Source organism: Ostrea edulis, chromosome 2, assembly GCF_947568905.1.
Source record: "Ostrea edulis chromosome 2, xbOstEdul1.1, whole genome shotgun sequence".
NCBI lineage: Eukaryota > Metazoa > Mollusca > Bivalvia > Ostreida > Ostreidae > Ostrea > Ostrea edulis.
This window is the reverse complement of record NC_079165.1, coordinates 6,208,942-6,271,965: the sequence shown is the minus strand read 5'-3', so window position 1 is coordinate 6,271,965 and position 63,024 is coordinate 6,208,942. Positions and strand designations below refer to the sequence as shown.

Below are 63,024 nucleotides of genomic sequence, written 5' to 3'. Positions count from 1 at the left end.
TCTCTCTCTCTCTCTCTCTCTCTCTCTCTCTCTCTCTATAAATATAAAGCCGTGATAAATTATGAATAGAAATATCTCAGTAACTCTCTCTCTCAATATAAAGCCGTGATAAATTATAAATAGAAATATCTCAATAACTTATTTATGCTTTTTTACTATTGTTTGATTTCTGATTGTGTAATTTATAATCCATGTGGTGTCTCAAACAGAAGATTTTTTTTAACTACTGTAACAGTTTTACGCATGGGCAATATAACCATTATACATGTTGATGTGCTGCGTCAATAAAGAATTGTTCATGTTTTTATAAATATAAAGCCACAATAAATCATTAATAGAAAATATTCCAATAACTTATGTTTGTTTTGGTTGTTTTTTTTTTTTTATATTATTATTGTTTGATTTCTGATTGTTTAATCTATAATACATGTATAAAGATGGAGAGAGAAAATAAGATGATAAATTGCATTGTATAGGGGACGTTAGAAATTAAAATATTCTAGGTGCGAGTCAATGCTATCAAAACTCAGGTATACTGGGGCTTTCCTCGAGATCTGAAGACTGCCGGTCATCATTAGCCATGATTGTTATCAAAACATCTTTCTCAGGTAGCTGTAGACCATGGTCTCTGCAAACGTCAATCAACCTAAGCTCTATTGTTAAAAGTTTGATTGACCAGCGGCTTATCATTGATCGCAACACAGGTAAAATTTGGGGGCGTTAACTTAAAGTTGGGTCTTTAAGCGAGATGATTGGGAGCCCACCGAACATTCCAGAATATGTTCCAAACATTTTATAAATGGTAAATCAAATTTTAGTTCTATATATCAATAGAGTTTACGATTTTATATACCTCTCAAACAACAGATATGTGTGATAAAAAAGTGGGTTAAGATCACCTATTCGACCGAATTTCCTGTTTAAAAAGTAATGTTGGCAACATAATATCTTTACGTAATTATCATACACAAAGCAATGTAAGCAACTTTCAAGTAATGATCAGTACTTTTGTAATGTTCTTGAATTTTTTAGGCCTTATATATGGCTTACATGCATCATACAGAAGTGTAACTTAATTTTTGGAATGCCGATTGTATGTTTTCATACATTATGGCAATAGTCGTGTTCTGCACCTTTGTTGGCTTAAGTCCTTACAAGATTGTTTTGTGTTGATTAATTTGCGGGGTTATGTTTTAATTTAATGTAAATCTTACCTTTAAATATTATGAAATAATTTTAAAAATGTATCCATTATGTTTTCATTTTGTTTATATACATAAAAACTGAACTGTAAGAGGCTATGAGGGATGTAATTCTATTTTAATATGATGTCAATACAGAAATACAGAAGTTCCTGTAACTCAGTTTTCAATTATTCTTTTTTACACAAATGCAGGTCATCCATCCAGGGAACCAACAAATCCAGATTATGTACCATCCATATTTTCATACAAGGCTCAACCCAATGATTCCCTTCAAAGTAAAGTCCTTCGACATCAGCGTCTCTTAGAACGTAAAGAAAATATTGCAAAGTTGGAATCTGCTGCAGCTCTGCTTTCATTGGGAAATGAACTACCAACATGGGTGCCAGGAATCTCCACTCAAACTCCTGTTGCATCTTCATGTGAAATATCTATTCAGACAGACATTACCCTGCCAGTGATGGAAAGTTTGATATTCACAAACCAGTATCTCAAGCATGTGTGTGACAATCAAAAAGCAACTATTGATGACTTGACTTTCCCTCAAGATGAGTTGCAAACCCGGTGTGACCAACAATTAAAAGAACTGCAGAACTTGAGGAATTCAGTGCAAAAACTCGAGTCAGATAACAGAATTTTGACGGAGGAAATTGATAGAAAGACCTTAAGTTACAGTGCCATTAAGAACGATGACAAGAGAACCAGATTTTACACTGGTTTTCCTAACCTTTCTACATTGGAAAATGTGTTTGCTGTTGCATCCAGGAAAGTTAAACGGCGGAAAACAAAGCTGCAACAAGAGGATGAACTGCTGCTAACTGCTGCTAACGTTAGTGAAGTAGAGAAGGAATTTGGCTATGGACGATCTCGCCTATCGATTCAACATCAGCCAGTCTTCTGTCACAAACATTTTTCACTCGTGGTTAGATGCATTGTACCAAAGTTTAGGTGGACTAGTTGTGTGACCGGAAACTGATGTCTGCCAGCTACCAACAGTGTTTCAGAACAATGTGTTCAAGAAAGTTAAGTGCATCATTGACTGTACTGAAATTTTCATCGAAAGACCTTCAATTGTAAAGGCCCGTGCCCAGACACATTCCAACTACATGTATAAACGTCATAACACAATTGATATACTTGTTGGAGCAAGTCCCACTGGATGTGTCACATTCCTTTCAACATGTTGGGGAGGCCGGGTCAGTGACAGACAGTTTACAGTTAAGTCAGGTATATTGGACAAACTTTTACCAGGCGATATTGTGCTTGCAGATCGAGGGTTCCAAATGACTGAAGACTTTGCTCTAAAGGGAGCCAAGCTCATTATGCCAGCCTTCACCAAGGGGAAAAAGCAGTTATCTAAAGAAGAAGTTGAAACTTCTAGGATGATGTCAAGGGCCAGAATACATATTGAGAGAGTTATCGGACGCCTTAAGGATTTTGAAATTATCAAAGGACCTCTACCAATAAACCTGGTGAACAAGAGACACAACAGTGCCATTCCTGCTGGTGACAAGATTGTACGTGTGGTCGCTGCTGTAGTGAACACAAATGGGGCTATTCTGTAAGACAACCATCAACAAGTGTGAATATCAAACCCATTCTAAGTTAATTTAATTTGTGGAAGTTAAATAAACCCACCAAGACCTTTGTGACTATGCTATTGGTAACAATATTAAGTATTTCTGAAATTTTGATGCTACATATAATTATTGATGTTCATAATTTATATTTCTTGTATAAATTGAAGAATTTAGCTTTCAGCGTTTTTCTCCCCTTTGTTCAGCAATGCATATTAGGTATTTTATACCATAATGAAAATACCAATGTAGAGAATACATTATTAAAATTAATTTTCTTGAACTACTCTATGACATATTCTTGAATAAAATTTGTAAAGCAATATTATAATTTTATGTTTTATTCAATGCAGCAAACATGAATTTCAATTCATGAGTTGTTTTGAAAATAAACGTTCATTAAATGTTGCCCACTATGTGTAGTTGAATATGCAACAATATTAAATTGAAAAAATTAAAGTGTCATAGTCTATAGATGGTAGTGCACTCTGCCTTAACGATACACATGGCATGAATCAATTGTTCACGGTCTTCTTCTTTTTGATGGTGGTAGCTTTCTGCATGACAAATATTCCAAGTTCCTTTGGGGACATATTTTAATCCAACACATTTCATATGGAACGACTCGACATTACATTGGCCAGAATCGCACCCTATAAGATTGTCATGGTCCTCTGCCTTTCCACAAATGCAGACTGTTGTGTCATTCTGCCTCATGTTGTTAGTGACATCACTGCTTAAACGATTAGTTAACAATTCTGGTAAAATAGTTTTTGTGAAAAACTTATTCATTTTTCCAAGTATGTCCTTGAAAAAGGTATGGTCACGTTTCACTCGCTCGATGTGCAACCCATTCGGAGTCCAACAAAGTCACAAAAGGTTACATCACATATTGCAATTTTGTCCTTGTACTTGATAAAAATACCTGGAGGATTGTTTGAGTATATTGTCACAAAGATTCAGTCCATCTTTCATAGTACATGCCCTGCTGTCATGTTTTTCTAAGTAAAATCCATTCTCAGACACAGAACATGGATGACTGTTCACAAATTGGAAAGGACACTTGATTTCGACAAGTCCACGTCCACAGCAAGGACACTCTGTCACTCCATCAGGACTGGCTCCTAATGTTGGATGATCAGGATAAAGGACCAATCCACTTTTTTTTCACCACGAATGCTGGGTTGTGTTTCCTCATTTCTGCCTCATACTCTCTCAGTGCAGTGTCCTCTTTGGACTTTCCCCATCTGATTGCTGCTGTGTCAGCACTTGTTGAGTACATTATAATTCTACGAATTAGAGAAATGCTAGGTTGTTGTGGGTTTGTGTGGCAGATGTCATAAAAAATTTGATGCAGTCAAACGTCCTTTTCTGTGACTGTGCCAATGCATGGATAGGCTTTGTTGACGTGTTAGTTTCTCAAGATTTGATGCTTCATCAACGGTTACTTTAATGTTCTTCACTAGTTCACTGCACTTTGTCTCCAAATCTGAGTTAGGTAGTTTTGCACACTGTTCATCATAGAATGAAGTCAGAAGACATGGTAATGAAGGGTTTGGAATGGGTGGGTTTGGTTGAAGATTAAGTACGCTAAATATGACTGCATTAGGGTTGGATTCCTTTAGCAAGTCCAGGAAAGTGTCTGTGCTGTCAAAGTAAAGGTTGCGTTCAACTTAAAGTGCAGCCGATGGCAGGTGAAAAGTAGATTTCTTGGCTTTCTTGAACTTGATTTCCGATAAAGGAACTGCTTCAACCTGTTAATTATCAATAAATAATTAGATGGATATATACGAATCATTCCGATACACAATTGCAAGAATGGATATTCATCTTGACTTAAATTTAATGACAGTTTAGTGTACTGGCATTTATATTCCAATACAATGTCAGTGTAGTAGTGTGAAAATTTGTGTCACTTCCACTGTTACATTATATTGTGCAGGATCATTGTCTATCTTATGAGGGAGAGGTTTAAGAAAGGGAAAAAATAAAACAAACCTTTTTTGTGAAGTTTTGATTCCATTCACATAGCATTGATGTGCAGGATACTTTGTTGTAACCAAGCCGAACATTTGCTTCAACTTTGAAGAGGATTGCAGCGACATGGGAACAAACCTCACCCATTCTGTGAAGAAGAAAAAGGAAAGTCAATTGCATCTGCATAAAGCATATTATAATATATGTCATTTAATCAATTCTAATGATACTGATAACAATAATAATATTTCTGAGATTCAACAAAATTATTTTCATCATAGCCACACACAAGATTAAGCAACACGTTGTCACTGCATTAATTTTATCTTCAAGACAACTATCTTACTACAGTAATGCATCCCTCTTCATTTCTTTAGAACGTTTTAGGGGGTGGGTTAAAAACAATCCCCATATATCTGCTCACCATATCTCTAGCATGCTTAGTCATTTGTATGTAATATTTTTTCTTAAAATATTTCTTTTCGAAAAACTTACCCTGCCATGCATGTGCAGTGTGCGTTGACAATTGTGCCATTCTGTTTGTTTACACAAATCCACGCTTCATGTGGCTTCTCTGTAGTGGCCTGTGATCTGTTTACTTTGGCACGCAGGAAGCAATTACCATCTCTGTTCATTTCACTAAACAACACTGTTTGCACCCAACCACTGTGGAAATAGTTGTATGCCTCTAGAGATCGATATGCTTTCAGTGTTTCACGGGTGAATTTATCAGGGCTGTCCACGAGGTAACAATAAATCTGTCCAAACTCCACGTCCGGCCAATTTGACACATTGTTTACCCAATTATCACTGTCTATAAATGGATCCTGACACAAATCACTTAAGGTGGTTCGATCCTCCTATGATGTCATAGGTTTTTGCAAAATCTTTATTTATTTAAATTTTGCGCATGATTGAAATATATCTTTCAGAGGAATTTTATTCACTGAATAAAATAAAAAATTTGGTAAACTTTTGATACTGAAAAAGTTTTTATTTTCCATAGATAATCAATTATTTATGATTTTAAAAATGTTGTCAAGGGCAATAACTCCTATGCTGGAATTTCCTCTACTGCATGTCTATGACACAATGATTTCCCTAATATCCACAATTAATTTTTATATATCTATGAATTATCAAATTTCTTAAACTGTTGACATTTAAAATTTGTCATTTCAACAAGTTTTTATTAATTTTAATCATTCTGTTTAACGAAAATGTGCGATTTTTTTATGTTGATATATACTTCTGTTTTTTGTATGTCTGACATCTTTAAAAGGGTGGCAACATACACATTTTCTTTGGTTATTGATTAGATTAAACTATATTGAGTGGAAATTAATACAGTTTTTCCACTTTTAACCATTAATATTGATAAGTCACATGAGGATCGACCCACCTTAATCCTAGCTGTAAAAGTTTATCCGTATAGTCAACTTGACAAGCCTCCGGCAGTGATTTGTAGTAAAAACTCATATCGATGAACAATCAGCTGATTCATTCAAAACAATTGTCTTTCTTCTTACTGGAACTTGCCCTACACTAACTGCGCATGCGCGAGGTCAAGGGTCAAATTTTAAAAACAAAAGGCGCTTAATAAGAACTATATGACGTAATAATAAAAAAAAGTACGTCATGACGTTGTATCGCGGGGAAAATGTCATCATATTTTGTCGTAATTTGCTATCGCTGTCAAGTGTCATGTGTAAATCTGTTGATTGAATTCTTGTCAAATGATAATTTTTATTTTATTTCATAGTGATTACAAGTCTCTTTTTCATATACATTGCATATATCATATATATAGTATGCGCCACAGTAATTTTGATAGTATAGCCTATAAGTCACCGAAATCGCTCCTACATGCACATGCAATTTGCATCTCTAGGCCAGGAGCGTAGCTTCGTTAGGCTGGAGTAGGCACGTGCCTACACATTTTTTCATTTTCAAAACACATTTACTTATTTCACATTGACTTTATGACAAACAGGATGATTTCAGCTTCTCCGTCGTCAACTCCCCATATTTATGTAGCAATATTCCACTATTACCTGTATGAAAGGTGAAGATAACGAACAGTGATCAACACGGACCCCTGGACACACCAGAGGTGGGATCAGGTGCCTAGGTGGAGTAAGCATCCCCTGTCGAACGGTCACACCCGCCGCGAGCCCTATATATAGTGTTCCTATCTCTCAACTCATTCAATACGCAAGAGCTTGTTCTACGTATGGTAAGTTTATAAATCAAGGCAGGCTACTGACAAACAAGTTGATGTTATAGGTGTTTTAACAGTCTCGTTTAAAGTCAGCATTTCGCAAATTCTATGGTCATTATAACGATCTAGTTTGCCAATACAACCTACCATTGGGTCAAACGCGGTCTAACGTGTTTCATACCGATTGTTAAGCCGTTCTAGGGACACTGATTTTGACTACGGATAACTTCGTTTACCTGGTCAAGATATAGAGCTTACGGCGGGTATGACCGGTTGTCAGGGGATGTTTACTCCTCCTAGACACCCGATCCCACCTCTGGTATATTCAGGGGTCCGTGTTTGCCCAACTCTCTATTTTGTGTTGCTTATAGGAGTTATGAGATTGATCACTATTCTTTATCACCGCCTTACATTTTTTCCATAAATGTTTGCCAAAAATATTTTCCTATATATTTCTAATTTATAAAATCATTATTCCATCGGACCTTCTTTTTATTATTATAATGTATTCTACATGATATGAATAATTTTTATATATTTTTTTTATAAACTTGTGGTGATCACAATGAATCACTCGACTTCAGTTGAAAAAATTTGAAATGTTTTAGAATATTTAATGTCTATTGCAATTACTTTGATGCTCAGAGTAGTGCAAAATGAGTTCTAATATTTCAATATTTTCGAACCCCCAACGGGGGTGGGGGTGGGGGTGACACCCTCCTGCACCAACCCCACACCCCCTCGGAACTACGCGTTGTGGTGAAAACTTGGGTTTCATCTTTCGGGCCTATACATTGAAATAGTCCTAGCTACGCCCCTGTAGGCATTTACAAAAAGAAAGTCAATCGTTTGTAAACAATGACTCGGTGCAAGTGTAAGATGATGATCGTTTGTTGATATTTACTATAGTAGTGTGAAACTAGAACTGGACACACATTTCTCCGAATCTTGCTTGGGAAACGTACGAACTATTCAGGTGCTTTATAATCGATCCTTGTTTGCGAAAAATACCCCCCCCCCCCTTATGACGACAATCGTTACTTTTGGTCAAATATTAACGTCCATACTAGGAATGTTTAATTTTCGCAAGCATTTTCATGTAAATATAAGTACGCTTTATCTCTCAAACTATTTCATATTCCAAATTATTTTTACTAACTTTACGAAACACTGCTGCGGAAATGGTAACTAATGTAAAAAATATGACGCACATCGGAATGTATGCGAGAAGCAGACGTGTGAAAAAGAAAAAGGTGCAAAGTCACAACATGTGCGACACATAGGCCTAAATACCTTGAAAAATAACATGGAGACGATCGAGTCAAGCGACATTAGGTACCATTGCCGCGGAAATGTTGTTGATCTTGTAAAGGAAGTCGTAGCTCATATTGATGTTAACTAGACCTAACCCGTGGTTTGAAAGAAGACGTATTGTATAGAGCAAGACTAGATGTTTTGTTCGAAGTCATGTTTAATATATTAGGAAAGCCTATTAGTATCATGTAAAAAACTTAATTCATATTCCATTATCTCGTAATTACGAGAAAATCTCTCGTTATTACGAGAAAATCTCTCGTTATTACGAGAAAAGATCTCGTAACTACGAGATAATCATCTCGTAATTACGAGAAAAGATCTCGTTATTTCGAGAACAGATCTCGTAATTACGAGATAATCATCTCGTAATTACGAGATAATGGAATGTGAATTAATTTTTTTTACAAGATCTCGTAATTACGAGAAAATATTGACATAAAGCCGAGTTGCACAACTTATGGATAATCTTGGAAACGTTTGATACTATTTCCTACGAAAGCCTATTAGTATCATACAAAAATTTTTTTACATTCCCCCATCTCGTAATTACGAGAAAAGATCTCGTTATTACGAGATAGTTATCTCGTAATTACGATAAAAGATCTCGTAATTACGAGAAAAGATCTCATTATTACGAGATAATTATCTCGTTATTACGAGAAAAGATCTCGTAATTACGAGAAAAATATGTAAATATTGGTCACATGATATCTGTCTTTATATGAGCTCTCCTCTCCTCATTCTGTCAGTGTGTTTTGGATGCTGTTTTAAATTTAAGAAATCACTTTCCATTCAAAGCATGCCAAGTAGACCAATAGTTTTTTACCGAACGAAAGTTTATTCATGCATTTAAAGTACAAAGAAAGAAAACGACGATTTATTATTGTACCCCTTGTATGTTTCTGTACTATCAATTAATTAAATCAATTAATTTTTTACAAGTTTTACGATGATATAAGCTAATAATAAAGTTAAACTATCATAATGCTTAATGTAACTGTGTATGAATTTGAAAGTTCAAGATTCTTGTTATTCCACTGTCCGTTGGTACATATACAATGTACATGTACTACATATTGTGCGCCGAGACCAGGCATACTTTTTTGCATCACGGTACATACTGTCGTCGGAGACAATAGACCATTGGAATATATTGTCGTGGGCTGCGATAGATGGGAAGGGGAGGGGGGGGGGGTGGTGGTGGTGGTAAGATAACTAAAGGTATCTCTGTAGAGAATATTTAGTTGTGGTTAGATGCTGAATTGTTTAATGTAAATGAATATTTGGAATTCTTGTACGATTCCAATACTATTTTCAATGGAGGCCTTGATCGCTTTTTTGTTAATCTCATTAAATGATTACATGTTTGAATTGTTTCATTTTATATATTGATTTTCAATTTAAAATATCTTTAATATGAAAATATTATTATTTTAACAAACCACTATCTAGTGCTTTAAGTGTATGCATCTTTCTTACTAACATGCATGTACAGGACTAGTGCCATCTCTCTCTCTCTCTTTCTCTCTCTCTCTCTCTCCCTCTCTCTCTCTCTCACACGTACTCAATATCTTAAGTAACCAGTACGAAATTATTTTATCATTAAAGATATATGTTGGCATTGATCAATAAAAATGAAAAATATTGCATACATTTGAGTATATAGTCTAGATTTGTAAAAATATAATAGATAAATAAAAATCCAAACTTAGTTCAAGAAGTCTCATTCCTACATGTAGATCAGTACCTGTTGCTACATGTAAATCTAATAATGGCGAGGGTTTGTGTCGGTACATATTGTAGGAGTCATGTAACCTCTCTATCTAAATATATACAGGTTTCACACCTCCAGTTTACAATCCTTTGAATTGGAGATGAAACCTTCGTAATAAATTCCATTATTTCGTAATAACGAGATCTTTTCTCGTAATTACGAGATGATTATCTCGTAATTACGAGATCTTTTCTCGTAATAACGAGATCTTTTCTCGTAATTACGAGATAATTATCTCGTAATTACGAGATCTTTTCTCGTAATAACGAGATCTTTTCTCGTAATTACGAGATGATTATCTCGTAATAACGAGATCTTTTCTCGTAATTACGAGATAATGGAATGTGAATTAATTTTTTTACATGATACTAATAGGCTTTCGTACTTTCGTAATATATACATGTATATTTAAAAAATAAAAATTTTAACTTGTTTTCATTAACTCAATTTTTGTTCCATAATCATGAAAATTCTAAATATTTCAATAGGTTCAAAACAAATATAGTTTCTAACAATGTATTACAAAACAGGCATGAAGAATTAGGCTGCCCCCCCCCCCCCCCCCCCCACCCCCGGTCTTTGACAATGAGCTTTTTTTTTTTAATTTTGTAGTGCAAATAAATTGAGACTGTCACCTCCCCCATTACTTTTAACAGTAGTTGTACATGAAAAGAATATAAGCTTGAAAGTTATTAATAACAAATATTTCGCCAAGCCTAACCCCAAGTGAACATATCATTGTATAGCTTCAAGGACGCCTACCTCAAAATCAAGATTAGCTTCACCCCGTCATATTTCTACAGGAAGTTAGGTATATGAATATCTTTTAATTGCAGCCTTTGCAAAAAAAATTCATTGACAGGTTTTTGAGCAGTTCTTCATATAGTATCTGGACTACCCTGTTTTTAAGTACTAATTTCCACCCCAAATCCTTAAATTCCCCCAATTTCTTATTATATGGTTATGTTTAAGCATGTTTTTATTATATATTTTATATTTTGCATATATTCTAAAGATTATTGTAAAAGATATAGATAAAAATTCCATCTAATTATTTTTTTGAATTGAAAATCGGAATGATCTTGTAAAATTAACAATTTTCGAAAAGGGGGGTAATTCAAAGCTTATTATCTCCCTTGTATACCTAGAAAGTGGCCATGAAATTTATACACATTGTACAGGACATCCTGATGGTGTTTCATGAAAAAAAGAAAAAATATTCATTGACTAGTTACTTTTGGCCACATCGTCCCGCATGTCCTTAAGTCGTCTGCAAAAAATAGATGATTGATAAGAGTAGTATTTAGTATTGCGGGTTCTGTTTTCTTTAAATCTAAATATTCTTGAAAATCATCAATAAAGATGTTCAAAAGTGAGATTATCGCCTTGTTTTACTCCGATATTGGTATAAAATGGCTTACTTTGATGATAAATATCTTTACATGCACATTTTGTTGATGAATACATATCTTGTAATAATTTTGCAAACCTGTCCTATTCCCCTTTCTAATAATTCCAGTATCATTGCTGATCTCCATACATAATCATAAGCTTTCCAAACGTCTACTTAACATGCAAATAAATCACATCAGTTTCAGAAATACATCAAAATGGCATTGTATGGCGGCGTACAAATTCAAGCAAGCAACGGAGAATAACTTTTAAACAAGGTTTTCTCGCAACTTAAGCGCAAGACATAAATATTTCCGTAAATTACAAAATTTGTGTAAATTATGAACAAATTTGAAGACAGGAAGTGTTATGTAACAGTTATACACATACCCGTGATCGTTTTTTCACAGTCAGTAATATTAAATAGTACTCTCTCTCTCTCTCTCTCTCTCTCTCTCTCTCTCTCTCTCTCTCAAATTTTATGAAGAATTTGCTAATGCAAGGCTTTAATCCTTTTCATACTTTGATATTTGTGTTAATTATGCATGTTTTTTTTTAATATTTGTACAAATACACATATAGAATTAAATTCCTGAAACATAATTTACAAGAAACATTGGTGAAAGCACCAAAGTTATGGGCCGGGAAATGTTTGAGAAGTATAAGAACTAAATATTTTCAGAATAAGTGTTCCAAAGAATTCTTTTGTTTAAAAGCGCAAGAAAATTACAACGCGAAGGCTGTTAAAATTTAGAGAAATTTTGATCAAATCCGGAGATGAACGAAGTAAGTGAAAAGAATAGTTAATTATATGAAGTAACAATTTATTGGAAGCTTAATGGTGCAACTAATCTTATATAAGATTTAAGCTTCATTCGCAATACCCAAGTCAACAGCAGGCTATATGGAGTTTACGCTTGTCCGATCGATCAATATACTTTGCCTCGACTAAATATGATTTTTTTTTCGTGACGTTGCACGTGAAAATTTCTGATCTTGGCAGTTTCCGTGATGTCACGTGGTAAAAATTTTTGTATTTGAATAAAGACCTCTGAATGGGATATATTTTTCACAATGCAGCGCGAGTTATTTTCCCCCGAATACAAGGGGCGCACAACACGTTGCGGTCCTCAATTCATAGCGTCAATATAAAAATTTACTATATCTAATTGTACATGTTATCAAGTGCTAGTTAAGGGATTTTTCTGTAATTAATGAAAACTAATATCAATGTGACTGCAAAATAATTTTAGCCATTGATCTTATTTATGTATCCATTGTGTGATTTTTTTTCGCAGGCCATGTTGGGTCATGATGTAACAAATTCTGTTAATATATTAATCATCTACTTATTTAGATCAGGATCAAGATATCTTTAGCATATCATCAATTCTTCATTATTAATTTTCAATATTTTGGACGACCAAAACACTATTAGATATGCAGAAATTGCATGTGCAACCAACGCAGGTACATTACATTAGCGGATCTAGAAAAGGGGGGGGGGGGGTTCAGAGGTAGCAATACATGTACCTTTGATTTTGGTTTTAAAAATAGAGTGCGAGAGAAACAGAAAGAAATATATCAAAGTATGGTATTTATATTTTTCCAGGAACATCATTATTGCATTGATTGTAGGGGGTTAAAATCTCCTGTAACTTTACGTCATCCGACATCGATTTTCACACACTGGTTATTATTATTTTCAACATTCATCAAATTTAGTTTGAAAGGAGTAGGGTGTTAATGAAAACTATGTGAATTTAGTATTATCTATCAGACATTGAACTTTCGATCACATCCCATAGCAATAATCGTTGTAAATTCGTTTGTCATTTTAAATTCTTTTTTAAAGAGTGTTTTTATTTGGTAGCTAACTTATAAAACCCAATGCAGTCGATAAAAAAAACCCACAAAATATATACAGTGTATCATGATATCAACAACTTAAAACCTCTGATTCAACCCCACCCACTGAAAACTTTCTATATCCGCGTCAGACAATGTCAATTACATGTACATTGAATCCGTATCATATGTTTTACATTATGACCCCTGAGTCGAGGCCTCTGCTGGTGGACTGTTAGTCCCCGAGGGTCTCTACAGCCCAGTAGCTAAGTACTTCGTTACTAGCTTGAAAATACGGATGTATATTTAATTGCTGTGGTAAAATTTAGAAATTCATTTCAAAATTAAGGATTATCTCCCTCATGCATAGGTCTTATCCTTAAACGAATTTGACTCTAGTTTTGTTTTTTTTTGGTACTCCGTATTCCCCTAAAATAGCTCTTACAAGTTTATTGTTATTTCGGATTTCAAACATTTCGGTTGAGCATCACTGAAGAGACATTATTTGTCGAAATGCGCATCTGGTGCATCAAAATTGGTACCGTATAAGTTTTACATGTAATCTTTCCGTTGAAATCTGGATTGAATTTTGTTTTTCGTGTGCAATTCAATAATTTGAAAATAATTTTTATTGAAATCAACTTTTAATACATTAAACAGCTCGACCTGCATTGAGTTACGTAGGACAAGGGGGTGGAGGTGGGCATTAGCCCGGCACGTTTTCGTCTTCGTTCTTTCTCCGCTATCATTACAGACAAAGTTGGTCATTTTAAAAGTTCGATCTGTAGGCTGGCTCGTGATATTTCTTATACATAAATAGTAGTAGTGAATTGTAGTGGAAATATATAGTTGTAAACTTGTAATCAAATTAACCGAAGATTTGAAACAAGGTATCAACCCTTGTCCTCTTACCTATAAAAATGGATTTAGAGTTTTGATTTCATTTCTGAAATTTCGAGATAAAAAGTTTCAAACAATTCTGAAACCAAGTTTTTGTCCGGCTGTCCCTCCCTCTCTCCAGGTGTCTCTTGTTTATTACACATTACTTCCAAAATTCTCGGGATTCATATTGTATTACAACTTAGACAGAAATAAGCATTAAATACGCCCCCTTTTCCCAACCCAACAATTTGATGAAATTCTTCGCAAAATTTTACGATACTCGATGTAATGCTCCATTTGATATGTTATGACCGAGTCCAATGCCTCTCTTCCGCAACACCCCGGAATCTCGGTTATCAGAGTCCGCTTCGGGTTTTACTTTATACCCATTTTTCACTTCCGGGGAGTTCATTGAAGTGTTTAGTGTAAAGTAAACAACGCCTCAGGTACAACTTTTAAAGGCAAACAGTTATCAATAATCGTAAGTATTTTCAGATTTTATTCTTATTTATATAAGTAACAACCATTATCAATGTAAATTATTACGTATTGTACACTTAATGCCAAACCCTCGGTGCATAGGCCTCTAAATTTCGCGCAAGATGTGTAGGTATAGCTGAAGTACTATACTACGAGTAGTTCCAAATGGTCTTACGGCATATTGATAGAAATTCAGAAGCCTATACTCGGTGACATGTTTCCCCTGCAGCTTTGGATTAGTTTGGTTAAGCTAGGCCTAGTTTATATTGAATTTCTTAAGTGCAATGGCATTAAAGATTATTTATTTGGAATGGAATGATAAAATACAATTAAAGGAAATTAAATGATTGACAGTATGATAGAAGATCTTAATCGATTTATAAGTATAAAATCTTTTTTCAAATGACAACAGCTAGTCCTCTAGTATTTGTAGACTTTTTACGTTAAATTATTGTTATACGACACTTTTCTTACATGGATGAAAATTATTCATCAGGGGTTTTGTGCTTAGATTTATGGAAACAATAGCTTCCTTAAGCACAGCATTGTTGACAAATGCTGAAATTGTATGATTATTTGTTTTAAGTGTTTTTGTTAAAAAAAAATATGCATGTTTTTACAAGACATGTCTAGTGACAGGGATTCCTCAGATGAAACGGACAGAAATGAACTCCTTCCCAGTTTAGCAGATTTGGAGAAATGGTGTGTTAAGGACTTGAAAAATTGGCTACAGGAAAGGGATCTAAAAAGAAGTGGATCAAAATCCATTTTGGCTAAAAGGGTCTACCGTGCACTACGTACTACATGTAATTCTGACTCAGACGATTGTGATTCCAGTTCTATATATTCGAACCGCCAACTATTTAGTTCCAAGTATAGTGAGCTTGACTCCACATGGGAAACAGCAACGCAAGATATATTTCCACAGATGTCTGAAAAGGGGGTTGAAAATTACTTCATGTCTCATAAAGACCCCTTTTCTGCAAGAAATGCCAAATTTATTCGCCATTTCCAGAAAGGAAGAAAACTGTGCAATGAAAATTATGTAAGCAACATAATGTACCACCCTGTTGATGATAGTTCAGATATCTGTTACCTGAAAGTAAATTGCAAACCATCGATGCGGAGTCATATTCAAGTTGGTAAGGGGAATATTTGCTACCTGAAGAATGTGCTACAGATAAACATTTTTACTGCATGTTGGAAGATGGCAAATTAAAACTGAAAACGGACCACAACTACATGTTTCAGATTCAAGGACAACTTGCTATTAGTGAAAAACCTTGGGTAGATTTTGTTGTATGGACAAAAAAAGGAATATCCATTGAACGGATATCATTTAATGATGAAATGTGGAGTGAAATGCTTCCTAAACTTAAATTGTTTTACATGCTATCTTTTGTGCCAGAATTATTCTCACTCAGAGTAAAAAGGGGTTAAAACTTTATTGACATTACATGACATAAAATACCATGTACTTTAGTGGCCAACATTTGTGATTGATATCAAGTTACATCGACAATTGTTTCTTAAATATAGAATGGCTATTTGTGAGTTCTCTGTGAAAACTACATGAACATTTGGCATGTTCTATATATAATATAGTAGTAAATTTTCATATATAGGCATAATTCTTAAAATTCAAGTTTGGTAAACAATTTATTAAAAGGATCTTCATATTTTATTTAACACTTGTATAAATAAATGTATTGTTGAACATAATCAAGACATAAAAAGAAGAACACAACAGAAATAGTACTTGTATAAAATGTACATCAACCATAAACACAAATTCTATAAAATGAATACAATTTTGTGAATGTTAACAAATGCAAGGTTGTGAAAAATCTCTAGTACTGTCATTAACAATTAAATTTGCACGCACATTTCTCAGCCTGCGAATCCATTCTTGTTTTAGTTTGGTTTTTTTCTCTGACATAGGTAACCGATGGAGAACAATTTTTATGCCTTCCGGGGTAACTGTTGATGATGTATTTGAACATCCTGGAACACAGCAGTACTTCCTTCCCATGCTGCAAAAATGGAAACAAATTAAACCTTCATTGCAAAAACTATCTGGGCATATTGATGTGTCATAAAACTTTGCTGAAATGGGACAAAACTGAGACTTGAAAGGGGGGAGGCATAAAGACCCTATTTTAAGTTAACACCCCCAAATTTTACCTGTACCCTAATCGACGGTAGGCCGCCTGTCAATCAAACTTTTAACAATATATCTCAGGTGGAGTGACATCTGCAGAGACTGTGTTCTAGAGGGACCCCAGAGAGGTGTTTTGTAGTATTGCATATTACATAAATTTACATATTTTAAAAGATATCAATACAAGCTATCCACACTTCAGGTGCCTGTGTCCCTACCTGGGCTCCGCCCAAAACCCATTGGGAACCTAGGCCACCTGCCGTTTTGCAGACTCTAGCCATTTTTACGCCACCCTCCAACTCAAAAGCTGAATATTCCCCATGTGTTATCATAGATAAAATGGCGCGGGGGTTCCGACAACAGAGGAAGCCTATGATTATGTACTATTGTGGCAAAAAGTATTGTGCATTTTTCTAAGACCCTGTTACTCCCTTTCAAACTGTGCACAGTAAATTGTAGGTTTTAAAAGTTTCCTAAACAGTGAAACGGCGACTGTGATTTCGCTCAACGTTGACATAATACAGTAGGGGACCCCAAGATCCCGGTGCTTAACGTAACGATTCCAGTTGAAAATATGATACACAACATCTTTTTATGTAAAATAAAATAACTATATATCGTCGCACAACACTATAAAACTAAAACATAAATAGAACATTACCTGAATTGGTTTGTCCCGGTGTTAAGGCAAATTTTGACTCCCATAGAATAATGACCCCTTTTGCCCGTTGAAAAAATGTCTTTTTCAAAAAATCAGTCCATTTCACGTTTAGAAAAATGACCCCCGTAGAATAATGACCCCCTTGTAAATTTTATTAAGGATTATTTCTCTGGTAATGCCTATGGGAGGCAGTCCAACATTGTCATATTATAAGTAAATCTATCATTCATATGAAACGTAACCAGATTAAAACATATTAGGAATTGTAATTTTGTTTCAAAAATAAGAATTTACTTGTTTTAACAAAAGAGTGACTCGTAATTTTTCTGTCGATGAGCCCAACCTCTGCAGACCTGGATGGACATGCCGGGGGATACTAGTCTTGGAAATCCTCTAATTCTGATCAGCGGCGGGAATTGTGAACTCATACGGATATCCAAGGAATTTCGAAAGGGGGGAGACAAATTGCGTCCCCCCCCCATCAACCATTTTTATAGGGTGCTAAACCTGGAATTAATCTTAATTAATCACATCTTTTTGTAAATTTGCTTCCTCTACATTCTTCACACACATACACAGAGAGTGAGAGAGTGAGAGAGAGAGAGAGAGAGAGAGAGAGAGAGAGAGAGAGAGTTGAAGGTGATACACTTTACTCTAGTGCGTTTTTACACGGTGATAGCAGGTGTACTGCATTTACTGTGATATGACAGAGTGGCGTTTTATTTAGGGTGTTTTGATAATTTAACACAATAGGCAGTAGCGTAGCTGGGTTAAAAATAATGAGGGGCACCAAAGAAATCCACCTTAAAACACATTTTGACTTGACAAACAAACAAAAAATAAATAAATAAACCACGTAGGATATCCTTATGACACTTCAAAAATCCTATTTGGGGGGGGGGGGGGGGGGGGTGTATGACTTTACACTTCCCTTCTCACTTTTTTTTTTTTTTTTTTTTTTTTTTTTTTTTTACACTTTAGATACTTTGCTTGTATGCCATTTCCTACTGACTTCATTAATCAAGTTTCATGTATTTTCGTGTCTCCCGAACAAAATTTTGAAGAATTCAAGATTCATGGCCTCTGGAGGGCTTCCGACTGTAATGACTCATTTTTTTTATTTGTGGGTACTAACTATCAATACCAATCTGATAAAAATGAGATCCTCCATCTGCTCCTTTGTATTTATGTTGTAGACACAATATGAAAACAAAGGAGCGGATCGGGGATCTTATTCTAGTCAGATTGTAAAAAAGTCTTACTTAAGGGGGGAGGGGGGCACAACCATACTTCTTACCCCTTTGAAAAGTGTGGGGACATGTGCCCCGGCTGTATCTATCCTACTCCCCTGTACTGTGTACGACATACTGCACTTTTGAACATTGCAATGGGGGAATCCCCTTCTAATATAAATGAGATGTAACTATTTTCACCGTGAGAACATTTTTCTTGTAACTAACAATTTTATGACGGTTTAAAACGGAACTCGGTCAAAAAAAATGTAGTACAGAGAGAATAGGTTATGTACATGCAAGAAATAATGCTTTGAGTGCTGAGAACCTGCATATTAGAATTGAGTATTTTTTTAACCGTGGTATATTCTCATCTGATCAATCTATGTTAATTTTGTGTTTAAAAAGTGAGGGGGCACACACCCACTTGTGCCCCCCCCCCATCTTCCAAAAGTGAGGGGGCACGTGCCCCCGTCCCCTTGTCCTACACCCCTGATAGGCATAAATTATCCAGTGAAATGCTATAGTCTACCCAAAGTTATCGTTCGCATACTCACTAATACCTCTATCAACACTTACTCATTTTTCAAAATTCTTGAAAAACGATAATGATGTGTAAATGAAATAAGCTATTGACTTCAGTTGCAAAAAATGTATGTCAATTCGTCAGTTTTATGAAGATTTCACGCCTCTCTGTGACACAAGAAGTATTGTATTTAGACGAAGCTCTTTTTTATGTGTGTTTGATTACACAAGATCTATACATGTAAATAGAACACATTTTGAGAATGGAACTCTCCTTTTGAGAACTAAAATTTATGGTAGAACCCCTTTTTGAAAATTCCCTCTTGAAAAAAACTCTGGGTAAATAATGACCTGAAAACCCGTATCAACTCCTTTAAAATCAATCAATCTGCTAAGAAAGGGAGGGGGGGTCATTTTTCTACGGGGGTCATTATTTTTCAGGTATGACACGCAAAATAATGACCCCTGGGTCTTCTTTCTACAAAATTATCCAATTTTTCTACGGCTAGGGGGTCACTTTTCGATGTCGAAAAATGACCCCCGGTCATTATTCTATGGGGGTCAAAATTTGCCTTTACACCGGCCCATAATGAAACCACCAATATGTGATTAATACTGACAGACATAATCAGTTTTCGTGAAGTTACTTTTGCTGTTTTACGGGTAAAGCGTATATATGTAGATGGTCATCTTCCGACGATGGTATATGGTAATCTACCCTTTAAATATTGAATGTATGGTTTAATAAATGAGAAGTTTTTGTAAAATGTGTTTTTACAAGCAGTGTATGCACTTGGACGTAAAAGCACGGGTACGGTGAAATTAATAGCGGAATACGAAAAATACAACCTAGTCAAGCTAAGTCCCCTGATGAGTTGTTAAATGCATTAAAATCATTAGAAATTAGCCTTAACAAACTATCAAATAAGCAACGGGGAGGAAAACGTCAGCCAGGAAAAGTTGTAGAGTTACAATTGCCATAAAATGGGCCATATAGCAACATTTTGTAAAGTACTAAATACTAATGTCCCTGTTAAGATCAATCAGAGTAATACTAAATCTGCTTCAATCCAGTCTGAAAATGTTCAGGAAAACCAGAAGGACTATCTCTTAGACCTTGCTCTTTTTCTACTGCTGATGGTAGTGACGTGTGTTTCAGGGAAGTTTGACTTAGAATTTAGAATAGGAGACATTTTGCTTCATGAATTCATTGTTACTGAGTTGGGAAAATTGAGTGGAATCCTAGGTGTGGATTTCTTAGAGAGCAATGATGTGACATTACATTTATCTAGAGGTCTCTTAGTGCTTGGAGGTCAGTCTATTCAATTAGAAAGAGAGAAGCTCCTGTTTGTGCTAGAGTCAAAGTTGCCAAGAACATAGTTGTTTCCCCTGATTGTGAATTGATAGGTCCTGCTTATTCAGTCGGTAGTGTTGACAAATCTGTACATAGTTTGATTGAGCCTTATCAGTTTTTAAGTCAAAAGGGTCTATTAATTGCTAGGACTTTGATCAATCCAGAAAAGATTTTGTTTTCTATTGTAAATATTTCCAACAGACCTGTTCGGATCACGAAACAAACAACTGTAGCTTCTGTACACGAGGTTGACATTTTGAAATCAGAGTATGACAGTGATTTTGTTTCCTTAGAGCTTCCTCAACAGTCTCTGTATGGGAGATCTAGTGGCAATTTATCTGAAAAAGAAACATCTCAGTTATTAAAACTGTGCCCAAGAATGTGTCTGATATTAGAAATGTTTAGGGTTGGCTGGCTATTATAGGAGGTTTATTCCAGAGTTTTCCACAATCGCCGCTCCCTTAACCCACTTAACTACAAAAGGGAAGAAATGTTATTGGACTATCAATTGTCAAAAATCATTTGAGAGTCTTAAGAAACTCCTTTGTTCGGCCCCTATCCTAGCTTATCCAAATAGTACATCAGAGTTTATTTTGGACACAAATGCTAGCATGTCAGGTATCGGTGCTGTTTTAGCTCAGAATCAGAATGGTGAAGATAAGGTTGTCGCTTATGCCAGCAGAACATTGAATCAGTCACAAGTCAGATATTGCACCACTTATAAGATATTGGTGGTAGTAGTCACCTTGATTAGGCAATATCGACATTTTTGTGGGGTAGGCATTTTACGATCAGAACGGGCCATGCATCACTTATCTAGCTTAAGAACTTCAAGAATCCAGAAGGTATTTTGGCTAGACGGCTTTCCGTGTTAGAGACGTATGGTTTTTCCATCCAACATAGGTCAGGGAGGTTGCATTGTAATGCTGATGGGTTGTCCAGAAGGCCTTCCAGTTACTGCAAACATAAGGGTTGTCTTGATTGTCATTTGGGGAATTGTGTAGATTCTGGTGGTTGAGCAGATTTAGTGTCCATGCAACTGGACAGAAATTCATTGTCCTCTCCTGCTGGGATTGTTCCTGTGAGAACCACAGAAAGGTTCAATTCGGCGGAGTCAGTATCACGCAATTCTGTTGATGACAATGGTTCAATTCCTGATTCTGAAATAGTGCCTAACTGGTTAATACTTGGTCAGATGATCAATTAAGAATTTGGCAACATCAAGAGCCTGCAATTGGAAAATTCATTCATTTGAAAGAAAATAGCATCGTTAAGCCTCCTAAAAGTGTGGTATTGAATGTGTCTCTTGACTTAAAAACTTTTTATGGTTTATGGGAGTCTTTGATAGTCAACAACCATATGCTACATGTATATTATCAGTAGATTTTACCGGATAATAGGTATACTTTGTTGTTAGTTGCTCCAAGGCAAATCAGATCTCAGATATTTCATGAGTTACATGATAACAGAATTGCTGGTCACTTAGGTAGAGAACGTACTATTAAATCAGTCAAACGCAAGGTGTATTGGTCTGGTATGTCTTCCGACATTAAGCGTTGGTGTAAAGAATGTGATATTTGTGCAAGAGCGAAAGCTGTCCAGGTTTTGGAAAATCCCCTCTTCAACAGTCAATCACAGGTGCTCCATTAGATAGAGTAGGCATAGATATAGTAGGGATTTTATCCCGCAATGGCAATGAGTACATTATAGTTCTCTGTGATTATTTTTATAAGTGGTCTGAAGCTTGGGCAGTTCCTGATCATACTGCATTAACAGTGGGAGACAAAGTAGTAACTGCATTTTTCTGTAGATTTGGTTTCCCTAAACAGATCCACTCAGACCAAGGTCGTGAGTTTGAGTCGGAACCATTGTAGTGTCTTGTGTGAAAAACTAGGCATTGATAAGACACGCACTACTCTATATAGGCCATAGTCAGATGGTTTAGTTGAGAGGATGACTTTATTACAAATGTTATCTTCCTATGCAAACCAGAATAGGAATGATAAAATGAATAGGGATGATAATTTTCCTTATGTCCTTACAGCATATAGGTCTACCATTCAAGGCAGTGCAGGTTGCTTTCCTAATCAATCATGCTAGGGCGTGATGTTGTGAGCCCAGTAGGGAATCCCCCTTCTTCTCCTACTCCTACATGCCCTGTAGAATATGTAGAGTGGTTAAAGACAGTTTTGGCTGACACTTACAATTTTGTGTCTAAAAATCTTAGTCCGGCAGCTAACGCAAAAGACATATTATGATAGGGGATTAAAGTCAAGAGAATTTTTAGAAAATGATTTTTTCTGGAGATGGTATCCACCTACTGCAGGTTTAAAGTTGGGTTTAGACTGGACAGGGCCCTACAAAGTGGTAAAAAAGAACACTGATGTCACTTACCAAATTCAAAAAGATCCCAAAAGCCCATATAAAGTGGTTCATGTAGACCAACTTAAACCTTATGAAGGTACCCTTCCACTTACCAATTGGACACTTGTGGGTATTTCTCTTGATGAGTCACTACAAACCCCTACAAGTATGACTTCAGAATTGTCAGATACTCCCGATGCAGTAACAGACACTGCATCACCAGTTTTTAATAGTCCTGAACCCATACGACAATCAAGGTGGGGTAGACAGATAAAACCTCCTGTTTTTGTTTCTTGACGGTTTACCTCTTGTTTTTGAATTTAACCTTCAGATTATGCTGTATCTGAACTTAATAGATACAAGGTCAATGATAGATGTTTCAATTATTATTGAGACACAGTAGTTGGCAATGATTTACAGCTATCAAGAAGTCAGAGCATTTTAGTTATTTCGATTTATCCAGTAACGATATCTATAGATACGTATCATTGAGAGTTTAGCATTCTAAGATTAATGCTTTCCGTAGATGACCTTTAGTTTATCTCCCTTGTATTGTACTGGAATCAACCCTAAATTTTTCATATAATTTATCTACGGAGGGCGGAAATGAGTCCTGCGAAGCGCGAGAATGAGTCTTGCGATATTAGATAGATAACTATTTGAATTACTCTATTATCATTACAGTTTTATAATTTAAGATTTTAATACCCAATAGCTAAATTTCAAGGCCAGGCAGGGCCTTTCTATCGGGAGATAACTATATTTAAAACACTAATCTTTGCGATACAACCTGTTTATGTTTGCAGATGGACGTTTTGGATATACCTGTGGAACCCACAGAACTTCAGGAACTCTTAGAGGAGACCGCCATGGTGTGGCCAAAAGAGAGTCAGCCATGTCCAGTCAAGTGATGCCCCTCCACGGATCATGTATTTACGAGAATTGGAACCTACAGGGCACACTTTCTCAAATTTCATAAAGCCAAAGTTCCGGTGTACCTATGCCCTGGTCTCAGGTGCACTACTCGTTTCTTTAAATTGAATCCTTTGAAGAGGCATGATCAGGAAAAACGTCCAGGGATGTCTTACTGTATACACTGAATCATTGTGGACAATAATCTGATGATGATGATGCCTTTGGTTCCAGTAGACACTTTAGCAAAGGACCGGGCTAAGTGAATAAGCTACCTGTCACTTGATTAGATAAGTCAGGATATTTTCTTTGGTTTTGGTTGGTTTAAGTTAGTGAATAGAACTCAAGGTATATAAGACTGCGTTTGATCAGTTTACTTCACTTGGTTAGGAGGTGACCTCATGGTTAGATTTCTTTTCTCTTATTCTGATCAACAAAAGCCTCAAGGTTTTAAAGCTCTGAATATACATGTAGTCACTAGCATGAAATATGCATGATTTTTGTGAGATATGTGTTAGGAACTGCAAAAAACCTCAGACTTTAGGTATTATTTTGTTAGGATACTACTCAGAGTTAGTATGTAGTTTGCAAGTTAGGTTTTTCCTTTCCAGGTCCTGTTTCAAGGTGTAGTGGATAGCAGTAGATTTTATACTTTAGTACTGACATTCATATTCTATATACACAGTACACTCTATTTAGGTCAAGATGTAGCTCGTTTTCTTTCTATTTTTGGAAATTTAAGATTATTAAAACCAGTGGGGGCATATTCGGATATTTTTATTCCGTCACATTTTCTTACCTCTCTCAAGATTCCCGTTACATTCATGACCATAATGGGACACCGTAGCCGAGCTAATCTTGTTGATATCTCGCATTTTCTCTGTTGATCTTTAGCCTTACCTTGATGAATCTGCATAACCCCTACAGTAAGTCCCGCTATAACGTCATTTGCTAAATACTTCTTGATTTTATAGGAGCGAAGAGTTTTGACAAAAGGAAAGGTTCCTTGAACACATTGTTTGTAGTACTGCTTGGAGAAATACCGCCGTGTTCTCTTCTTCAGGCTTGTATGCAATGCCGTCTCATGCCGCTGTCTAAACCGTTCATTAAAATCACACACGTATGCACATTGCGACCGATTTTCCATGTCCACTTACACTCAACAACTACAGAATAATTATTTTAAATCTGCATCAATGTTCTAATTCCTCACCTGTTCTTGAGGGGGCGAGACTTTGTCTAGCGACATATTTTGGACAGTTTTTAACAATCCGTAATAGTGCAAATAAAATTTGTCGTGAATCACACGTGGGTTATACTGGTGTTTAGTAATGATCATAATCCCTTCGCGGTCCTCTTTCACGGAACAGGAAGTAAACAAACACCGTTCAGTCTCTCCCACTGAGACGGTGTAGTACTACTGTATTGTTAAGTAGTTGATACACCGTGTTTAAAGTAAGTAAATTTGAAGTAATTTTTTGTTTAGATTAGCAAACTGAACTTGATAAGGTATCATTATCAATGGATATTGAGCTTTATTCTAATTGACAGGAAACACAGATGGTGCATTCTACTTTCGTTTCTGGATTTTAAGTGTAAACACACAAACACAAAGCTTTGAATTTAGGAATCATGGATATAGGAGCAAGTTATGCGGAATGCAAAGAAGAATTGAAATCAGAAAGGTAATTAATAATAGAAAAAGAAATGTCAGTATACGTACATATCTACATATTATACCTTGTCCTTCTCGTGTGTGTATGTAAGTTCTAAAAAATCATAATATATTTTACAGCGACCATGAACGTTTTATTTTGTCTTTGCCTGTTCCATGGAGAAAGTTCGCATTCCCCAAAGAGCATCACAAGTGCGTAAAATAACACATGTATATATTCAACTATAATACATATTAAGAAAAGAATTATTATTCTGTATTTTTCTATGACTTGATGGCAGAGGTATTTTATTAACACTCTGTAATAACATGAAATTATTAAAAAACAATTTAGAAGACAAAGCCAATCGATTCGGAAGTTTCAATCCATACTCGATGGCTACCAAAAAGCAGGAGAACAAATCGAGGAAGCTATAAGGTAACTGATTAAGACTTCGATTACGTAAGATAGAAATCATTGATAATTTTTTATTCTTACTTTTATTCAGGTGAAACAACCATTCGATTTATTTAATATATCTCTCTCTCTCCCTCTCTCTCATAAAACATATTCTGTAAATTAAAGATTGATACATATGTTACATGTTTTAATATTTCAGAATAGAAGGAAATAAAAAATTATATATCAATTTTTTTATGTTATGGAAAGCAAAATGTGTGTGTGTGTGTGTGTGTGTGTGTGTGTGTGTGTGTTCAGTTTAACTTGAATTTTGATCAATGTATACAGTAACACGTAACAGAATCCAACAGTCTCCCGTACATTGATCTAAAACAGACCGTCTCTGTAATGAATCTTGTAGTGATATATAATTTGATCATTTTTAAGACGAAGAGCGACGGACAGTGAAGTTCGGTATGTGTACGATTTGGACGATGTCGACTATGACGAGTATGTGGAACAGTTGGGAAAAGCAGACATCCCTTATATACAAACAGCTGAGTTTTACGGGTATCTATTTCATTTAAGAAATTTTATAGTATAAGTGTACAAATATTAAACAAATTGTGCTATGTTATTTCTATATTGTTCACTGTACTACAGGGGCGGATCCACAACAATTGCAAAACGGGGGTGGATGTGGTACGACCACAGTTTGTACCTTTTCCGGCCAAGAAAAGGGAGGGTGTTGAAAACCGCAAAATGGCCAAAAATGAAAACCCTGATCTTTTTCAATTTAAGATAATTCAAGCATTAATAGACGCAGTTTTGTCTCTAACGTGGCCGATCCTTTGAGCAGAGAGGGATCTTTATCGAGCCACACCTGCTGTGACACGGATCCCTACTGGACGTAGAGACATCGAAAGTAAAAACATTGGAAATGTAAATATCAAAAGTACCCTTTGTTTGTAAGAGGCGACTGAATGAGACCGAAAAAACCGAGGTCCCGTGTCACAGCAGGTGTGGTACAATAAAGATCCCTCCCTGCTCAATGGCCATAAGCGCCAAGCATAGGCCTAAAGTTTGCAGTCCTTCACCAGCAATGGTGACGTCTCCATATGAGTGAAGGATTCTAGAATGGAACGTTAAACAATATTCAATTAACCAATCAATCAATATTATAGCTTTACCGATGAAAATAATGACTATTTTTTAACGAATGTCAACTATGTGCGTATGAATCTTGATAAATATAGAAGAACTGTTTTAACGGCTGGGAATATTCCGACAGAAAGTAAAGTAAAATGGAAGTATAAAATTAAATTAAATTTTTTAAAATACATGAGGGCATGAACAGCAACGCTTTACGCAGGCATACTGACGAACTTCATGAAGTATGCTGGCGTAAAAAGTCGCTATTCACGCCCTCAAGTATTTTCAAAATGAACTTTATTTCTTCATTGTTACTAAGGTTACGTACTAAAGATCAGAGTAAAACAGGACCTTAACATTGTAACAGAGATACATGTATTAGAAGTTTATACTTAGCACAAATACATTTATGGTCAGACAATGTAGCTTAGTGGTAGAGCCTTCGCTTCGTGACCACGTGGTCGTGAGTTCAAACCCCTCTTGTGCCATGGCCGCATCAAACTTAAAGCTGTATGATCCGATGTTCATGTATTATTTTTGTACATAATTTGTACATAATTACTTTCAAGCAGATTAATTAGTGTTTAAAGTTATCAACCTTCCCTTAATTACGTGCTTGAAAACATTTGCATGTAAAAGAAAACAGTGAGAAGATTATTTAAAAAGTAAATATAGTGTGGTACGCATAAATCATCCGGAACACCTCGGGCCTTTCACCGAAAACACGTTTTTTTTCGGTGAAAGGCCCGAAATGTTCCGGATGACGCATAAATTATACATTGTTAGGCGTCTATGAATAGCCACACGCGTGTCAGGGGAATCCCAACATGATGTATTGACTCAGACGCAACTGTCTAATTTTAAGGCTGAAAGAGCGTAAAACTTATAGTGATTGCCCCTTCGCGAAATGCTCAGCATTAAGACCTTTCGGATATGACTTTAGAAACTGAAGCCCGTTGCTGTGGCAGGCGTTGGCACGTTAAAGAATCCTCACTGCTACGGCCTTTGAGCGCTAAGAATAGGTCTAAATTTGTGGTACTTCACCTATAGTAGACGACTTCTCAATATGAGTGAGGACTTCTCGAAGAGATGGAGAAATAGTAGGAAAAACCTACAGTTAGTGATTTCTCTACATAAGTATAAAAACACTACTGTTAGTGACGTCTCTACTTAAGTGAGATATTCTCGATTGGAACGTAAAACAACAATCAACCATTCAGTTCTGAGAGTTTGTATTGATTTACCCGCTGTACTGTTATAAGATACTATGTGATTTTTTTTTGTTTTTTTCATTCTCAGTTGATCGTTAAGGCCCATGGACCTCCTGCTTATTGATTTGAAAAATGATTTTCATATTTGCTTGATAAATGATTTGTTTGAAGATTTTATCTGTTTGAAATGTTGATTGATTGATTAATTATATATTTGTTTTACGTCTTGTCAATAATTTTGCACTCATATTGAGACGTCACTAGCTGTAGGCGAATTGCCATAAATTCATATCTATTTTTATCGCCCGGGGTCGTAGCAGTGAGGGTTCTTTATCGTGCCAACGCCTGCCGCGACACGGGGCCCCCGCTTTTAAGGTTATATTCGAAAGACCTGTGATTCTCACTTCTAATTGCCGAGCGTTTGGCGAAGGAGCAATCACTACCTACAACATGTATTTTAACGTCTTATCATGACACGAGCGGGGTTCGGACTCACGACCTCTCGGTTACGAAACAAACGGTTACCACTGAGCTACCGCGACCGGTATTGCAAGAAATAATGAAGAAAAAGCTTAAGTATAAGTATGGAAGTCGTAAACTGTTTTAATTAATTCTAGGTATCTTGTACACCTTTTGACGGGATGTTGTGCAAAGAAGAAATGGCTGATAAATAAAAGTGAAGAACTTGCATCTATAAATGGGTAAAGTAAAATACAAGACGTCATAAAATGAATTAATGTTTTTTGTTTCATTTGATTCCTTGAATGTTACATATTATATTTGTAAATGGTGTTTCCCAGAATAGATCTTGAACCTGCTGATTACCCCATTAGGAAAACCACAGGCAATTGTATCGCTTGGGTTCGAATTTACTATTAAAGAGTAAAGGTCTAATAGAGGTCTAAATATAGGGTACCCAAGTTAGCCGATGTAAAAATAATATGTTAAATGGTATAAAATTCTACATTCGGGATGAATTTTGGTAGTAATGTAGATTGATTACGTATGAATATATTATCGGTAAGAATACATAGTAGAATTTTATACCATTTGGTTTATTGTTTTTACATAGCCTAACATCGGGTACGCTATATTTTGAGTTCTACACCTTTTCTCTTTAATAGTAAATTCGAACACAAGCCAGCCTGTGAGGAAAACATATGACTTTAATGCATACTTCAATGAGTTTTGTGAATAACGAACATTGATATAATGTAATTTTATTGGAAATAGCAAACCACCGTCGATTAGTTTGAAGGAATGGCTGACTCTGCCTCCAGATGTCAGACTTAGCATGTCACGAGGAGAGTCTGCAAAAACTATTGAGTAAGTCCATTCATTATACATACATAGATACATAGTTAATGAGGAGTTTGCAAATTTTATGGTCCTTCTAGCAATCGAATTTACAAATAGAACCTGTAATGAGATAGAATGCTGTCTGACATGTTTCATACCAATTGTTAGGTCGTTATCTTTATACGAATTTTGACTACGGATTACTCTGTTTACCTGAACAAAATATAGGGCTCACAGCAGGTGTGACCGGTCGACAGGGGATGCTTACTCCTCCTAGGCACCGTGTTTGCCCAACTGGTAAATTGGTATTCTTTATAGGAATTATATCCGATTGATTGCTGTTCTTTTTTTTCACTTTTTCATGCATACATAACAAAGTTTAGTTTCGTAATTTGTAAATACAAAATTTTGTTTTACATACCTTTAGTAAACTTTCAATTTAAGCACTAGGGATGGCATTAATAAAGGATGTTTCAACATATTCCCCATGGTAAATTAAAGACTAGATTTTTTTGAATTCATAGACAGCAGCGTCTTCAATAAAAATGGAAAACGGAAATATCCTTATCTAGTCATCGGCCATTCAAAATATTGCTTTGCACAAGTACTCTGAAGTTAATGTTTAAAACATGCTAGAGCTCCTTATTGGCAATATCTTCGTAGTCTTTGGTGATCAGGTCTTCCAATAGTATGTTGGAATTCTCCATGTGCACGAATTGTGCTCCTTTATTAGATGACATGTTTTTATAATATTACGAGGCAAAATTTATTCAAAAGATTCTACATGAGAAGAAAAATCTCTTGCTGTGGCCTTCAACTCGACTCATAGATATATCGACGACGTTTTATCGATTATCAATAATCATTTTCATTCATATGTTGATTCGATATATCTCAGTGAACACGAACTAAAAGACAATACAGAGTCTTCCACATCTGCTTCATACTTTTAGATATTTCATTGAACATAGATGTTAACATCAAACTAACAACTCGTCTGTGGGAATAAGTCCTCAGTGCCCCTTGCTGGTCGTAAGAGGTGACTAAATGTGACGGTTCTTCGGATGAGACCGAAAATACCGAGGCCCCGTGTCACAGCAGGTGTGACACGATGAAGATCCCTCCCTACCCGAAGGCCGAAAGCGCCGAGCAAGGCCTAAATTTTGCATCCCTTCACCAGGAATAGTGACGTCTCCATATGAGTGAAATATTCTCGAGTGGGACGTTAAACAATATTCAATTAATCTAACTTAGGATGAATATATACAATTAATCAATCAAACTAAGAACTCTCTATAAACAATTTATAAACGGAATGACTTAGCTTCTTCACCGTCAGCTTCCCATATTTATGTAGCAATATTCCATTATCACCTGCATATGGTGTTTACAAATGGTGTTTGTCTCTCAACTGATTCGATACGGAAGAGCTTGTTCTGCGTATGATCAGGTATTGAAATCAAAACAGGCTACTGACAGATAAGTTGATGTTATAAGGATTTGAACGGTCTCGTTTAAAGTTAGCATTTAGCAAATTCTATGGTCGTTATAACGATATAATTTTCTAAAGCAATACAACCGGTCATTAAATAAAATGCTGTTTGAAGTGTTTTATACCAATTGTTATGCTGTTCTTTACAAAATGATTTTGACTACGGATAACTCCGTTTACCTGATTAAGATATAGTGTCCACTGTGGGTGTGACTGGTCAAGAGGGGATGCTTACTCCTCCTAGGCACCTGATACTATCTCTGGTGTGCCCAGGGGTCCGTGTTTGCTCTACTCCTAGTTTCGTATTATAAGAAATATGAGATTGATCACAGCTCGGAAGTTTTTGTCGAAGAAAGTGTTCATTTCTTGTGTAATAGTATAGTATTTGTAGATCCACCTATAAACGTTAAGTAACAAATAAGAGTTATTCCCCCTGAGTCAGCTTCCGCTGCCTCTTTTCAATTAAAGACTCGTTGAATGAGGTTGGTGCAAATTTAAAGTACATCTTCTTTGCAAAATAAGACAAGTTTGGGAATAACTCTAATAAATTTTAAAGTTTCTGAGATAAAAACTATTGTATAGCAATGTTACACTTGAATATTGCGATATTCCAATAAGCTTTGTCACTACTACTATTGATAAATTAACCAATAAGGGTATACACGTTTCATTGTTTGCTTCTGTTTTAAATACTAAGTACTAATTAGTGCACATTATTTTGTGAAATGCAATGTTTTATGCTCGATTGTTTGTAGATTAATGGTAGAAAAAATTTACGAGCTAAAGACAGAAAATATGAGGTAGGTGAACCATTGAATTCATTGAGCGAACGAAATAAGTAACAAAAAAAAAAAGCAACCGAAGTTCATGAAATTCCTTGTGTTGTAGGAGTAAACATATAGTTCTAGCGCATGATTATACCATTATATAGTCAACAAATGTTATTGTTAAGGCCATTGTTGGCACATTGATTTTGACTACGGATATATGCCGTTTACTTGATCAGGATATACATGTAGGGCTCAAGGCGGGTGTGACCGGTCGACAGGGAATGCTTACTCTTCCTGGGCACCTGATCCCACCTCTGGTGTGTCCAGGGGTCCGTGTTTGCCCAACTATCTATTTTGTATTGCTTGTAGGAGTTATGAGATTGATCACTGTTCGTTATGTTCACCTTTTATTTCAGTATTGTGCGAGAGAGTGCTGATCGTATGGCAAAGCAAATTGCACCAAACTTTGTCCAAGTACGAAAAGATGAATTCCAAAGGTATGGTTGTACATTAAGTTACCTTTTATTGGTGTACACAATCTAGAGAAAAGAAAATAAGGTTATCTTAATCCATATTTTGGAACTTGTAGGATAGATATTTTAATTGAGTCATAACACTTGCATTTACACGAACTGTTTCTATTAACCGAACCTCTACTACAGGAAGTAATGTCAGAGGGGGGTGATCTTTACTTGAAAAATCCAATATCTAACAAGGTCATTACTAAGTATTTATGAATATTGGAAAAGTATGGAAAAGGTTTTATAAATACAGATATAGATCTGTAAGGTAGAATTTGGAAATGCAACCTTATTTACATAGTCACAGATTTTTGATGAGACTGAGAAACCGAAATGTGACAGATATTTTGAAACACCTTCCACTTTATGGGTATTACATTAATCATAACCTCGTTATCATATGTTGTCTGGTACCAATACAATATGTCATGTTCAATGGTCTTCTGTGTTGCAGAATACTGGAGGAAAATGAAATATTGAAACTGAAAAACGTTGAAATACAGCAGTAAGTGTTATTAACTTTAAAGTAATTAATTACAGAAAATCCATAAAGAAATACATTGTATGTATAGTTAGCCGTACTTCTGTATGAATGAAAAGGTGAAGACAACGAACAGTGATCAATCTCATAACTCCGACAAGAAATATAGAATAGAGAGTTGGGCAAACACGGATCATGTTAGTATATATGCCATTAGATATTTATTCATTGAGAAAATTCGAACTAGAATTTTCACCTACAAATATTGAATTCCTGTATAACTATGTAGGCGAAGGACACCCCTAGTTAGGAGTTAACATGTTGGTGTTCAGGCACGGTGATATATGTAGATAGTGTATAACGAAGAACATCGTAAATTATCAATAGAGAGTATTTGTTGTATTCACTCTCTTACAATAAGAATTACCACATTATCATATATTTTAAATACTCTTTATTTCTTCTCTGGTATGTTTCCCTTGGGGATCCGGGTTAGAATAGGTCCTCGGTACTCCTTACTTGTTGTGATAGCCGACTAAATTTGGATGAGACAGCAAACACTGAGGTCCCATGTCACAGCAGGTGTGACACGATAGAGATCCCTCCCTGCTCAAAGGCTGTAGGCGCCGAGCATAACCCTAAATATTTCAGCCCTTCACCGGCAATGGTGAGGTCTTTATATGAGTGAAATATTCTCGATCGGGACATTAAACAACATATAATCAATCTCTGTTATGTTGAATTCCTCTATATCTTAAAATATGGCAATATTGAAAACATGGTAGAAAGGAATGAAAATAACAATATAAAGATTGAAGAAAGTCTGTATTTTTTCTTTATAAGAACCAACGCTCTGGAATTGGAATACGTTTCATTGGAATAAATATCATTACTATGAGGAAATTAAGAATTGCATTTAATTGATAATCGTAACAGTTACATGCATGCCTTATTGGACACATTTCATCGGTTGTTAAACATGTCATATATTAGTAAGATTTGATTTAAGGATTCAAAATTTACATAAACATATATCCAAAGTTATGTTCCTTGACCGCCATCTTGCGGTGAAAACCAACTTAACCTTTCTTTACACGCTTACATGTATCTATGGGTTGCCTCCCTCCGGAGCAACGCGGAAATTGAAAACTGTTTATTCAAAGGAAAAATTAGCAAGGATAAGGACCAGCGTGGGAAAATTAGGTTTTCACAACAAGATGGCTTACAAAGTAAGTAATTTTGGTGAACTGTTGATAACTCTATGTCTGTGTAACATTCAAACAGAGACCGTGCTGCTAAGGAGGAGGTCATTCACTACTTTGAGGAGGAAATGGCAGAAAATGAGAGGAAGATCAAAGATCTTACTAAAGTAAACTCAGATTGCAGAAACCAGTTACACCTCAGCAGTATAGCAGATCTTCAGCAGAAACTAGCCCACGAAAAAAAGAGTGTTGGTTTGTTAAGACGACAACGAGATACTTTAGAGGAAGACAAAGAGCGTTTATTAACCAGGTAATATTTATGTTTACAGGTAAATATACTTTGTTTGAGATGCCGAATATCTTAGCCGTTTGCAATTGATTGATTTTCTTATCTATACTATTATTATCACTAAGATATTTTGACCTAGTTTTTGAAAACTTTAACCTTGCTAATAACTTTTGAACAGTAAGTGCTAGAGCTTTGATGTTTCACATGAATATTCCTAGTGACAAGACTTTTCCGTGGGAACCAACATTTTTGACCCTGTGACCTTGACCTTGGACTTTGAACTACTTTTTGAAAATGTTAATCTTGATAATAACTTTTAAACAGTACAGAGTGTAAGTGCTAGAGCTTTGATATTTCACATGAGTATTCTTTGTGGCAAGACCTTTCTTTGGGTACTAAACCCTTTGACCTTGACATTTGACCTACTTTTAAAAAATTGGCATTGGTCATAACGTCTGAATGGTAAATATTAGAGCTTTCATATTGTACATGAGCATTACTTGTGACAGGATATATTTACTGGTACCAAGATATTTGTCCTTTTGACCTTGGCCATCTTTGGAATTGGCCATTATCGGGGGCATTTGTGTTTCACAAACACATCGTGTTCATAAAATATTATACAGTGTAATTACAATTTGGGGAATCATGTATAAGATTTTCATAACGTATTTCCTTTGTATGTGCATATAAAAGATGTTTAACTCTATCCTTAGACTAAGTGAAGTGGCTGGTTCCAAGTTAACAACCAACAATCCAGCAATTACAGACCTAAGTGACGAAAACAGACCACTGAAATTATCGGAAAAATTCAGTCAGCTGTATGATGACGAGTGGACTGATTCTTTAGAAGAAATACTAAACAACGGCCTGGATGAAGTTGCTTCAGTTGCCTTCCTCCTCCGTGTTGTTATGGTAGGTGTTCATGTTCTTCCTCAGTATTTTCATGTAGCTGTATAATTTCCTCCTCAGTATTTTCACGTTAGTTGTATAATTTCCTCCTCAGTATTTTCATGGTACCTGTATTATTTCATCTCTCTTGTTGCTGTGGTAGCTGTAAAACTTCCTCCTTTGTGTTGTTATGGTAGGTGTATAATTTCCTCCTTTGTGTTGTTATGGTAGGTGTATAATTTCCTACTTTGTGTTGTTATGGTAGCTGTATAATTTCCTCCTTTGTGTTGTTATGGTAGGTGTATAATTTCCTACTTTGAGTTGTTATGGTAGGTGTATAATTTCCTCCTTTGTGTTGTTATGGTAGGTGTATAATTTCCTACTTTGTGTTGCTGTGATAACTGTAAAACTTCCTCCTTTGTGTTGCTGTGGTAGCTGTAAAACTTCCTCCTTCGTGTTGCTGTGGTAGCTGTATAACTTCCTCCTTCGTGTTGCTGTGGTAGCTGTATAACTTCCTCCTTCGTGTTGCTGTGGTATGTGTATAATTTCTTCCTTTGTGTTGCTGTGGTAGGTGTAGAACTTCCTCCTTCGGGTTGCTGTGGTATGTATATAATTTCCTCCTTTGTGTTGCTGTTGTAGGTGTAGAACTTCCTCCTTCGTGTTGCTGTGGTATGTATATAATTTCCTCCTTCGTGTTGCTGTGGTAGCTGTATAACTTCCTCCTTTGTGTTGCTGTGGTAGGTGTATAACTTCCTCCTTTGTGTTGCTGTGGTAGCTGTATAATTTCCTCCTTTGAGTTGTTATGGTAGGTGTATAATTTCCTCCTTTGTGTTGTTATGGTAGGTGTATAATTTCCTCCTCCGTGTTGTTATTTTAGGTGTATAATTTCCTCCTTTGTGTTGCTGTGGTAGCTGTAAAACTTCCTCCTTCGTGTTGCTTTGGAAGCTGTATAACTTCCTCCTTCGTGTTGCCGTGGTAGCTGTATAACTTCCTCTTTTGTGTTGTTATGGTAGTTGTATAATTTCCTCCTTTGTGTTGTTATGATAGGTGTATAATTTCGTACTTTGTGTTGCTATGGTAGCTGTAAAACTTCCTTCTTCATGTTGCTGTGGTAGCTGTATAACTTCCTCCTTCGTGTTGCTGTGGTAGCTGTATAACTTCCTTCTTCATGTTGCTGTGGTAGCTGTAAAACTTCCTCCTTTGTGTTGTTATTTTAGGTGTATAATTTCCTACTCTGTGTTGCTGTGGTAAGTGTATAACTTCCTCCTTCGTGTTGCTGTGGTAGCTGTAAAACTTCCTCCTTTGTGTTGTTATTTTAGGTGTATAATTTCCTACTCTGTGTTACTGTGGTAGGTGTATTACTTCCACCTCTGTGTTTTTAACTACCATGTCTGTGTTGTTATGGTAGGTGTATATCTTTAATTAGTCGTTCATGTGATTACAACATGTACGACATTCATTCCTGATGTTTTTCCTTTGTACAGAGCGCCTTCCATCTCTGCTCCCGATCCAGGTCGATGTTTATTAATGTACACGATTGCAAAACTTTGCTATGGTGTGAGGGTGGTATGGAAATGAAGGTAATTATACATTTAAGCATGTGGAAGATGTATCTTTCAGCACAGAGTTTTTTCTTGAGTACATTAATATTTACATTATTAGTAAAGATTTTACGTATTCGCATTTCAGCTTGTACAGAGGCTTGAATTGACAGAGGAAGAAAAAATAGCTTTAGAAGGTGTCACGCGAGATTTGAGATATTACAGAAAGGACACATTCATAGATGTCCTAAAAAAGGTAAGATCATCATTTTATCGTCATGAAAACGAAGCCTTTTCTTCAATGTTTCTGGTAACCCTGACCTGTTTTTGTATACTTGCAGAAATTCCGTGTCATCATGAAAGGTATGTTACTAAACATAAACAGGAAAAGGAAATGTAATCAGATATCACCAGAAGAACGACAGATAGGACATGTAACAAATGAAGATGTTGATGGAGAAAAACAAACAGAAGCAGAAATCCAGGAAGACACAGAAGATCAGAATGAAAACCAAGAACAATCCCAAATTCCACCGTCTCTGTCGCAAGATAAAGTGCATTTTAATAGAAATACTATCCCGTCAAAAGTACGTAAAAAGGAACAGAAAGGTAGGCTTGTAGAATCTGCGAGAGGGGATTTCTCCATGCCATCCCATGCAAACTATTTATCAGAGGGATTCTTACTCAACAAAGAAGAAATCGAAGAATTATTTTCGGTACCAATGGAATATGAAATATCGGAAGAAGCTGTGATTGGTTTTGGGAAGACATTGCAATTTGCAGAGCACTGTGTGGAGTTGTGTTGGTTGATGCAGTCAGGACAACCACCGATGTATCTCGACGCTGATATTCCGGAAAATAGACAGTTTAAAACCGAAATATTAAAACAATATACTAAAAAGGGGGATTTAATTCATTACATTGTGTGGCCAGTGTTGTATCTACACAAGAATGGACCTTTGCTTTCAAAAGGAGTAGCACAACCGATATAACGTTTTGTTTGTACATGTAGTGCAATGGACATTGAAAAAATAGACAAAAAATTTAAATGATAGGCAATTCATACATTTAATTACTTTATTACAGTTTAAGTTGGTTTTAGATATAATGCTTCCACAAATTTTCACATTGAATCTGATTATTTTCTAAATTATGAACACTTTTAGTATCATACAAACAATGTGATAGAGAATTCAACAAAATGGAATTATGATATCAAATTACATTTTTTATTTAGTTGTTTGAAGGAATCATAATTCTATCCCAAATATGAAAAATAGACATTATCACTGAATTGTGTTACATGTATATTTTTGCATTTTTATAAGATTATAAAACTACCGAGCCTTCGTGTCGCATAATATTTGATGTTGATATACAGGATTTTATGCCTAAATGTATTTCTTTAGTTTATAGCTTATGTCACCTTAAATTATAATAATGCCTAAAGATAGAAGAATGAAAATGATATATATCGGCTTTTTTATTTTTCAAGGCTTGCCAAATTGTATCAATGGTAATGGAATTAAATAAATTTATTCTCTAATGTTTCTGAAGAGTTTAACTTTTTAGCTCACCTTAGCTGAAGGCTCAAGTGAGCTTTTCTGATCAAAATTTGTCCGTTGTCTATCGGCGTCGTCGTAAACTTTTCACATTTTCATCTTCTCAAGAACCACTAGGCAAATTATAACCAAACTTGGCTAAAAGCATCCTTGGGTAAAGGGCTTTCAAGTTTGTTCAAATGAAGGGCCATGCCGCCTTCAAAGGGGACATAATCGCAAAAATAGGGTGGGATCAGTTAAAAATCTTCTTCTCAAGAAGCACTGGACCAGAGGAGCTGAAAGTTTCATGAAATCTTCCTGACATAGTGCAGATTCAAGTTTGTTCAACTCGTGACCCCCGGGGTTAGGTTGGGACCACAATAGGGGATCAAAGGTTTATATAGAAATATATAGGGAAGATTTTTAAAAATCTTCTCAAGGACCAATGTGCCAGAAGAGCTGAAATTTATATGAATGCTTCCTGATATAGTGCAGATTCAAGTTTGTTCAAATCATGGCCACTCGGGGGTAGATCAGTATGATTAAAACCAGATCCTGAGATTCGCTCACTTAGATCGCTACACTAGGATCTGACGTAACCCCATAGGGGGTCATGTCCGCATGACCTTTCGCTTGGAATATTCATGAGAACTATCAGCCAGTCAGATTGCGCCATACAGACAATGATGGCTATTTAGGCGGTTCCTGGCAATTCGTAAACAAATTGCTGTAATCTCTCCCACGAAGTTTATTCCACACTGTAAAGTTGTATATTCTCGCATAACGAATTTTAAACTTTCGCAATAATGCCTAATCTATTCCGTTCATTCAAACAACAAAACGTACGATATGAAATATACCCAAATTAAATTAATAGTGAATTCAGATTTATGTATGAATAGGGACGGGTACGAATTGAATAGTTTTCAAGATGGTTTACTTAAATATAACGCGAGGAATATAACGCCAGTCGACGTAAACGGTGCATTGTGACGTCGCATCTAGCTGCGATATGTTTTCTTTCAAACCAAACAATCGCAGCCATTTTCCTTGAATTGTGAACTCCATGGGATTTTTTAGCGTTTGAATGAAAGAAAACCCACAGAGAATACAGAAGTTGTTTAAATCGCATGTTTTGACAGGTGTGCAACCGTCTGTCAAACGCGCAGCCATTTTTGTTTTTTGTTTTTGTGTGCATCTCTAATGTAAATAATGACACAAAGGTTCATGGGAGAAAAATTATCGTTGGTATAAATCGACAGGGTCACTTTGATTGACTTAACGAAAGGTCATGCGGACGTGATCCTATATGGGGTTACGTCAGATCCTAGTGTAGCGATCTAAGTGAGCGAATCTCAGGATCTGGTTTTAATCAGATTGGGGGTAGATTGGGGCCACAATAGGGGATCAAAGTTTTACATAGAAATATATAGGGAAAATCTTTAAGGACATGCGGGACAATGTGGCCAAAAATAACTCGTCAATGAATATTTTTTCTTTTTTTCATGAAACACCATCAGGATGTCCTGTACAATGTGTATAAATTTCATGGCCACTTTCTAGGTATACAAGGCAGATAATAAGCTTTGAATTACCCCCCTTTTCGAAAATTGTGAATTTTACAAGATTATTCCGATTTTCAATTCAAAAAAATAATTTGATGGAATTTTTATCTATATCTTTTACAATAATTTTTAGAATATATGTAAAATATAAAATATATAATAATAAAATGCTTAAACATAACCATATAATAAGAAATTGGGAAAATTTAAGGATTTGGGGTGGAAATTGGTACTCAAAAACAGAGTAGTCCAGATACTAAATGAAGCACTGCTCAAAAACTTGTCAATGCATTTTTTTGCAAACACTGCAATTAAAAGCTATTCATATACCCAACTTCCTGTAGAAATATGAAGGGGTGAAGCTAATCTTGATTTTGAGGTAGGCGTCCTTGAAGTTATACATTGATATGTTCACTTGGAGTTAGGTTTGGCGAAATATTTGTTATTAATAACTTTCAAGCTTATATTCTTTTCATGTACAACTACTGTTAAAAGTAATGGGGGGTGGGACAGTCTCAATTTATTTGCACTACAAAATAAAATTTAAAAAAAGCTTATTGTCAAAGACGGGGGGGGGGGGGGGGGGGGCTAATTCTTCGTGCCTGTTTTGGAATACATTGTTAGAAACTATATTTGTTTTGAACCTATTGAAATATTTAGAATTTAATATACAAGTATATATTAAACATGGCTTCGAACAAAACGTCTAGTCTAGCTCTAAACAATACATCTTCTTTCAAACCACGGGTTAGGTCTAGTTAACGTCAATATGAGCTACTATTTCCTTTACTATATCAACAGCATTTCCGCGGCCATGGTAGCTAGTGTCGCTTGATTCGATCGTCTTCATGCTATTTTTCAAGGTATTTATGTATCGCACATGTTGTGACTTTGCACCTTTTTCTTTTTCACATGTCTGCTTCTCGCATAAATTCCGACGTGTGTCATATTTTTTAAATTAGTTACCATTTCCGCAGCAGTGTTTCGTAAAGTTAGTAAAAATAATTTGGAATATGAAATAGTTTCAGAAATAAAGCGTACTTATGAGAATGCTTGCAAAAATTAAACATTCCTAGTATGAACGTTAATATTTGACCAAAAGTAACGATTGTCGTCATAAGGGGGGGGGGGGGGGGGTATGTACGTTTCCCAAGCAAGATTCGGAGAAATGTGTGTCCAGTTCTAGTTTCACACTACTATAGTAAATATCAACAAACGATCATCATCTTACACTTGCACTGAGTCATTGTTTACAGACGGTTGACTTTCTTTTTGTAAATGCCTAGAGATGCAAATTGCATGTGCATGTAGGAGCGATTTCGGTGACTTGTAGGCTATACTATCAAAATTATTGTGGCGCATACTATACATATATATAATATATGCAATGTATATATATGAAAAAGAGACTTGTAATCACTATGAAATAAAATGAAAATTATCATTTGACAAGAATTCATTTAACAGATTTACACAAAACACTTGACAGCGGTAGCAAATTACAACAAAATATGATGACATTTTCCCCGCGATACAACGTCGTGACGTACTTTTTTTTATTATGACGTCGTATAGTGTGTCTGTACAGTATTGTGATTTTTCTCGGGAAGCTTAACTACGCTGCGTCCGGTTCTAAATTTATAATAAATTCGCAACCATCACGTGATCATCGTCCCGCATATCCTTAAAAATCTTCTCAAGAGCCAATGAGCCAGAAGAGCTGAAATTTATATGAAAGCTTCCTGACATAATGCAGATTCAAGTTTGTTCAAATTATGGCCCCCGGGGGTAGATTGGGGCCACAATAGGGGATCAAAGTTTTACATAGAAATATATAGGGAAATCTTTAAAAATCTTCTCCTCAAGAGCCAATGAGCTAGAAGAGCTGAGATTTACATGAAAGCTTTCTGACATAATGCAGATTCAAATTTGTTCAAATCATGGCCCCCGGAGGTAGATTGGGGCCACAATAGGGGATCAAAGTTTTACTTAGAGAATAAATAGAGAAAATATTTAAAAATCATCTTCTCAAGAAGCAATGAGCCAGAAGAGCTGAGATTTACATGAAATCTTCCCAACATAGTGCAGATTCAAGTTTGTTAAAATCATGGCCTCCAGGGGTAGGTTGGGGCCACAATACGGACTAAGGTTTTACATGCAAATATTTATGGAAAGTCTTCAGATATAAGCCAAGGTAACTCAGGTGAGCGATGTGGCCCTTGGGCCTCTTGTTAGAGATTAATAGCCTTAAGTAATCCGTTTTGTAATAAAGGGTCACACCGGAGATTCCGAGTGGTTAAAGATTTATTTCACGAACTGTTTCATCCATTTGCCATGACAACGAAGATGCGGAGCAACTGGTGTGTTAAATTTGATTCTAGTTTCATATTTCATAATACAAGTATATATATGATGAAAGTCAAAACAATAAAATAAATAAGGCATTAGACATGTTTCTGGTCTGTACACATTGATTCTTTATGCAAGAAACTTTCACAGAAAATAGGCATTTTACGTCGTCTGCAAACTTTTATGTCAAATGCAGCATTATTGAAAATTTATAACACTGTTATATTTCCTCATTTTAACTATTGTTGCACAGTTTGGTGCTCAGGCAAAAACAGGGTTTTTATTGACAGACTTTTTAAGTTACAGAAAAGGGCAGCCAGAATTATATTGAAGGTGAAAGTAACTCAGACTTCTACAGCTGATATTTTTAGTGTTCTTAAATGGATGCCTGTTCATGATTATTTAGTATATAGAAAACTAGTGCTTGTTTTTAAGGTTCTTAATAACATGACACCAGAATATATGAACGTTTTTAATTTTGTCAGCCAAGTTAGTTCCAGAACAACAAGAAGTAGCGATAGTGGCATTTTATATTTACCAAAAGTTCGAACTGAATATTATAAACGGTCTTTTAAGGTATCCTCCACAATTTTATGGAATCAGTTGCCCAAGTCTGTCAGAAGCTGTGGTTCTATTACATCTTTTAAATCAGCATATTTGCAGCATCGTTTCTCAAATGAGTGATATATGGATGTGATGTATATGTATGTGTGTATGTATGTATATATGTATGTGTGTGTATGTATATATATGTATATATATATATATATATATATATATATATATATATGTATATGTATATATATATATATATATATATATATATATATATATATATATATGTGTGTGTGTGTGTGTGTGTGTGTGTGTGTGTGTGTGTGTGTGTGTGTGTGTATATGTATATATGTATATATATATATATATATATATATATATGTGTGTGTGTGTGTGTGTGTGTGTGTGTGTGTGTGTGTGTGTGTTTATTTTCCCCCCAGTGATATCGTGTGTGTATTTTATGTATATATTTTATATTATGTTATCTATTTTTCCATTCTCTCATTTATCTGTCTGTGAATATGTTTTATACAGGACCACAATGTAAACTAGTCATTTGTACTAATTGTGCTATCCTGTCTAAATAAAAGAATTTATTATTTATTATTATAATCATAAAGTAAAGAATTAGAAAAAGTTGATCATACCTGTAAAACTGTACAGAAATTTATATATTTCTAAATACACGTTCTTTAAATATCGTACATGTTATAAAATTAATGTATTAACAGTATCCAAACACTGCATGCATATGTTGATCGAAATGTTTTGAGCTATTTCAGCTCATCTTGTCGGAATGCTCTAGTAAACTCACCTTATCGGAATGCTCAAACTAACTCACTTTATCCGAATGTTCGAGTGAGCTTATCAAAGTTTATTTGTCGTCTGTTAACTTTTCGTATTTTCGACTTCTCCAGAACCACTGGATCATTTTCAACCAAACTTGTCATAGAATACCATTAGGCGTATGAAATGAATCAATGTTGTCTTTACGCAAAAGAAGGCTTACTTTTTTCTTTTACCCCAATAAATATAAGACAATGGTTTGTCAAATTTGTATACAAGCATTGATTCAATTTTGTCGGGTCATGACACGCATGGCTAGACAGGTGCAAAAATGTTTATTTTCAGTTTTACAAAGGAATTTACAGGTATAGGATATGATTTTCAATTTTATAAAGAAATTTACAGGTATAGAATATGTTTTACAGTTTTACAAAGGAATTCACAGGTATAGAATATGATATTCTAATGAACTGTAGGGCTCTACTGAATTGCATGCATGCTCCCGATTTATTGATTGATTTTTGTCCAATCAAACCAGACCTGTAACGGGTTTATGATATGGTATATACAGACAAAACCTAAACTCTTCTCCAAAAGTACAAATCTAACATCTATCACGTATCATCATGTACATGTAGCTGTTGAATTAGAACAGATCGGGACAAACCTTGAGGTTTAAAGCCCGGCGTATGAGTATAAATGGAAATACAACTTCGAACAGAAATAATCAATTAAAACACATGTATGAAAGACCCTCATTGTCCCCCTAGTCAAACAGGAAGTAGGCAGAGCAGAGATACACAGTGCATGATGTGAACGTAAACATATCGGGGTAAGTGATACTCATTGTAAGTTTTATTTCTCTGTACACGTATGTCTTAAATCATAAAAATGCGCGAGTAATTTCATGTGTAATCAAACAACAATATGACACACTTAGTGATTTGGGGAAGTTGAAGATGCAAACATAACGTTTATATACAAAACCGAAACAAGGAAATTCGCACCGAAACCTTGTTTCTTTTTTAAATTTCAGAACAAATGTATATATACCAAAATCGAATGCTAAATGTAGGATATAAGTAATGGTCCGTATTGAATATGTGTGTTATTTACAATTGAACTCAACTTTCGTTTTCAGTAAGAGGTACTAAAGGGAAAATGATAGACCCAGCGATATTTGCCTTTTTAAAAGATGACAAAGGAGAAAGGTATAATTTTACTGTCATAACAGGATGAACACTTAAATGAAATATTAAACTTATCCAAATTGGATGAAATGCAAATTGTTATTCAGTCATTAAAGTTTTAAAAATACTTTATTTTTGCTTCAGAACAGTTCGAAATTGGAAGAAGTTTTCTATGAATTTCTATCAAATACAAAAGTGATGGTTTTAAAAGATACTTAGATAAGAGAATAGTGATATATGGTTAGATAAAACTGCTAAAATTTATTTTCGCTGCACGTCGTGTAGATTGGTGTATCAGACAGATCTCCAATATTCATTGCAGTGCATTCCTCCCTTTCATAGTAAACCTATCGTATAAGTTGGTATTGATGCTGGAAGTACAAAACTCGATTATTTCAATAATCTGTCCTTGAAATATTGAAAATGTTAAGAAAGAAGATTCGAGCGACTATAAAATATAATGAATATTATGTGTATGATGAATAAAATCGATGAATATTTTACATTCCACATTTGGTAGTCCAACATGTACTCAAAGATCCATTCCAAACGACGGAATTCTTCAAAATTACGTGCACGCTTCAGTTTTAAGCGCATTTAATATCGCGGTCAATGAGACGCATTTATTTCAGTTACCGTACCTGGATTCCAAACCTGGATTCCAAAAATACATCGCATGATCCAGCCAATGTTCTACCAAATCCCCATCAATAGCTCTGATGTAACTATCAATTGTTGCGAATGAGAAAATTAAGACATATTTTGTCACAACATATGCAAGTAATGGATTCTCAAATATCTAAAAGAACTTTTTAGTAAATTTGAAATTGCATATCTTTTCAAAAATCGTCAGCACCAAAACGTATTTTCAATACGTTACACCGTCATTCCTCAACGTGAATTAAAGATTATGCTTTTTGACAACACAGACAGCTGATTCTTCAATAAAACTGGAACTTGGAGATATTCATAGTTTGTGATCAGTCATCCAAACAATTACTTTGTTAAACATCACAGTCTTCCATATCTGCTTCATATTTGGATATTTTATTGAACATAGATATATCGACTACATATTGCTCCTTTTACCTAATCATGATATAGGGATCAAGGCGGATATGTCCGATCGACATGAGGTGCTTACTACTCCTAGACCGCCAGTAAGTGAGAAAGTTTCCCAGTTTACTTTCGGAAGGTCGGTGGTCTCTTCCCAGGTACATTGTATCTGGGTTATCTCTTCCACCAATAAAAACTGGGCACCACCAGATAACTGAAAAATTGTTGAGTGTGGCGAAAAACATCAATCAATAATACTCCTAAGCACCTGATCCTACCTCTGGTATACCCAGTGATCCATGCTCGCCCAACTCTTAATTTTCTATTCCTTATAAGAGTTATGAGATTGACAACTGTTCGTAAAACTTCACCTTTTCAAAGTAACAACTCAACTTTATGATAAACGGGATGACTTCAGATTCTCCATTGTCAACTTTTCATATTCATGAAGTAATAACCCATTGTCATCTGCAGATGATGTTGTTTTGTTTTTTTTTATCTCTCAACTGATTCCATATGAGCATGTTCCGCTTATGATCAAGTTTTAAACTGAGGCAGGCTAGTTACAAATAAGTTGATGATACAGGGGTTTCAACGGTCTTGTTTGGAGTCAGAATTTCGCAAATTCTATTCTTGTTATAGCGATCTAATTTACAAATGCCAACTGTCGTTAGGTCGAATGCTCTCTGACGTGTTTCATACCAATTGTTATGCCGCTCTTTACCTACTAATGTTGTCTACAGACCGCTCAGTTTACCGGATCAAAATACAGGGCTTGCGGCAAGTGTGACCAGTCAAAAGGTGATGTTTATTCCTGCTAAGCACCTGATCCCACCTCTGGTGTCCAGGGTTCTATCGTGCTTTTGATGATCGATGTTTTTGTAAGATTTGTGAAATTAATCACTTTGTGTTATCTTTGCTTTTTCTTTCAAACTTATCGATTCGATATGTTACAGTTAAGTCGAAATGAAATACACAATAAGGTCTTTCATATTTGCTTCGTATTTCAATATCGTACTGAACGTGGATATTAACGGCAAACTAACAACTCAGTGTTATGACAAACGGGATGACATCAGCTTTTCTATCGTCAACTTCCCATTTGTATGTAACAATATTCCATTATATGCATAACGTTTTCCCTTTCAACTCAAGACCTTGTTCTGTGTATGATCAATATTTTAATAGTCCTGTTTCAAGTCCACATTTCGCAAATTCTATGGTCGTTATGATAGTCTAATTTACAAATATAAGATGTCATTTGGTTGAATGCTGCCTGACCTGTTTCATACCAATTGCGAAGGCGTTCTTTGCATACTGATTTTGTCTACGGATTACTCCTTTTACACGATCTAAGTATAAGACTCACAGATGATCGTGGAAAGGGGATGTTTACTCCTCCTAGGTACCTGATGCCACCTTTGGTATGTTCAGGGTCCATGTTCCTTATCTTCACATTTTTATTACTCTGATTATTTGATGAAGATAGAGGGGCGATGGCATATGTGACCGGTCAACAGGGGATGCTTAAGCCCCCTAAGCACCTTATATTACATATTATGGTATTTCCTGGTGTCCGTCTTTACCCAACGTTCAACTTCATATTACTCTCAAAACAGGTCAGCTACATTGTAATAAGGATTACAATTGGTGCACATAGTAATTCCAACATATTCTTGGAAAACCTGATCTTAAAAGACTACTTAGATATTGTCAATGAGGAACTCCAGTATTTTTAATACGAATGTCAGAATACTTATGCATAGAATTACAATGGTATTTAAAAGAAATATTTTTGGAAGATTGTTCACAAGATGTATGAACATTTCCCAGCTCCATTTTTGCTGACAAAGATACTTTCTTTAATATATAAAGGAGACTCTTTAATGTATCCTGAGAAATGGTATAAATTGTTGCAAAGTCGTACGTTTTGATGCCGTTGATTCTGGAAAAGATCTGTGATTTCAAAATTACTAAAAAAAAAAAAAATTTGGAATCTTTTTTCTTTAGAAAACACATTTGATTTACACCTCTTCTTGTATAGGTTATGGCACAATGCGATAAAGTTTCTCCTTCACAGCAATAATTTTATCATGAGGAGTAAAGATAGGGGATTGGTAATATATTTACTGGATCCTCCAATGTATCTGTAAATTTTTTGTGAAGTTTTAGAATCTAGTATAGGCACGGTAACTCATTAATTTGTCCCATTCACAGAAATATTAATTGTTTAAACTGAAGCGTGATGTTGAAGAATGTCGTGTTTGAAGGCAAACTTATAGGATGAAATAGATTTGTGGAATCAAAGCCAAGTCGTTTAAAACTACAGTTGTAAATGTGAACGTTACAAAAACAGACAATGTTTTACTATCTTTATCAGCAGGAACTAATCCATATTTCTCATGTAACATAAATTGATATTTCTTCTAAACAAAGAAGGATAGGTGTTATGCATTTTTGCATCTAATGCGATATTCCAATATTCCTTTTTATCTATTCTGACTCATTTTTACCTTGAGTAAACGTTAAAGAGCCTTTGTTCTAAATTTTTCGTATTATTCAGATTTCTTCGTATTCGTTCATTTTCTCTGCTTATTGGAGTTTCGGTATACATGTATGAATATTTAAGCCAAATATCGGTTGGCGTTGAGCACTTAAAGTTTCAGACGTCAGTATATAAATATGTCTCATAGGAAGACTAATGAAAAAGTGAAGGTAACGAACAATGATCAATCTCATAATTCCTATCAAGAAAGGTGAAGATAACGAACAATGATCAATCTCATAACGCCTATGAGGAATATAAAATTGAGAGTCGGGCAAACACGGATCCCTGGATATACCAGAGGTGGAATCAGGTGCCTAGGAGTAGTAAGCATCCCCTGTCGACCAGTCACACCTGCCGTGAGCCCTATATCTTGATCAGGTAAACGGAGTTATCCGTAGTCAAAATCAGTATGTAAAGAACAGCGTAACAATTCGCATGAAACATATCAGATAACATTTGACCCAATGGTCGGCTGTATTGGCAAACTAGATCATTATAACGACCATAGTATTTGTGAAACATTGCTTTCAAAGGAGACTGTTTAAACCCTTGTAATATCAATCTGTTTGTCTCAATAGCCTGTCTCAATTTAAAAACTGATGATACGCAGAACAATCTCTTGCGCATCGAATCAGTTGTGAGGCATAAACACCATATGCAGGTGATAATGGAATATTGCGACATAAATATGGGAACTTGACGATGGAAAAGCTGAATTCATCCCGTTTGTCATAAAGTTGAGTTGTTATTTTGCCGTTACTATGTGGAGGACTATGTGTTCTCTTTTATTTCAAGTTCACAGGGATATATTGAATCAACATATGTTAATTTGTTAATAGATAAAACGTCGTCAGTGTATCTTAATGGCGAGTTGAAGGCCACAGTAAGAGCTGTTTTCTTCTCATGTAGAATCTCTTAATTTCCTATAAAGAATAATACAAAATCAAGACTAGGGGATGCCAGAGGTGGGATAAGTTACCTAGTAGGAGTAAGCATCCCTTGTCGATCGGTCACACCCACTGTGAGTCTTATATCTTGATCAGATAAACGGAGTAATCTGTAGTGAAAATTTGTGTGTAAAGACCTACCTAACAGTGGTATGAAACACATCAGACAGCATTTGACACAACTTTGAAAAAGCCCATTGTATAGAGTGAAAGGTGAAGATAACGAACAGTAATCAATCTCATAACTCCTATAAGCAATGCAAAATAGATAGTTAGGCAAACACGGAACGGCCTAACAATCGGTATGAAACACGTTAGACAGCATTTGACCCAATGATAGGTTGTATTGACGAACTAGATCGTTATAACGACCATAGAATTTGCGGAATGCTAACTTAAATCGAAACTGTTGAAACCCCTTTACCATCAACTTGTTTGGTAGTAGCTTGTCTCGATTTAAAAATTGACTATACGCAGAACAAGTTTTTGCGTACGAATCAGTTGAGAGATATAAACACCATATGCAGGTGATAATGGAATATTGCTACATAAATATGGGAAGTTGACGATGGAGAAGCTGAATTCATCCCGTTTGTCATACAGTTGAGTTGTCAGTTTGTCTTAATGTCTACTTTCAATAAAATATCTAAGTATGAAGCAGAAGTGGACGACTCTGTGGTGTCTTTTATTTCGAGCTCACAGGGATATATCGAATCGACATTAACAGAATATAAATGATTACAATTTGTTTTAACCTCGGGAGTATTAGTTTATAGTACTGGAGTACGTGAGGTCATCAATTTGAGTATTTTAGCGGAAGGTGAATTTAATGCGCTGTTTACGTTAATTATCATGTACACTTTAAGTATCCTCTTCACAATAGGTTTACCTCTTGGATGATGTCCCTTCCAACAGAATGGAGAAGATACACGTCATCTAAGCAAAAACCTTTTAGGTTTGTATTGTACATAATACTACTGTTTGTGTTTTTATAAAGATAATATTGTCTTCATGTATATTTCATAATTAATTTAGCAATATGCTCATGAAACAAGACATATTCACTGTGTCATTGCATTATATTAAACACTTTTTATCATTTAGGGAAGGTCTAGGGAAGTTCCATACAATATACATCGGGTATCTGCAGCATAGAGAGAAGATGGAAAAAGCCCTTAAGTAATTTGAGTACTAACAATAAAAATACCCAGGGGTTCGTGTTTGCCCTACTCTTAAATGTGTATTCCTTATAGGATTTATGACTTTCATCATTGTTCCTTATATCTACTTGTTCATTCATCTCATAAATCATGACGTCATTACTTATTGGTACCCATACAAAAAAAGTAGGTAGGTGAACTCTCTAAACAATTGTTTATAGGAGAGTGATTATTGAATCCTTAATACGTGTAATTAAAGTTGGCAACTTTATCACAAACTTGATGGAGTGATACGTATTTTTGTAATTGTAAAGAAATATACATGTATAGCGTGTATTTAGATTAAATTACAGTATAGCGGAGTCATAATTTGGGTTAGTGGTTGGATATCATATCGCCAATATTTGTCTGCAATCACAATTTTGTATTGCAGTGTTTTAGGTTAAAAGTTTGAAATGTGCTGGGGGTTTTTGTCAGCTGTTTCTGACGACAATAAAGTGTTTTACAGATAAGTGATTAACACTACACTAATCTAGAATATATTTCACTAAAATTATTTTATGCTTATGCGCTAGAAAATAGCCATATTCTACAGTCGTAAAAAAAAGCTAGCCATACGCTATTTGTTTTATCAGTACTAGTGATGGAAACGGTCAAGGTAACAATAATCTTATGACTCCTATAAGGAATACAAAATAGAGAGTTGGGCAAACACGGACCCCTGCATGGACCCACCAGAGGTAGGATCAGGTGTCTAGGAGTGATAAGCGTCCCCTGTTAACCGGTCTAAACCGATGTGAGCCATCTATCTTGATCAAGGGTAATCTGTAGTCAAAATCAGTATAAAAAAACAGCCCAACAATTTGTATAAACACGTCAAAGAACATTCGGCCTTACAAGCTTAATTGCAAATAGGATTTTGATAACGACCATAGAATTTGTGGAATTCTGACTCCAAACTATACTGTTGAAACCCATGTAACACCGACTTTAATATTTGTCAGTAGAGTGGTTTGGTTTAGAAATCGATCATGCGCAGACTATACTTTCACGTATTGTATCAGATTGGGTAGATACGCACCATATGAGGTGTGTGATAATTCACAATTAGGGATTCATTCTTTCTTGTTTCTGTAATGAACACTAATTGTGTCACGTGGGGATCCGGGTTAGAATAGATCATAAGTACCATTTGCTTGTCGTAAGAGGCGACTAAATGTGGCGGTTCTTTGAATGAGGCCCCGTGTCACAACAGGTGTGGTACGATAAAGATCCCTCCTTGTTCAAAGGCCGTTAGCGCCGAGCAAAGGCCTAAATTGTGCAGTCCTTCACTGGTAATGGTGGCATCTCCATATGAGTAAATTATTCTCGAGAGAGACGTTAAACAATATGAAATTAAATCACAAATTGTATAGTTTGGATTTATTACAGGGTCAAGTCTGATATTCACCAATCCCATTACGTTTGGGATATCGATGATGCAAACTTTGACAATTTTATTTTAAAACAAACACAACCACAGGAAGCGAACATTAGACAAGGAGAAAAAGAAAGCGATCTTCAAAGGTAATCTCTTCTAAACATTATATTCATTGATCAACTCATTCATTTCAAACAACAGAATTCATATTTCTCACAGACTGAATACAAGAAAAGATTATACATAATACTGGGAAATGCTGGTGCTATGTCATTGAAAAACGTTTCATACTACCGAGTGATACATATTTTGTTGAATCAGACGACAGATTAGGGCAAAAATAAAATGAAATGCAAGTCTCTTTTATCTACATGTACATGTATATATTGATTGCTTTTAACTTCATCCTCGTTACAAGGTTGTATTTACAGGGCTCTATTTGAATGTATGAATAATTGTTTGGCTGTAAAGAAGGAGTTAGTGGAACTGTCTGACAAAGTTGCGGTTAATAATGGGTAAGAAATACTGCACAAGAACTATACAATTGATAGACATCACAATGTCTTTCAATGAATTCAGCATACCGCATGCAACATATGTAAATGATAAGTTTATTTAAGTAGACCATTACATATAAAATTAGAGAAATCTCAATCAAATGTAACACTGTGTGGGAAGGTGTTCAAAATCTGCAAAACCTTGCGCATGATAGCAAAAGATAACGACCACTTTAATCAAAATGAAGCAATATTTAAACTAACTGATAATCATACACATTTGACACTAATCCATTTTTTCCCTATCTATGAAAATAGTGTAGTATAGAATTCATGGAACGGTTACCCTTGTTTTCTATGCATTGATAATATTCTTTTGTCATATACTAACATCTTTTAACCTGTAAAAATATCTTCAGAAAACCTACTACACTTCCATTGAAGAAATGGCTGAACTTGCATGTAGAAGTCAGACGTCTGATTAAGAGGGAACCAGCGAACGCATTACCGCAAGTGTCACATTTACCCTAAGTTTTGTATACTTACGAAGGTTGTTCGATATGTAATGTGTATTGTATTACAGCGCGATAACGCTTTGTAAGATTTCGTGGATGATGATACTCTTGAATAGCTCTATTCAATACCTTTCCAACGGTATAAACACGAGCCTTCAGGTCATAGTTTTAAACTTATAGTCATTTCAATAGAGCCAATCGTTGACCACTGTCGTAAATATGGTTGGGAAACGGGTTGAGAATATTGAAGAAATTAAAGCTTATATAAAAGTTTGCACAAAACTCGATCATTCGGTAATGCAGATTTTTACTGAATTAGGGGGAGTTTATGGGTCTGATAATGCATCTTATGAGACAGTTCGTAGATCTGGAGAAAGACATATCTGACTAGCACAGAGTCCGTCAAAGATGCAGCAAAATCTGGCCGACCTGTGACTGTAACAGGCAAGGCAAATGTCTCAAAAGGCAGGGAAATGATTGAAAATGACTGCAGATACACGATTCGTGATATTGCCAAAGATGTTGGCATATCGCTATCGCGAGTGCATTTCATTTTGAAACGTATTTTGAAAGTACGAAAAATTTCTGTCAGATGGATACCGTATATACTGACAGATGACCAAAATCGGTTACGAGTAGAAACCGCTAAGCAATTGTTCAAAATGTTTCCCAAATTCAATCAAAGACAATTTGCAAACATTGTTACTGGTGACGAAACATGGGTTCACTATTTCGAACCAGTAAGAAAAATTGGAAACAAAATATGGCTAACGAAACACTGTAGAAGGCCTACAGTTGCCAAAAGAACCATAAGCACAAAGAAGGTTCTTTATTGCATATTCTTCTCATGTGATGGTATAGCCTTACAAATTCCGGTGCTGAAGGGCAAAAGTGTTACAGCTCGGTATTACCGAGATGTTATATTAAAAAAGCTCAAGAAATATTATCATAAACGACGCCCTGTGTCAGGATTTAGGCATGTTCGTCTACTTAATGATAATGTTCCCTCATATACGTGTACATCTGAGCTTGTGAAGCAATTTTTGAAGTCGGAGAAGGTTACCGTCTTGTCACACCCACCATACTCTCCAGATCAAGCCCCATGCGACTTTCTCCTTTTACCAAAACTTAAAAAGTTCTTATCTGGTCGTCATTACAAGTCCCAAGAAGTCCTTGGCTCAGCCATCAGTCAGTGCCTCAGAGGTCTACTTAAATCAGCGTACCGTGACGCATTTCAGAATTGGATTCAGAGATTGAAATTATGTATTTCAAACCGCGGAGAATACTTTGAAGAGATGTAATGTTCATTTCACTATTTGAGTCGAATGCTTTTGATATATCGTACAATGCACATCCCTCGTATATGATGATTTATATAAAAATTATTGAAACCTCACAGAGCTAACAATGTCATTTAATCGAAGACATGTTATTAACTTTCTCATTTCAGATATGTTATCGACCTTTTCTGCCATTCAACAATAACAAATCAAAGGTAACAAATGAAGGAGGGGGACGTCTGGATTTGTTTGTCTTCCTGTCTTGCGGTTACTATGTATTTCTAACCATTTCAACAAGTTTTTACAGCATTGGTTATTAATAATTCAGAGCCTCTTCAAGTGATTCAGTGTTTATAACTTTAAAGACTTTAACTTCACAACCGGGACGCCCAGGTTCGAATCCAACGCCGCGTCTAACTTACTATATGTATGTTTAACATAAGTAGTGACTATCCTTCACCAGGTAGTCGGCGTTATATGTTAATGCCACTGATCGTTTGGATTTGCGTTAAAAGCAGATGTACCGTATTACAATAGCCGTTGGCACCTTGCATAAATTAATTAAATATGAGTGAAAAATGATCGAACGAGAAGTAAAACAAAACAAAGTGTATATGTGGCATAGTAAGTGAATTTCTAAGTATCCCTCAAGTGAACCATAAGCGATGTAACTTTCACTTGTTCCCATGTGTAAACACTGTATTTCAAATCTATATATATATATATATATATATATATATATATATATATATATAGGAACACTGTTCATACCCAACTTGTGTAAAAGGTCATCTAATTTCATGTACCCTAGTTGACATATGAGTACGTTCTGAAAGGCTGTATTATAATTTCGATGGGTGTACTTCGCCTCTAGCTGTGGTTTCGTGTACACAACAGGAAAATCCGTCGTTACCTATGAAGTACCACATCCAGGGAGCTGCGGATCAATCTAATTAACAATGAATTGTGTTGACGGAGGTTTTTTTATTATAAGGGGAAAAAGATCTTTGTTGAGTTTCAGAATACTGATATCTCAATCCTTTTCTATGAACATCCTGACATTACGTTTTGAATTATCTTGATACGGTATAGTAAATATATAGGTGTTTCTTTTACAACTTTTCAGGATTTTGAAAGAAAACGTGTCATTGAAAGAAGAAAACAAGTCCTGGAAAAGGTACAGAGATTTAAATAAAACCCAAAGCTTTAAGTAACGTATCACGACTTTCATAGAAAAAACAATTGATACTGTATGATGAATGCATTCAATAAAATGAGAACTAAAGTGGACAATATTGACTTAACGAAAACAGGAAAATGGGGAGAATTTGGATGTAGAAGATTATGGTGTTAATCATTTATTACATCTTTTCAGATTGGAAGAAGACTTTTACAAATTACAGAAAAGAAATTTCGAAATCCAAGAGTAAGCATAATTATGTCAAACATCTCTTGTTAAAATCTGAAAAGATTAAGACAATTTCTTTTCTACGTTTTTAATGATAACGTGATTAATAAACTATTAGCAATTCTTAGCATGTTGGTCACTTTTGAATTGTTTTTAAGAAAACGTGCAAAAGAAGTTGAAGAACTCAACTGCGTAAAACAAGAACTGGATAAAGCAAAACAACAACTGGATAAAGTAAACAAAGACGCAATCCGCCTATGGAAGGAAAAGGAACATTACCTGAGGGAACTGAGGGATACCAACATTAACGAACTGAGAAATCAGATTGGAGCGGAGCAAGCAAAGGTGTCGGAACTGACAAAGAAATGCCAGGTCATTTCGAAAGAGAAAGAACAGCTACTTACAAGGTTGACATGACACATAAAAATGTATTAAAGCACTTTCAATCGTTTTCTACAAATAATACATCATACTTTAACACCTGTATAGTTTACGATCATCAATCAAAAAGTTTTTACTCAAGTTAACTATAATTCAAGGTTTTTCCTACAGTCAGTTTGTAATATTCCTTTTGAGTACGTATTTACTAAAAAAAAAAAAGAAGAATTTCTTAAAAAAAAGATATAGAGACAAATTTTCGGAATCTGAAAATAAACCAAAACATCAAAGTTCTTTTTAAAAGTGAATACAAACATTCACATTTTTACTGTAGTTAACTAAGTTAACCATAGTATCAAAGTTTTTACTTAGAAAATAAATGGCCATTTTAAATGCATATGTGGGCTATGAAACGAGGCGGTCACGTGATCAAATCCTGTGAGACTTGATAGGCTTTTGTTATTCATTACCTACGTGTGCATTTGAGACAAACAGGCAAGTTAGGAATATGACATTAATAACACGTCGTACATCGTGATCATGTGGTAATTTTCCTAGTTACGCCTGTGTTCACTGGTTACCGATTGCAGATCATGGTTTTGCATTTTGCTTGGGGGGGGGGGGGGTGTTGCTGAGAATATCTGTCGTCATTGTTCTATAAAAGAGGATGTTGATATCTAACTTAAGTGCGTTTTAATTTTCCGATTGATTTGATTTGAGCATGAAGAAAATTCGATCGAGAGACAGACTTACCTTCCAAAAGGAAGCCTAAGATGTTGTTTTACTATGACTTTTTTGTTGCAAAAAATAACCTAGACTTCGTTTCTAACTTGATGATAGATTCCTGTTACACTCAGATTTTGTTTTATGTAATCCATATCTTTGCTTCGAATCTACACTTGACGTTATGATTTCAAACATTCCTAAAACGTCATTTAAAAGCGAAGCTAAATGTTTCATTGGTAAGGCCCTGTGCGCTTACCATAGGTCTAAACTGTGGTGATTCACTTACAACAGGTGACGTGTCATGAGTTCAAAATTCTCGAAAAGGACATAAAACAAACAAACAAGAGAGAAAGCCATACATACAAGCATATGCCTCTATGTGTAACACTTCGCCTAGAGTGATGACGTCTTGATATCAATGGACAAAAATTCAAAATGTATGCAAGCACTATTTTACTTGTGACACGCAATTTGATTGGCTGTACACGCTGAAAACATTTCGTTTATATTTTGTATAAATGTAACTTGGTATGGGGACACACCCCCTTGACAAACAAGATGGCACTAAATTTTCTTTTTATTTTCTAAATTTACATTACATCATAGAACACTGTTAAGTTGATAGGTATTCGAACTATGAAATTGAAAATCAACGTGATTTATCGTTCACAATAAAATAACATATTGTCTGCCCCCCCCCCCCCCCCCCCCCCCCCCATTATTTCTAAACAAAACGTATAGCCTTTGTTTACAATTAGGCTACATAAACCTCAAAGGTAAAAATTCAAAAACAAACTCTGATTTATACAACGATGTCATATGTGAAATACTAAACAATATATCAAGTATTTGCGAAATTGCTGTTTCATTATACTTGGGGATGGAGTTGCTTGATCCGCCTATCGAAGCATAAAATGCGTCATGAATGTCTACAGTGTAACAGATGACGTAATGTCTCATCGATTAACATGTGAATCGCTATCTGTGAATTGCTTGCATAATTTACTATGTCGAATTTAATTGGTGACAATGTTACATGCTATGGTAAGTCACATTGTAGTTTAAATCTTTTAATAAATATAGAAAAGCATTTTCTGGTGCATATAGCTTACGAAGTTTAAGCTATTAAACAAGCGCCAGCTGTAAAAACGATTTCAAAGTATATCTTGGACTGCGAAGTAAACATCAGGCCTAAATAACCTACACATATATGTAACCTACGCATATCTTCTGTTATCAAAAGTTGTTACAAACTCCATCATACGTTTTAAAATTTGATAAATAAAGTATACATGCTCGGGTATGCGAAGAACCAAGATGGCTTCCTCAACGGTTGACATTTCGTCGGTATGTTGCTAAGCGAATCCTTGCGCGGTGCAATCAATTTCTATTTACTATTTACGAAATAAAATTTAAAATTGTTTGCATCTTTTAGTGTTGGAATTGAATTATATATAAGGAATGAATTTAATTCTTTTATACGATATAAATCGGTTTGGGGCAGTTTACGCTTCGCGGTTTATAAGCGTAAATCGCCCTCAAACCAGTTTATATTATTTAAAGCAATACAAGCTGTAACTGACGGTATTTTTTCAACTATCCAATTATTCACCAAATAACACCTACCGATATAACTAATATAATCCCCAAGATCTGAAGAATAATTCTGCAAAAATAAACAAGGGAATATTGTTTGAGAGCACACCTACAATGAGCGTTTCGTATAAACCGCCATTGTGTCGTATACACGGACATGGGAACGATGATTGCCGAACATAATCGTGTTGCTGAGAACGAGGCCATATACAAAGACGGAAACTGACGCGAGTAACTACACGTGTCGTTTCTTTTAAAATATTATGTTGTTTCATGAATGACTAGAAATACTATGTAAGTGTAAAAAGGTAATAATTACGCAAATGTGCCACTCAAATGAAATTTTGATTGTGAATTTTCTATAAAATTGGCATGTTAAATTGTTTACAAATCTAACACGTGCTCAGTGCCTCTCTTTCGCTTTTTCCGAACTGGTGACCTCCAAGGTCAATGCACATCGGAGGTTACGAGCAGGAATTACTGACAGGATGACAATGATTCATGAATTAACATTTTTTGCTAATTTGACGGGTTTATTGCTTCAGATTCACTCTGATTCTATTAAGTTATATATATTCAATCACATATATGTTGACTATTTGTTCTTTTATTTTTTGATTTATTTACCGACAGTTACAGCTTGTATTGCTTTAAAAAAAATTAATTTCATTCCTTAACCCTCTCTCTACCGTATCGGTCAATATGACCGATAGCGCGTAAAAACAGGGCTACGCAAAAGGAGTGTCTATAAATCTTTGAAACTACGGACGTAATATATATGTTTTATATATCATATTTTTGGAAATTTTCTATATTTTTTAACTATGCAAAAATCAATTGAATAAATAAAGCCATTAAATTAGAAAAAGCATTTAAAATGAAAGATGGCTTCGTCTAAATATGACGAAATGCTTTGTCACAAGGCCATTTCCCCCCTCGCTATGATTTTTTTTAATTTTCCCTATGAATGCAATATTTTTTATATTTTTGAAAAGCATATATTCCCTGCTTTCAGTACATATAAAAATTAATTTTAATGCCTGGCAAAGTTATAAGAAAATAGCAATTTTTTGCACATATACGTTGTTTTACGATTTTATTTCTCAATGTTTAAAATGATCGGCGTTTTATTTATATTTATATATGGAAATAGGGAAAAGTAAATACATCCTGTAAAAGTAGATGAAATGTTCTTTTTGATGGACCCTTATTCATATTATAATTCTCGGTAGTTTTTATATTACGATAAAATGAAATTGGGACATGTTTCGCGGTTTTCTTAAAAATTAGCGACAAATCGACGTTGCTAACAGCAATCGACGCGCGTCGCACAATAAAGTGGTGAAAACTATTTGTATTGTCCTCTTTTAGTAAATTCAGTACCTGTTGATACATGTCATATGCCTACCCCAAATCGTGATCCATGCAGATTTAAATCGATTTAAAAATACTGTCATTTAGTCTTTAAAAACCTCTAAAATGTGCCGGTAGAGAAAGGGTAAAAATGTGCTATGGTGATAGTTTTACCAGTCATTGATAAATCTAAAAGTAAGTCTAGGATTTTATCAAAATAAAGATTTCAGTTCTATCGAATGTATAGCTTTATACAGAAATCACTTTATGTACGGGAAAACAATAATATAATTTTTATGTCCCCGAGATCGAAGATCGCTGGGCATATTGTTTTTGTCCTGTCTGTCATTCTGTCTGAAACTTTAACCTTGCTAATAACTTTAGAACAGTAAGTGCTAGAGCTTTGATATTTTACATGAGTATTCCTTGTGACCTTTCCGTTGGTACTAAACCTTTGGCCTTGACATTTGACCTACTTTTAATTGTTTTTGTTTTATTACATTGGTCATGATTTCTAAATGGTAAATATTAGAGCTTTCATATTGCACATGAGCATTTCTTGTGACAAGATTTTTCTACTGGTACCAAGATATTTGTCCTTGTGACCTTGGCCGTCTTCGGAATTGACCATTATCAGGGGCATTTGTGTTTCACAAACACATCTTGTTCTTCATTCAGAGCCTCTAAATATGTTGTTTTAAAGTAATATTAATAACAAAAGTTTATAAACCTTATTTTTCTGTCATTAAAATAGAAAATCACAAATTTGTAACAAAAATTTTCGACACCATATTGACAGTTACTATTGCTTTAATTCGTTGATAAGTCTTATCCAAGGTCTATAGCCAATACATTTACATAGTAGTATTCTTTTCTGATATGCTGATCTATTTGTATCGTAGATTAAGCGAAGTAGCAGGAGCAAAATTGAAGAGCAATAACCCCGCCATTACAGACCTAAGTGATGAAAATAGACCACTCAAGCTAGCCGAAAAATTCAGCCAGATATACGACGACGATTGGACCGATTCTCTAGAAGAGATAACTAAAATTGGAGTAGACGAAGAGACGTCCATCAGCTTTCTATTACGTATTGTGATGGTATGATGATATAAATGTTACAAAGTAATCATCTTGTGGTGCTATGTTGTTCTAAGCTACATTATTATATTACTCCATTACAGACTGCTTTCGAACTTTGCTCCAGATCACAGTTCGCTTGTTTCGATTTAAGTGACTGCCAGAAGGTGATATGGTGTGACGAGAACGTGAAACAGCATGTAAGCATCGTATCATATTTCTATATATACATTCCTGTATGTACCTCACACAGAGCTTTCTTTGAATGCACATGTTTACGTTTGACTTATACAGGTATTGCACGAAATTAAATTGTCAGATGCTGCAAGGCTAGAAATGGAAACTAAGATCAAAGAATGTAGACACGCTAGTCGAAAAGACCTCATTTCTACAATGCAAATGGTAATGTAAATTTGTAGTATGTGTAATAACCTTTTTAAAATCCACATGACTGCTATTATTCACAATCCTTGTGGGTACGTGCACATTTGCTTAGGACGACATCGTTATATTTTACTGTTCAAGTTAATGTTCTCAAATATGTATATTTTTTCGAAAGAAAAACTCCTGTAGTGAATTCTTGCTCCACAGTTTTGTTTTTCTTTCTAGAGATTTCAAATTATTTTGAAAGACATGGTATGTGACTTTGTTAGGAAACATTACGTCAGCCGACCACCGTTGAAAAAGCCAAAACTAAACCAATCGAAAGTTGAAGATATTGAAGTAAACGAAGGCGAAATGAGGAAAAACGCTAGTCATGCAGATTCTGAACATAGCATGAAACGCACAACTTCGAGATCTTTGTCTGTTGAATGCAAATCAGGTATCAACAATGAGATTCCAACTGATGAAAATTGGGTATTTACCAAAACATTTTCCTCACCTAAGCTTGGCAAGAAAGACGAATACAGACTCACACAATCAGCAAGAGGAGATTTCCTGAAACCTTGTTATGAAAATTATAAAGAAGAAGGATTCTCTCTGGAAAGAGCAGAAATTGAAAAATTGTTCTTTGATCCAATGAAGAGCAAAACAGCTTCAGAAAATACACTAGAGGATTTCCCAAAGACCAATCATTTTGCTAACAGTTGTGTCGAAATATGTTGGTTAATGCAACTGATACAGCCACCCGTACACCTGAGCGCCAGAATTCCAGAAAACAGAGAAAGGAAGCAAGATGTATTCAAAGATGTATTCAAAGCATATACAAAATCAGGACAGATTATCAATTACATTGTATGGCCAGCGATGTATTTACATAAAGATGGGTCTCTGCTTTCAAAAGGCGTAGCACAGCCCAAGTGAAATATTTCAAACTTCCAAAAATATTACTTTGAAAGATTGCCTGTGTTGCAAGGATCACTGAGCATTTCACATCAGGTTATGATAACTAGAGAATAGTACCCGTTACCAGAACAATAAGTGGGTACTCTTACACTGCGTGGGAGTTATTGTTTTGCATGTATATCATTAACATATCATTTATTCCTTTGCATCTTCATTCAGTTTGGACAGTTTAAATGTTGCAGACAGTGATGTTGTCACACTGTATGACCCCTGTGTCTCCAAACCTTACAAATAGTATGCCATATAAAGGGCGGGTGTGACCGGTCATGAAGGGGAAAAGATTACTCAAATGAAAGATTTACAGAATCGCTTTTAGTTTGGCATAGTTGTAAAACGTGAGTCTGCACGTCTGTGTCCAGTTCGAAGTTCCTCAAAAAAGTTGTACTTCGATTAATCACATTAAAAGACTGGCATAGCGTGGTAATTTGATATCCCTTTTATTGTATGTATGTGTTTTATTCAGAAAAACAACCATGTTATATCTATTTACAACATGTGATTAACAAAATGCAAGACGTGGTGGCAACAGTGACTTTAGCAGAAGGTGATGGGTAAACAGTTTTTAAATCAACAAAAAGTTTAATAAATACATGAACATATCTAACAATTTCCAATAAATTACCATTGAAACCATACGGCGAATCGGTGAGTGAAATTTGCACGGTCGATCAAGCGATGTGGCGCGCTGTTATTGGAACGATTGTACACCATCAGCAACTCATTTAAGATTTCGGAATCTTTGGGTTTCCGAGTTGTAGAGTTCCAATGACCACGGGGTACCACGCTATCACCACCACTATGTGGTGTACTCGTAACTGTGCAGAGGTTTAGATATATTGATGCGTTATTTTACACATTTTCAGTTGTTGTTCCCCATCTTCCGTTTAAGAAACGATAGCTGCTTGTAAATTGAATTGTAAAACTTCAAATGATTCCATCTTGTAC

At 35.4% G+C, this 63,024-nt stretch overlaps 3 protein-coding genes across 8 annotated transcripts in view; all 3 read left to right on the top strand.

The window, feature by feature from the left end:
- The window catches only part of LOC130052229 (THAP domain-containing protein 6-like), a 3,282-nt gene extending 1,104 nt beyond the window's left edge, over positions 1 to 2,178 (top strand). The window contains exons 2-3 of the mRNA XM_056156644.1: positions 732 to 802; positions 1,397 to 2,178. Coding sequence (XP_056012619.1) covers positions 732 to 802; positions 1,397 to 2,178 — 853 coding nt within the window. The remainder of the gene's footprint in view (positions 1 to 731; positions 803 to 1,396) is intronic.
- A 22,536-nt stretch (positions 2,179 to 24,714) lies between these two features.
- LOC125678387 (uncharacterized) lies at positions 24,715 to 38,332 on the top strand. Of its 3 annotated transcripts, none has more exons than XM_056157473.1 (15): positions 24,715 to 24,805; positions 25,431 to 25,564; positions 25,675 to 25,746; positions 25,889 to 25,972; positions 26,381 to 26,503; positions 28,914 to 28,997; positions 29,530 to 29,622; positions 31,843 to 31,887; positions 32,274 to 32,354; positions 32,833 to 32,883; positions 34,144 to 34,371; positions 35,067 to 35,265; positions 36,726 to 36,821; positions 36,931 to 37,038; positions 37,124 to 38,332. In XM_056157473.1, the coding sequence occupies exons 2-15, from the start codon at positions 25,512 to 25,514 to the stop codon at positions 37,772 to 37,774; spliced, it is 1,968 nt and encodes a 655-aa protein (XP_056013448.1). In that variant the 5' UTR covers positions 24,715 to 24,805; positions 25,431 to 25,511; the 3' UTR covers positions 37,775 to 38,332. The 3 variants fall into 3 exon arrangements, with proteins under 3 accessions (XP_056013448.1, XP_056013449.1, XP_048772775.2); XM_056157474.1 differs by having other exon boundaries at positions 24,720 to 24,805; positions 25,366 to 25,564; XM_048916818.2 differs by lacking the exon at positions 24,715 to 24,805 and adding an exon at positions 25,227 to 25,334.
- A 5,993-nt stretch (positions 38,333 to 44,325) lies between these two features.
- LOC125678386 (uncharacterized) lies at positions 44,326 to 62,712 on the top strand. Of its 4 annotated transcripts, none has more exons than XR_008800792.1 (15): positions 44,326 to 44,410; positions 44,720 to 44,789; positions 50,203 to 50,274; positions 50,424 to 50,498; positions 51,911 to 52,045; positions 52,331 to 52,414; positions 52,816 to 52,905; positions 54,362 to 54,406; positions 55,318 to 55,368; positions 55,567 to 55,617; positions 55,758 to 56,006; positions 60,555 to 60,753; positions 60,837 to 60,932; positions 61,052 to 61,134; positions 61,342 to 61,430. XR_008800792.1 is itself a non-coding variant. In XM_056157464.1 (15 exons), exons 2-15 carry the CDS (start codon positions 44,740 to 44,742, stop codon positions 62,035 to 62,037), a joined length of 2,001 nt encoding a protein of 666 aa, XP_056013439.1. In that variant the 5' UTR covers positions 44,328 to 44,410; positions 44,720 to 44,739; the 3' UTR covers positions 62,038 to 62,712. The 4 variants fall into 4 exon arrangements, 3 of the variants coding, with proteins under 3 accessions (XP_056013439.1, XP_056013441.1, XP_056013440.1); XM_056157464.1 differs by having other exon boundaries at positions 44,328 to 44,410; positions 61,027 to 61,134; positions 61,342 to 62,712; XM_056157465.1 differs by having other exon boundaries at positions 44,367 to 44,426; positions 61,027 to 61,134; positions 61,342 to 62,712.
- Positions 62,713 to 63,024: the final 312 nt, after the last annotated feature.

Coding starts and splice junctions, on each gene's coding strand:
- LOC125678387 (XM_056157473.1), top strand. CDS start 25,512: ATGGATATAGGAGCAAGTTATGCGGAATGCAAAGAAGAATTGAAATCA. Junction 29,623..31,842: donor GAGTCTGCAAAAACTATTGA/GTAAGTCCATTC, acceptor GATTGTTTGTAG/ATTAATGGTAGAAAAAATTT. Junction 32,355..32,832: donor CGAAAAGATGAATTCCAAAG/GTATGGTTGTAC, acceptor TCTGTGTTGCAG/AATACTGGAGGAAAATGAAA.
- LOC125678386 (XM_056157464.1), top strand. CDS start 44,740: ATGATAGACCCAGCGATATTTGCCTTTTTAAAAGATGACAAAGGAGAA. Junction 44,790..50,202: donor AAAGATGACAAAGGAGAAAG/GTATAATTTTAC, acceptor TCTTCACAATAG/GTTTACCTCTTGGATGATGT. Junction 52,906..54,361: donor GAACCAGCGAACGCATTACC/GCAAGTGTCACA, acceptor TTCTCATTTCAG/ATATGTTATCGACCTTTTCT.